General features: G+C 45.3%; 1 protein-coding gene across 1 annotated transcript; it reads left to right on the top strand.

Moving 5' to 3' along the window:
• The first annotated feature begins 14173 nt into the window (after positions 1–14173).
• Positions 14174–59796, top strand: LOC138770454 (embryonic protein UVS.2-like). The gene is made up of 13 exons (XM_069949555.1): positions 14174–14257; positions 14772–14799; positions 16439–16579; positions 16682–16799; positions 20968–21146; positions 21244–21325; positions 21424–21548; positions 21636–21751; positions 23020–23257; positions 26930–27048; positions 27959–28166; positions 31212–31284; positions 59706–59796. Exons 1-13 carry the CDS (start codon positions 14174–14176, stop codon positions 59794–59796), a joined length of 1602 nt encoding a protein of 533 aa, XP_069805656.1.
• The last annotated feature ends 12293 nt before the right edge of the window (positions 59797–72089 follow it).

The raw sequence follows: 72089 nt of genomic DNA, 5'->3' as shown, positions 1-72089 counted from the left end.
GCTGTTTATTTAGAAAAACATCAGCCTGTAAGCACTGTGAGTTGATAGACCGCTGGACTTATCTGTCATAATCGTCCCGGCTGTGCTGAATACCGTCTCAGAGAGATGACTGGTGTCAGGGCAGGCCAGCTCCTCCTAGGTATAGAGGAATAGTTCCAGCCATGTGTCCCCCACCAGAAGTATGACTCTCCATCACCTCCATCTCCTCTTCGCTCCATCAGGTCTGAACCAATTCAACGGACCCAACTTGAGAGCTACCCTCAATAGTTTTATATAATATAATGTTTATTTTGAAGTTAAGTCCAAGGGCTGAGCTAACCTTGAGCATGCATCCGAACCCATGCGTTTGGCATTTGATTAGCAGGGGCTGCTAAAGTTGGCTAAAGCTCTAAGGTTGTCTGGAAAACATGGATACAGCCTATGACTATATCCATGTTTTCCACATAGCCTTAGGGCTTTATCCAACTTTAACAGCCCCCGTTAATCAAATGCCAAATGCTCAGGTTCGGATAAACTCGAGCATGATTGAGGTTTGCTCATCTCTATTCAGTTCTTTTTTTTTAACTTGTTAATTGTTTCTGTTTATGTCTTTTTCAGGTGATTCGTGCTTGGACTCCCATCGAAATTTTGCATGTTTCCAGCACTGGGATTTAACCAGATCACAATAGTGTCATCGCAGCTGACTGTCTTGGTGGATTCCTCAAATATGAGTAACACATCGCATACATCGCATACAACACATCCATGGCCACTCACACATAGCGAACTGCGGAAGCTGAGCGGGAGGCAAATTGGATTGAAGGACCCATTAGATTAACACTCTCTGTTGCTCGCAAACCTTGTCCAATATAGACTCTCTTTGGGCTAGAAGTGGCTACAGTTGACTTATAAAAGGTTGTGCACCTTTAACAGCAGCTCTGGCAGCTTGGAGGAAGTTTTATAAAGACACGGTTTAATATCAAGTTACAAAACGTGGGCTGGGCATGGTACATGTGGGAGTTTGCAAAGCACCAGAGGCAATAACAGGAGTGCCACCTCAAAGGCTCTGTGCTTGAGTTTCTTGTTTTCTATCCTGATAATAGTTTCTGTTTGTCTTTTTCAGGTCATTCCTGCTTGGACTGAATTTGAATTGGAGATTTCAGAAGACCACAACACCACAAGGATTAGGAGGGGTTCTCCGAGCTGTCTGTAAGGGTTTGCAAAAATCCTGACAGAACCATGGCCAGCAATCTTCGGTAGGGGTAGCAGGTAGCCCGCCCCTGGCCACTTGGTCCCCACCTCCACAATGTTGACCCTGTATGCTGTAAAGGAGATGTAGCGTCCCTGGCCATAAACGCTTGTCCACGCTTTGGTGGTCAAGTGGACCTTTGCACTAACCGCTTAACTCAGGGCCCACCTGATGTTACAGCACACGGTTAGGGACGGAAAATATTGCTTATTATTTCTATTTCTTTTTTTTAGGTCATTCGTGGTTGGGAGGAAGGAGGGTCAGAGTGAGGTTGCTGCAGTCCAGACTCTTGGCTAGCAGTGAGACTGTGTGGATGACCTGGGTGGTGGACAAGTGCCTGGAAGCATTATAGGCTGTCCATTTTACCTCCTGTTCCCGCTGCTCGGGACACAGCACCGGTGTATCCCTTGCTTAAGGGCTTTATAAAGCCAGGGAGGCTGGATGAGTGCAAAAAGATCCTGGGGACCATGGTACTCTTAATCCACCCCTGTCAGCATGCATAACAGCGGCACTGTCCTGGGACCAAATATGACCAAGGACAACGTGCATGGAGTTTGTACGTGTCCTCGATGTTTGCGTGGGAGCAAGGCTAGAAGGGGCATGGTTAGCACGAGGCCCACAATTTCTAAACAGCCCGGGGCATATGGTACCCTTAATCCGCCTCTGTTGCAAATTGTTTTTATTTATGTCTTTTTCAGGTCACTCGTGCTTGGACTGTTTTCAGAGTCCCTACTCAATTTGGAATGACACAGTTCGCTAACTGCGCTCAATTTGTCATTACTGCACACATAAAAATATCTCCAGACCAAGGAGGAATGAGCCCTTGATGGGGGTGCTTTGCGCGGGAGCCTGCTACGGGGAAGAGTGTCGGCCCTGCTGGCTCTAGCCGGCCTTTTCACTATGGACTGTCCTCTGTCTCTGGCCACCCCACTGCCTCTTCCTGCCTTTTATGGTGCTACCCATGCCTCATCATCCTCACAGCTTTAACCGCTAGACATAAAACTAGGCCAGGTCATGTCATTCACTTTGTTGCAAGACAATTTTAAAGAGGACATGTCTGACCACATAACACACACACACAAAATGACAGTTAGTGGTCGGTGCTGTTTGATTCCCCCCTTGTCTATGCCATCTGTATTTGTCATAGACAATGTGATTTAAAAGGGTGCATTAAAATGTTTCTTTTCCTTTAAATTTGGATTTCGGCCCATGCAAAAGTAGAGGAAAGAAGGTTTCCATGTATTTTTTCCACTGTAGATAGAGGATATTTTGTGTTTGGAGCATACTGTGGACAGGCTGTGATAGAGGTGTAATACTGCGACTTGGGCATGTTAGATACACCCAGGCATGCTTCCCCTGCATTCTAGAGGTGTTTGCATCATTTTCTGAGGTGTCATGGTGGACTTGGAAACCTAGATTCGACCACTTGGAGATCACTAAGTCATGAGCATTTTTTTCCCATAGACTTTAATAGGATTCGATATTCGATCGAATAGTCGAGCATTGTGGACTACTCTAATTAAATATAAAACTTTCAAATATTTCACTACTCGCTCATCTCTACTAAGGTTTTTTTTTCACCTGGGCCATTAAGCCCGAAGGTCTTGTGTTTGTATTGTACCATGTGCCTGTCTACCTTACCAGCACCCTCTCCTGGATTGTGTAGCTGGTCTAGGTTACACTCAGATCCACCAGCAACACATCTATTTCCCTGAATATTTCCAGACTTGGTTTCAGCCATTTCCTCATACAGGCTCCATAGCAGCTATGTTCTTTGTTTAAAATATAGATACACCAATGATTGCTAGTGAATACATTGGAAAAAATTCCCAACACATGCCAAAGTAACCATAGAGGTCTTGGAAAACATTATGCCAAACAGTATTTTTTAAGCATACATTCAGCCAGGATGCATCAGATCCCCAGAGCCACAACTGTTTAATAACAACAAGTAAAGTAATAACTTTACTAATGGCAATCTATCAATCAATTGCCAACAAGAGGAATTGTATGTACATCACACTGTGTATACATCTGGTCATGCTACATGTTTAACCCCTTAGCGACCCATGACGTATCTGATACGGCGCTGATCCCGGCTGACACGGCTGATCCCGACACGTGCAGCCGGGCAGTGCCTCTATTAGCCGGCGCGGGTCCCGTTGCCGCGCCTGCTAATTAAGCACTTCAATGCAGCTGTCAAACCTGACAGCTGCATTGAAGTGCTTTATGCACAACATCCCTGGTGTCTAGTGGGTCAGATCTCCCCCGATCGCATCGCGGGGGGGAGATCCGTTCTTCGGAATGACGCTGATCCCGACTCGGCAGTAGATTGCTATGGCCTGCAGCAGGCCATAGCAATCTATGACCGATCTCATGGATCTTTGCTGTGTATATACACAGCATTGATCTCTATGAGAGATCAGTGCTATGTATATACAAGCCCCCCAGGGGGGCTTCTAGTCCATGTAAAAAAAAAAGTAAAAAAGTGTTTTTATTAATAAAAAATTCCTTCCCCTAATAAAAGTCCAAATCACCCCCCTTTTCCCATTTTATAAATATAAATTAATAAATAAATAAATAAACATATTTAGTATCGCCGCGCGCGTAATCGCCCAAACTATTAATTAATCACATTCCTGATCTCGCACGGTAAACGGCATAAGCGCAAAAAAATCCCAAAGTGCAAAATTGCGCATTTTTGGTTGCATCAAATCCAGAAAAAATGTAATAAAAAGCGATCAAAAAGTCGTATATGCGCAATCAAGGTACCGGTAGAAAGAACGCATCATGGCGCAAAAACTGACACCTCACACAGCCCCATAGACCAAAGGATAAAAGCGCTATAAGCCTGGGAATGGAGCGATTTTAAGTGACATATATTTGTTAACAATGGTTTGAATTTTTTACAGGCCATCCGATACAATATAAGTTATACATGTTATATATCATAGTAATCGTAACGACTTGAGAAACATGCATAACAAGTCAGTTTTACCATAGGGCGAACGGCGTAAATGCAAAACTCCCCGAAATCAAAACAAATTCGTTTTTTTTTTTCAATTTGACAGCGCAAATGATTTTTTTCCGGTTTCACAACATATTTTATGGAAAAATTATGCCTGTAATTGCAAAGTACAATTGGTTTCGCAAAAAATAAGCACTCATATAAGTCTCTAGGTGAAAAAATGCAAGCGCTATGGACTTTTAAACATAAAATGGAAAAAGCAAAAGCGCAAAAACGAAAATTGGCTTGGACCTTAAGGGGTTAATAGGATTATTTGTAATGGTCCCACCCTACATTAGTGTGAATTACACACTACTTAGTTCCACCTGTTGTTATTTTTTTGGTGGCTAATTAAAGGTTCTTATGACGTGAGCATTTTCACATTCAGAAATGAGTGCGGCTTTTATATAATATGAAATGGAAACTACTCCCAAACCAGTAATATTCCACTAACCACAACCATTATTTAAATTTAAAGCAAAATTTCAAAATTTTAAAGAAAATGTTTTTGGTAGTTATGAAAATGTAAAAATAAGAACAAATTCCTCTTCTCTACATTTAAGTAAGATTTAAGGATCAAATTTTCTATGTTTTTAAATGATTTACATTATAGAATAAAAGCATTTTCTACATCCTGGAAGCACAGAAATAAATTTTATATATGTATATATATATATATATATATATATACACACACACACTTATATAGATACACACACATATATTTATAGATAGCTAGGTAGATAGATAGCTAGATAGATAGATAGATAAGATAGATAGGTAGATAGATTAGATAGATAGATATCTTGAGGTATAATCAGCAGCACAGTTGCAAGTAGCGGGTGCCAGTGCACAAGTCCTCCAACCACAGGATTCTCAGTAATATGCAAAGTAGTTGTCACGGCACTCCCAATAAGGTGTAGCAAAAAAGTGTATTTATTCCAAAGAAATCAGCACAGCAAACATAATCAAGTGGCAACGTTTCTGTGGCCTCTCGCCACCATTTTCAAGCCCGGGCTTGAAAATGGTGGCGAGAGGCCACAGAAACGTTGCCACTTGATTATGTTTGCTGTGCTGATTTCTTTGGAATAAATACACTTTTTTTTTTTCTTATTCAAAAGGTTTTTATTGAAAATATCTTAAGGGGTTACAGAAACAAGGAGGAAGGGTACAGACCATGTTAATACTGAAACAATAACTAGACAGTAAAAAAAGGGGGAGGGGATGTCCCGCTATAAGCTGGGCGAACAAAGGCAACAATGGCTTACGGGCTCCTGAGGTTGGAGGCAAACAGCGATGGCTGGAGCAGCCAAGCAATAAACAGTGAACTCAAATTCAAGTCAACGAACTCTAAGCAACACAAGAGGTCAATATAATTATGGAAGCTCCCAGGGGAGTGTCAAATGCTAAGAGCAGTAGCTGCGCATCTATGAGCAGAACGGGGAGGAGAAGGGAAGGAGGGGGAGCCATAGACTGCACAGGCTACAGGAAGGTGGGAAGTAAGGAGGGGGGGGGGAGAGTAAGTATACACCTACCTGTAGCAGGCAAAGTAGCAGGGATCCGAGCGCTCCGGAGAGTCCAATAAACCTGTAATAAAGGGACTGGGTACGTGTCGGTCGTTATGTGTCAGGGGTTGTGAGGGGGCGGCGAAGGTCCTGGCGGCAAAGCCCGGGGAGAGACAGAGCGGTACCCCAGGGAGGCAAGAAATTCAAGCCATGGGAACCATGTCCTGGAGCACTTGGTGGCTTCCTGAGGGGTGGAGGCTAAGAGTTCCTCCATATGATGAATGTGAGACACTTCAGTAAACCATTCCTCTAAGGACGGTGGGTCCGGGGAACGCCAGTGGCGGGGGATCACTGTTTTGGCAGCCTGTAGTAAGTGACGGAGTAGGGATTTTTTAAATGTGTGCTGGGGAATGGTGAACATGAAAAGTAGGGTAGCCTCCGGGGTATGCGGGACGTGGGATCCCGTGATTTCCAATATGAGACTGAGTACTGCCTGCCAGAACGGCTGCAGTCTAGGGCAAGCCCACCAGATGTGAGACATCGAGCCGACGTCCATGCCACACCTCCAGCATTCGCCAGGGACTCCCGGATACCATCTATGGAGGGCCTCGGGAACCCTGTACCATCTGGTAAGGATCTTATAGCAAGTTTCCTGAGATCGCGTGGCTATGACAGCTTTATGGGTAAGAGCGAAACATTTCGCCCATTGTTCCGCCGTGAAAGTCTTATGTAGCTCCCGTTCCCATTTACTACAATAAGAAGGGAGCGGTGGGGACCCGGAGGCCAGTAACATTCCATAGATGGTAGAGATGGCGTGGGAGGGGCAAGAGGGGGTTAAGCAGAGACGTTCAAAGTCTGTGAGAGAGCGATGCAACAGTTTATTTTTGCTTATGGAGGAGTAGAAGTGGCGAAGTTGGAGATATGCAAAGGGGGCTCGGGTTACTGGGGCGTCTGGGGGCACGATGTCAGAGAGCGGCCGTAGTGAAGTGGCAGAGAGGGCGTGGTGGAATCGGAGAGGGCGGGATTTGGTGTAGCCCAGAAAGGCAGAAGCGGAAGCGCCTGGTGGAAATTCGGGATGATCAGTGATAGGGAGCAGGGGGCCCGCACGGTCAACCAGGGACCCACCTCTACCCGCTTGATGAAGGCTAGCCGCCGTGTGTCTGGTGGAGAAAGACATGGAGGAGGTGTCGGAAGGGGAGGGAACCCAGGTCCAGGGTATAGTCGAGAGGGATGTGGAGGAGAGATCCTGAGCAATGCGGACCCACACTTTTTTGTGTTCATTATGGAACATGTCAAGGACACGGGCATGAACACAGGAAAGATAGTATAATTTGCAGTCAGGCAACCCGGCCCCACTCAATAGCTTAGGACGCGACAAGGTTGCCTGGCGGAGACGGGGACGTCTCGATGCCCACACAAAGACCCCAAAACACCTCTGAATCTGCCGAAAGTAGGAGGAGGGGATAATTATGGGGATGGTTTGTAAAAGATATAGCAACCGGGGGAGGAGGGTCATTTTTACAATGCTAATCCTCCCAAACCAGGAGAACTCAGCACGGTCCCAGCTCTCCAAGTCTTTCTGAAACCTTCCCAACAAGGGGATAAAGTTTGCAGCAAAGAGGGAGGATAAATCAGGGGGAATTTTTATGCCTAGGTAGGTGATACCCTGCGAAGGCCAGGAGAACGGGAAAGAGGATTGCAAAGTGTGAGCAGTCCGTGTGGGCAAGGAGACGCCAAGCGCCTCCGATTTCGAGAAATTGATCTTGAAGTTGGACCAAGAGCCAAATTCTGCTAGGCAGGCCATCAAGGAGGGGAGGGAGATTAATGGGTCGGTGAGATAAACTAGTAAGTCATCCGCAAATGCGGAACATTTATATTCCCTGTCCTTTATAGTGACCCCTTGGATAGCCGGATCTGCCCGAATGGCCTCCATAAGGTGCTCCATGACCAGGACATATAGGATGGGGGATAGAGGGCAGCCCTGTCTTGTGCCATTTAAAATGGGAAAGGGATCCGAGAGTGTGCCATTTATTTTTAACCGTGCCGTAGGGGATGAATACAGGGCGAGGATCTTGGATGTAAAGTGGGGGCCCAAGCCGACATGTTGTAGGGTTTGTGCCAGGGAGGACCAGGATATCCTGTCAAAAGCCTTCTCAGCATCAAGCGAGAGGACCAATAGGGGAGTCCCATGAGACTTGGCGTGGTGGATAATGTCCAGAGTCTTGATGGTGTTGTCCCTGGCTTCCCTCCCCGGCACAAACCCCACCTGGTCGGGATGGATGAGGGTGGGTACAACAGTGTTCAATCTGTTGGCCAGCAGTTTGGAGTACAACTTTAAATCAACGTTCAAAAGGGAGATGGGCCTGTAGCTGCCGCACTGTTGGGGATCCTTCCCTGGCTTCGGCAGGACCACAACATGGGCGGTGGTAGAATGCGTCGGCAAGGGGGAGTCGGGGCCTATGGAATTGAAGGCAGGAAGCATGATCGGGAGCAGGAGTGTGGATAGCTCCTTGTAAAACTTGGCCGTGAAGCCGTCCGGCCCCGGGCTCTTTCCACCAGGCAGATCCCCAATTGCCGAGGCCAACTCCACAGAGGAGAACGGCTCCTCCAGAGGAGCTAGATCGTCCTCCGAGAGATGGTGGAAGGGGGATGACGGGGGCCCCGGGATTGTAGGGGGGGGTAAATTATACAGATTGGAGTAGAAAGAGTGGAATTGCGCAGAAATGTCCCGCGTGGTGTGCTTCTTGGTCCCACATCGTGACATGATGCAGGAGATATGCGAGTGAGCTATGCGGGACCGTATCGCCCTGGCTAACATGCGGCCACTTTTATTGCCGTATTCATAGAATCGGCTCCTACAAACCTGAAGTATGCGGCCCCAAGATACCTCCAGGAGACGCTTCACCTCGAGTCTGGCGAGTTGAAGGTCCGCAGCACCGAAGTGGAAAGGGCCCGCTTGTGAGCCAGTTCGAGGCTGGTCACTTTCTGGAGTGCCTTTGAAAGAGAGTGAGCTTTCCCACGTTTGAGACGGGCACCATGCTTAATTAGCACACCCCGCAGGACGCACTTTAGCGCCTCCCACTTCAGGAAGGGAGCGGTGGGATCATTAATGTGGTCCTGCAAAAAGCCAGAGATAGACTGTTTAAGGTCCGCCAAACAGACCGTGTCTTGTAGCAAGGACTCATTTAGTCTCCATGACCAGGAGGGTTTAACTAAGTGGGGTAGGCGTAGAGAGCAAAATATAGGGGCGTGATCCGACCAAAGGATATTGCCGATTTGCGTAGAGACCAGCCAGGGAAGTGCGCTGTGTTGTAACATAATATAATCGAGACGGCTGTAGGTGCCATGTGGGGAGGAGAAAAAACTGTAATCCCGGTCTGATGGATGGAGCAACGAGTCCACGAGTCGCATAGTTGTATTTGGGCAAAGGACCGTTTCACCCTCTTAATGGAGGCATAAGAGATACTCGACCGCCCAGACGAATTGTCCAGGGTAGGGTCGAGGGTGAGGTTAAAGTCCCCACACAGCACCACAGTCCCTCGTATATGAGGAAGGGCTAAGTCAACCAGGTGTGTGAGAAAATCGGCTTGGTTGGAGTTAGGGGCATAAGCGTTAATGATGGTGAATTCTTGTCCACCAATCGAAAGGGCTAGGATGATGTAGCGGGCGGCAGGATCTATCACAGAATGCAAGATATGATGGGCCAGGGATTTGTGGATTGCTATGGCAACCCCTTTAGACCTAGACTCTGGATTGTTAGCGACTATCCATGTGGTGTAGTGTTTGTGTTTGATGTTAGGGGCATGGCCAGCTTTGAAGTGAGTTTCTTGTAAGCAAACTATGTGTGATGTTTTGCGGTGCAGGTGATACAATACCTGGGCACGTTTTTCAGGGATATTCAGACCTTTGGCGTTGAAAGAGGCAATGTGGAGTTCGGCCATTGATTAGTAGAAGAAGGCCGTCCGGAGCGCTCGGGATTCCAGCAATGAGGAAGGAAAGCAAGGGTAAGTCTGTGGGGGAGAAAAAGAGGGGGAAAGAAAAATACGTAAGACAAATTAAGAAGGAAATACAACAAAACAAGCAGTTGTATAGCGACTGCTGCTGTACCTAGAAGTAGCAACAAAGACACGGAGTGTCAAGAGTCAAAAAGAAACTAGACTATCTCCTACCTATTGGGGGGACCGTGGTAGGAAGGAAGTAATTAAATCACCATTAAATACTCCGAACAATACTCCATGAAAATTATAGAGATAAGGTGCATAACGGACAGGCACAAATAAAAGGGAAACTGACAAATGGGGCCTAATGCCTGAGTGGGGAGTTGTACCAATAGGGGGAACCAGGGCTATTGCTGCACTTGTATAAAGGGAAAGAGAGAGTGCAAGTTTGTAGTCCAGGGTGACCGGCTAGTCCTCGGTCTGGTGGGAGTGGCGGCCCTGAGGAGGGTCCCGCTGTCGCGAGGTTCTTTGCCGGGAAGGTCTGGGAGAGAGACCCGTCCCCGCAGGCGGAGATCTCGATGGCCCCTCTTGGTGGCGTTGAAGAGGGCGCTTTGTTGACAGAGAGGTGAGGGTGGGCCATTCAGGAAGTGTCACATCAGGGAGGTCCAGATCTTGAAGAAATTCCGGCAGATCATCAGGTGACCGTAGGGTGAATACTCAGCCGCTTCTTCTGACTGTCAGGGCAAACGGGAAACCCCATCTGTAAGGGATGTTGCGGTCTTGGAGCGCTGACAGCAATGGTTTCAAAGCGGCCCTTTGGGCCAACGTGTGACGAGACAGGTCAGAGAAGAGGTAAATTTGGGTGTTCTTGTAAAGCAGCTGGCGTCTGCGTCTGGCTTTCTGAAGAATCTCCTCTTTAGTCGCATAAAAGTGCACCCTACAGATTACGTCCCTCGGACGTTGGTCGTCAGAGCTAGGGGGACGAAGGGCTCGGTGGGCTCTATCTAGTTCGATGTGTGAGCCGGCGGGCCTTTCCAGAATGTCATTGAAAAGAGAAGTAAGAACTGCGAAAAGGTCACCAGGAGGTACAGTCTCAGGAAGGCCACAGATTCGGAGGTTGTTCCTCCTATTCCTATTCTCCACGTCATCCAAGTGCTGTTGCAAGGTGAACAACTGGTCTGCGTGCTCCTTCACCTGAGTCTGGAGAGCCTGTAGCGTAGATGCTGAGGATTCTTGGCCTGATTCCACCTGGGTCAGGCGGTTGGACAATGATGAGACTTCGGAGCGGAACTGAGCAAATTCACGTTTACATTCAGCCACTAATTGTTGAGCCAGCTCGGAGAAGTCCGCTTTAGTAGGTAATGAGAGGCTCAGCTGTTGGAGGTCAGCAATCGTGACAAGTTTTACAGGGGCCGAGAAGGAACCGGCGTAGGCAGGGGAGGATGTCAGCAAAGTCATATCCTGCGGCTCCCCGGTGGCTGAGCGGCAGGCTGTGGATGCAAAATTGGCGGTGTGTGGTCCAGACTATTGCACGGCTCAGGGGAGGGAGAGGCCCCTGCATTAGTGTGTTGCAGCAAGGGTAGAGAGCCATGCGGTGCCTGCATGGCATGAGTAGGGGTATGATGGGGGGATGATGAGTCCCATGAAGACCCCGTGGACCAGTTTGGGGATGGGGGTGCCCCCGGCTGTGGGAGAGACTTAGGGACCAGGTGCTGCGGGGGGACTGTCCAGGCATCCTGTGAGGGAGAGGAGGCTATGGAGGCCCGTCTGGGCTGCTGGGGAGGGAGCCCCGACGGTGAGGGGGCAACCCCATATGTCTCCTGTGGGGCATCTAGGAGCAGATCCAGCAAAGGAGAGGGCTGCTGCATACCTGAGGTGGAGAGCAGACAGACCTCCACAGGAGCAGGAGCTGGGAGAGAAGACTGCCCCCCTTGAGAGCCGGGAGATGCTGAACCGCGCTCCGGATGCGGGCGGCCATCTTGGGAGCCACGTGGTGTCTGCGTACTCACGGGATCCGTTTGCGGGGGCAGAAGAAGAGAAGGACTGACGAGGGAGCCCAGCGGAGGAGAGTGCACCAAGCCCTCTGACAACGAGGGTCCCGCTGCCGCCGCCACAGTGTCCAGAGCGGAGTCGGGAGCGGAAGCCGGCGGTGCGCCCGATGGCGGGCCGCAGTGACGGGGTCCAGCATGTGCGGTGGTGGTCGGAGAGGAGCCGGTAAGGTGACGGTGCGGCTGTGTCCTCGCTGCCTGTTCAGTGGCAGGTGATGAGCCCTCCGAGGTCTGGGCTGCAGGGGGAGCGGAAGTCAGGGGAGAAGCGGCTGGGGGGAAGATGGCGGCCTCCGGCATGCCGCGGTCCTTCTGGAGCTGCTGCTGCTGCGATCTAGTGAAATAGCTCTCAATATCGCCTTGGGGGGAAGCAGGACGGGTGGAGGGCTTCCCCTTGTTCTTTTTTGCTGTTTTCCCCATGGATGTCGGCCTGTCCAAAGCAGATGGGAGTAGATGAGGATCGGAGCTCAGGAGTCGTGCGTCCTCACTCTCCCATAGCTAGCCACGCCCCCCGGAATAAATACACTTTTTTGCTACACCTTATTGGGAGTGCCATGACAACTACTTTGCATAGATAGATAGATAGATTTTTTTTTTTAGGGATCTTCCCGGGGGATGGTGTGTTTGGACACAGTTCACAGCAGACTTGGACTTGTAAAATAACAGCTTGGCGTTTATTTGCAGCATAAACAGTCCATCAAACAGAAAAACTGCAGCACCGTGCTTTAAGAATAAAACAAAAAGGTCTTGCCCGTCTGGGCTCTTACTAACAGGTTGGCTCACCTATCTAACACTTATCACAGTGCGTCTTTCACCTGGATACCGCAGGGTATACATAAGCTCCAGCAGAGGCTTTATTCCCAGGTTACTCCCAAACAGACACCCAGGCTGTTCACTCCTGGCTGAGAGATATTCCCTGCACTCTGTGCAACCTTTTGCCTTCTCAGGCTGATTGCTCACCTGATGGCAATACCCGAACTGGATCGGGGGGAAGGGAATGGCAAGTCCCACTACCAACCTACCCGCCATTCCAGTAAGTCCAGGCCCGGAAAAAGAACAACAACTCAGCAGCATAACACTGTTGAGTGACAGATCTCTCCTGGACTCACCATCTCACACTATGCAGTAACCCAGGTGAGATGTACCTCCCCTCGAACACTTTTCCAGTGACATGTCCACAATATATATTACATAGGCATTAGACATTACTATATGATGTAACATAGACTCATCCACACAGTCTGATCAACATCAGAGAAATAACAGATCTATTACCCTTAAGAGACAGCAAACAAGGAATAAAACATGATTGATCTATAACAAAAACTTAAAGAATAAAACATTCATCTATATTAAAGATTTAAATGAACAAACTGAAATATTGAGAAAAAAACAGCAATTGATACTTGGATGAATACTCGGAATAGATATGTAGAATATCCATTTCTGAATTATGGGAAAATACCAAAATGATAACATTATTGTAAGAAATCATTGGGAAATTTAAAAGTCCAGTATGGAAAATGTGATTTTTAGAATCCAATTTAATTTGTTAAGAGGGCTCCTGATCGTAGAGATTTTTTTTAATATATATCCACAATTCAGATAAGAATATTGTTATCTTGGTTTTGTGAAGGTTGAAAATATATAAAAGGGAGTCAAATGAAAGAGAAAACTATATAACAGCGCTGCTGGTCAGAAGCCCAGAAAAGATGTGTATTGCAGAGTAATAGTTAATGTGGCTATCTGCTCGCCACAAAGAAAGAAAAAACTACATAGGATAGATACTGCTCAGCGCTAGTTAATGCTACCGTGTGACTGCTGTCTGAGAGACATGATACACATACGGATAGCTGTCTGCCGACCATCATATTGTTATGTGCTTTACCCGCCGATGGTCGGCAGTCAGCTATCGGTCTACACGGGTATTCATCTCTCTTACACAGGAGTCAATGAAAAGTTGTGCTGGGAATACAGGTTTAGGAGAGGTTATTATATCAGTTGTCAGACATGTAAATCCAAGGCTAATTTTATGCAACGTATGTATCTCTTTGCTCCTTTAGTAAATTAGATTAGCTTTTCTCTTTTGAAGCAAAAATGACGACATTCATCCAGAAACTGTAAATGACATCTTTCCATAATAACAAATCAGACATTTTGTGCTTAGAGTAAAGGTGTACATGTATAGAATAAATGGAATTATTAAAAGAATTGCAGAACATCTCCATGGTCATCACCATTTAGTCACATATAAAGATAATGATATATCTGTAACAGCCATATATCTGCCACAGGCTTTTCTTCTGACCATTACAGATCTTATTATTTCTGCTCTGTGATTGGATGGATTTGTATCAGTTACAGGTATATAAGGCTTCTCTGACATTAAGGTTATCACTCAACTAGGAAAGCAGCCGATCCCTTCAATATTCTACTGATATCTCTACAACATGGGGGAGAAGATGCACCTCCTTGCCCTACTACTCTTTGCATTGGGACCTGTGACAAGTGTCCCTGTGCTTCCACCATTACAGGTAAGATAGCAGACTCATGGTCAGATTATATTATCTTCTCATATGTTCGTTTTATCTTTCTTTTTCCCTAACAAGAATGAATAACACAGCAGGACAGTAGATACTTTTCGTTTTATTCATATGGTATGTGCAAACCTTAAAGATGGAGAAGAGTCTATTTTACATTGTCTTGTTTGAGACGCTTCAATGGCAGTAAAAAGTTGTCTTATTTAGTGATAAAATGTTTTCTTATTAGTAAAATGAAATGTTTAAAGGTAAATGAGACTCTGGTCACATCTGCATTATGGTTTCCTTCATAACTAGGAGCCAGGACCCAGTGCTAGATTCCTCACAGAACAGCCGATGGATCCCATTGACTTTACACAAGTTTCATTGAGTTTCTCTAAGTTTTCTGTCAGCATTTCTTTAGTAATAAGGAATGATTGTAGTTACATCTTATATATACATTTTCTATATAGATCTGTGTCCACATCTACTGAAATGTTACCAGTGATTGTAAATGTCTCTTTCACAGAGTTCTGTTCCTGGCGCTGGTGAATATGGTAAGATCTCTACTAGTGTTATTTGTGCTATTATTTGGTGTTTGTTCCTTTCTGTATTCTTTATAAATGTGTGTAAAGCAAATCTCCAATAAAAGAGAACTGTCGCTGGGACATTTGATAAGTTGTTATTGGTGGTGGTCTCATCCCTTCTATCAGAGGAAGGTGCAGGGAGCAGCATGGTGCAGCTTCCCGCTTTCAGTCATCTCCAGCCAGACAGGTCTATAGATGGAAATTGCTGCAAGCCGGGGAGGGAAATGCTTTACTGTACACTTTTCTCGGCTCGTTCACCTGATCCATGAGGGTCTTAGCAGACACCGACTGAAACTTTAGAAAGTCAACACACAAAAATGTAAGTGCATGAAAGTAGGAGAGAAGAGTTAGTAAGTCCTTGTATATAGAGTGTAGGAGAAATATTACTGTGTCAGAGATATCTAGTTACAGAATTGGATCAGTAGATGAAATGAGATGACATTTTTGTAGGTTACAAATGACTTTATAACACATGGGAGGAGATTATCTAAGCTGTGTCTAACACCGACCTGGTGAAAGGTAACAACATTTTACACATTTTGCACAGAATGACTTTCTGTGACATGTGAGACGTCAGTCTTAGTAAATCCTTCACATGGAGTTGTCAGGCTTAAAAGGGAAGATGTCTTATGGAAGGGGTACTCTGGGAATTCATATTTTCTATTTTGGGGGAACATAGCAAATAATAAGCAGCCTATTCTCACCTACCATGATCCCCCCTGGGGTCCTCCTGTCACATGTACAGGTCCCACACCAAACACTCTGGCCGCTACTTCAGAGACGTCTCGGCAGCGACAGCCGCTCAGCCATTCACTTACTGAAGTATCACAGCACCGTGGAAAGTGATTGGTTGTGCAGGCTGTCACTAAAGATGCTATGTATAAACATAAATCTATCCCAATATGTAATAAAGTATAAGGTAAAGGCAAACTACAAGGCGTATGTTATTCTCCTGCAGTTAATCTTCTAGGTTTCTTTTTTGAATTATCTTAATGTGTGTAACATAATGTCAAAATGATTTAATGTATACATACCTTAAAGTGACATTGTCAACCCCCAGTGGGACCGGTGGCCACCTCAACACCTGCTGCCCTGCAGGAAGTGGTGTATTCTTTCCAGTCTGACACAGAGTGCTCTCTGCTGCCACCTCTGTTCTTAGCAGGAACTGTCCAGAGCAGGAGAGGTTTTCCATAGACATCTCCTACTGTTCTGGACAGTTCCTAACATAGACAGAGGTGGCAGCAGAGAGAACTGTGTGACACTACAAAGAATGCACTGCATCCTGCAGGACATACAGCAGCTGATAAGTACTGGAAGACTTGAGATTTTTAAATAGTAGTAATATATGAATACGTATAACTTTCTTAGTTTTATTGATTTAAAAAAAAAATCTCTATAAAGTACCCCTTTAATATGTACCGTATACACTATATGGGATAAAATGTACAGCAGTATTATAGAATGGTAGTTTCAATTTAAAACCCTTAATTTGAAGTCCTTCTTTAACCATTGATTCATCTCTCTTGTCCATGATAACATTCTGAAGGCGATATCCTGAGAATTTGTTATATAAATAGTATTTTTATTATTCAATCTATTCTTCATTTAGAGGATAACATGATGGTCCGGATTGATGACATGCTGCTCCCAAGCGGACGCAGTGCTATGAAATGTGCTGATCGTTCATGCTACTGGCGCAAATCTGAAGATGGGACGGTTAAAGTGCCTTACGTGTTTGTATCTACATATAGTAAGTTTTTCTTGATTGAAATTATATAATAGATAGTAACTGTACAAACTAATATATTTATTTATTATTTATTTATTTTTACATTTTACATTTGAACATTAGAGGAGACACACGACAAATTGATTAAGTCTAGCATGGCAGAATATACAACACTCACCTGTGTGAGACTGATACCTCGGACAACACAGCCCGACTACCTCAACATTGTGTCTGGAAATGGGTAAGCTCTACTATTATAAAGCCCCCCCCACCCTAAAAACAAGTACATAAATCTCCAAGACAGAAAAGATAGCAAAAAGCAGGTTTCCTCTGTGTGATTATACTTTCATTAATGTTCTTCATGTGGCTAAGACCAATATGACAACTTCTCCCATCCACAACTCCTACCTGCAGAATATGTCAAATATCTCATGTTATATATGTTATTATTATATGTGTTATTTGAACAAGGAGCTTAGTTATACCATACTATCTCTGCGGAGGTCACTTTATGTTTCCTTTAGGAGAAAAGTCTCATGAAAACTGTCTAAATACACAACCGGAGTCCTGTAAAAGAAAATTAATACAAGTGGCTTATATGGCTTCATAGTAACCTATTCTGCCATATATTTTTTTGGCAAAAAAAAATTGGCTCCTATTCTAATGCTGAAGTGGAATTTTTGGTTATGGCAACAGAGTTTCTTTCAAGTCATAACTATTTTGTATTTAATAATGATTTTTTTTCCCCTTCAGATAAGTGAGTATGGGTGCCAAATTTTCACCCTCATTGGCAAACATTGTAGTGTCCTGCTTAGAAGAAAAATATATTTTTTCGGACTCTAATCCCTCTCTACAATCCATACAATGGATAGGTTCTTATATCGAGGACCTGGTCGTTGTATGGAAACATGATGAGGTTTCTTTTCAGGCATTTACCAACTATCTTAATAATAATTAATACAGCTTAAAATTTACATCGTTTTTTGAGGGAGGGATGTAACTTTTTGGGATCTGCACCTGAAAGGTGAAAATAATAAAATACAGGTATGTCCATATAGGAAGGATTGAGCGGGGAATACGATACTTCTAGCAACATCTTGTCATCCTCACCATGTCATACACAATATTCCATATGGAGAATAACTACGTTTGGAGTCAATAAATATTAATAGATATTTAGATAGATATTTTAGATATAATAGACATAGATATTTTAGAGAAAGATTGTTCCCACAAAAAATGCTATTGTACCCCAAGAACACTTAATTTGGGATGAGAAAAAGCAAGAAAAGAGCACAACTAATAAAAACAATGTTGTATTTATAACAAATTATAGTCAACAAGTTAATCAGATTAGACATATTGTTAACAAGCATCTACTATGGCAGGACGATACTCTTTATAACATTACAAAAGAAGGGGTAAAAATTGTGTCTAGGAGGGCTCGTACCCTGGGTTACACACTGTCTCCCTCTCTCTATGTTAGAGATGAACAAAACAAAGACAAGTGACTAAGCGTGAAGGGATCGTACAAGTGTGGACACCAGAGGTGCCTTACATGCTCACATATACAGATATCCAAAGAGTTTAGCTTATGTGTAAATGGAAACAGTTATAAAATGAAAAGTGATATTAAATATAAAAGCACTAGAGATGAGCGAGTAGTAAAATGCCTGGGTGTTTGATACTCAAGACGAATATTTCCTGATGCTCGGGTGCTCATTTTGAGTAACAAACCCAATTGAAGTCCATGGGAAACTTAAGCATTTTTGCAGGGGACCAAAGCTCTCCACAGCGAAGGTTGTCAGAAACCTGGAAACCTCAGAAAATAATGGAAACAACAGGGAAATGGACAGGAAAAAGCAGGGGCAGCACCACGTGCACAGGACACAGCACTGTAAGGATAGATATAGCTGAACTACAGATCCCAGCCAGCCAAGAGAAGGTCAGCAACAGGACAGATTGACTACTGACTAGAGATGAGCGAACTGGACGAGGTTCGGGTTCGTATGAACCTGAACTCTCAGCTTCTGATTCCCACTGTCTGTCCGCTCTGTTGAGAGGGTGGATACAGCCTGAGGACCACCTGGAAAACTGGGATACAGCCATAGCCATAGGCAGTATCCCAGTTTTCCAGACGGTCCTCAGGCTGTATCCACCCTCTTCACGGAGCGGGTAGACAGCGGGAATCAGAAGCCGAGAGTTCAGGTTCATACGAACCCGAACCTCGGACAGTTTGCTCAACCCTTACTACTGACCCCTGCACTACAAGTCCAAGCCAGAAGCCAAGAGTAGCCAAAAAAAAAAAGTAAAAAAAAATTTAAGCCCTTAAAAGGATTGTTGGGTTCTTTGTGTCGGATTCCTGCCTAACCGCACACTAATTGGCCAGCCAATCACTGCTGTCGACATGTAGGGTTCCCACATGATGCTACGAGCTCCCAAGGACTCTCCTGCATGATGATTGGCTGTAAAAAAGCCGCCAAGCATGCAGGAAGAAGATAATTCCATTGTCTCGAGTATCGCGAGATGCTCGTCCGAGTAACGAGCACCATCGAGTACCCTAATACTAGAAAGAGTACCAAGCTCAGACGAGCATTCTCGCTCATCTCTAAACAGCACATATGTTGTCTATTTAGCTACATGTGTGTTGTGCAATGGGCAATATGTGGGTTGCACATCAACAAGCCTAAAAAGGAGGATTAGAAGATACATATCAGATTGCAAAAACAATGCGGTAATGTGTCTTGTTTAACAAAACATTTATGTGATTGCCATGTGGGAGATGTAACAGCTTTAAAGCGACTCTGTACCCACAATCTGACCCCCCAAACCCCTTGTACCTTCGGATAGCTGCTTTTAATCCAAGATCTGTCCTGGGATCCATTAGGCAGGCGATGCAGTTATTGTTAAAAATTGTTAAAAATAACTTTCAATCCTACAGCACTGTGTCTAACGGCCGGGGCTTACATTTGTATATGCATTGAGCTGGCACAACCTCTCCGTCCTTCCTCCCCACCCTCCTCAGCATTAGGAATGATCCAGGAACATTTACTGCTGTTTCAGCTTTGCATAGGTGTCTTAATGATCCAGCCCATGTTCATTATGCACAAAGCTGGGGAATAGGAGGCAATCTGCCTGGAGCATTCCTAATCATGAGGAGGGTGGGGAGGAAGGACAGAGAGGGTGTGCCAGCCTAATGCATATACTAATGTAAGCCCCGGCCGTTAGACACAGCGCTGCAAGTTTAAAAGTCGTTTTTAAAACAATAACTGCATCACCTGTCGAACGGACCCCAGGACAGGTCTTGGATTAAAAGCAGCTATCCGGAGGAACAAGTGGTTTAGGGGGTGAGATTTTGGGTACAGAGTCACTTTAAAGGTAATGTAGATTGAAAAAGTATGTTTACGCAAGAGAGGGGTAATGCATCTCGACAGAGAATCATTCTGGATCTTCAGATTAGCTGCACGGATATTGCAAGATCTGAACTCCAGTAATGACTTGGGCTATGTTCACACAACGTCAAAAATAGAGAAAAGGCGTCCGAATTTGGTTTAAAAAAAAACATCCATTTTTGCCGCGATTTAACTGACTGCAATGGGAATGCATTGAAGTCAATGGAAAGACGGACGTCCAATGCCCACAGTGTATTCAATAACAGACATTTTTGCCACGGACATCAAAATAATAAACATGATCATTATTTCCCGAAGTCTTTTGCAAACAGCTGACATTTTTTATTAGTAGTTCACACACAGATTTTCTTTTTTCACCGTTCTTTCTTCATTTTTACTATTAAAGTCAATGGACAATTAAGCCACACCCAAAGGCCAATTAGTAATTCCAAACTAGAGTAATGTGTCAACAGCCGTCATTGCACTTAGGGGAGGACAGGCTGCTAAATGACGTCCGTTATTTTAGACTCAAAATAACAGACGTCATTTTAAACAGAGCTGGAAAAAACGTGTGAAAATCATGTTATTTAGACTAATATTGTAATCTAAGATAATGTATATGGCATCTATATAATGTGAAAGGTATAAAACTCTAGATATTTTATGTAGTATTTCTGTAATCTTGCGCTGTTTTTAAATCATGTGGTCTGAATTCGTTTTAATTAATCATGTGACTGTTAGTACCGCCCTATAAATATATGGGTGTTTGGAGTACTTTGATATACTTAGTTGTGATCAAGGCGTTTTGTACGCCAAAACGTGTCAACTACAGTTTATGTATCGGTGTCATTTTTTGCAATAAATTTTACCTTTATGCATCTTTGCATTGGGTGCTGCACATCTTCCTTTGGATTCTGCCATATAGGTTATAAATCTGCGTAGAAATTACTTATAAATGAAAGGAAGAATCCAGCAATATTTCTAAACTGGTAACATAATGTATTTCTCTTTCTTTAGGTGTCATGCAGCATTGGGAAGAAAAACTGGAGGTCAGAACCTTGCATTAGACGCTCCTTATTGTATGGCTAGAGGAACTATTCAACATGAAATAAACCATGCCCTGGGCTTCCAGCATGAACACATGAGGAGTGACCGGGATGACTATATCACCGTCATGTATGAGAATATTTCACCAGGTAACACCTTCACCAAGAAACTATAACCAAAAATTCTTTTATGCATTTGGTGTCATCATTACAATGACCAGTCTAATAAAGAGGTCTTGTCTTATAGATGAATGGTATAATTTTGCCATAACAGACACCAACAATCTAGACCTGCCGTATGACTATGGATCCGTGATGCATTATGATAGGTATGTTTTTTTTTCCCCACAAACATTAATGTGTGGTTACTTAGAAGACCAAAACTATTATAATAACCTAAACTGTTCTTTCCTCTTGTGTATGACAGGTATTCATTCAGTAGCAACGGACAACCCGCCATTGTACCCAAACCTGACCCAAACGTCCCAATTGGACAAAGGGATGGACTAAGCCCTCTGGATGTGGCTAAAATCAACCGTTTGTATGACTGTGGTAAGTTCCTGCAGTTTCTGCAGTTCTATCCAGGAGCTTCTTTCCAAAATCTATACCGTCTATATAATTATATCATTTCCCTTATAGATGTCCCTGCAACTTTACTTAATGAAGAACAGGGATATGTGAGCTCACCCAACTACCCATCAGAATACCCAGATAATACCCACTGGTTTTGGCTTATAAGAGTACCATCAGGGCAGGTAAAGTAATAAAGAAGCAGAATTACTGACAACCACACTTCTTTTCATAATGACACCCCTTTAAATCACGTTACTTATGACAACCACAGATGGCATAGACAATGGGGAAATCAAACAGCCTGGCATACACTGTATATATTTAAAATTTTGCGTATGCCAGCCGGCGATACCTGAGAGGTGTTTTTTTCTTTAACAGGCACAGAGCGCAATATACTATCCTGCGACAATTCAACTGTAGGACAAAATAGACAGACACAGGCCCTATGCAGGAGAATTCTAAGCTGCGTGCCTGCCTGTCTAACTAGCTGATATGCTGCCAGTCTATGCAATGTGTATGCTGTTATATATGCTATGCTGTGCTTTGTAGTAGCCCTAACAAGGGCTTTGGGGGTCCTTCCTGCCTACAATCTTAGAAGATGCTCACTGTCACCCCCCACCACACACACCATAGTTATTGGTCTGAAAAAAAGCACCGTCTGGTAAATTCCCCTCTTATAGTATTAGTAGTATGGTGTGTGGGGTCATTAAAGAGCAAACTATGCAATTTTATCACAGCAGTTTCATTGTTCAAACGGAGAGGTACTCAACCTATAGCATCTGTATATGAGGAGGACTGGAAGATGACAGGACTAGAGATGAGAGAGTCGAGCCTCCTAAACCCAGATTTGTTCCAAAATTTCAGAAAACTATAGTTCGCTTTTGCAAAGTTCTGACAGGTTGGGGAAAAGTGGCGCAACGTCTCACAAAACAAACAAAAAAAGTTTTCTTGTGGCTCTCTGGTCCTGTCCAGTAATCCTCTCCGGTGAGGGGCCACTCTGCTAATCACAGGCTGACTGGGATGGGAATGCTCTGCAGCCTGTGATTGGCTGAGCGGGCTGTCACTCCTGAAACAAGAGGGATTATACATACAAGTGTAATGAGCGGCTCGTTGGGTTCAGCACAAATCCTAACATTACAAACTTGCCAAACCGAACTTCTGATAAGTTTACTCATCTCTAGACAGGACTATATTTGATCACTACGTCTAGTATATTAGGAAGAAAAGCTCAAACAATGATATAGTATCATCTTCCTGAGATAGATGGAAATAAACAAATCCAGATTTTTGAAGGTCAGAGAGTGCACACCACCATTTTTGTTTTTGCTATTGTTGATGTTCACAACATTCCTCTAACATCTCTAGTTATAACTGGCATTGTTCTCTATAATGTTGGATACCTCTCCTGGACTATCTTTTTTTAATTATTTTTTATTATTATCATTTCTAGGCTGCAGTAACCTTTCTTGACTTTGATCTCCAGTCATCTACTGATTGTGCACAAAATGAACATGACTATATTAATATTTATGATGGTCCAATTAAGAATAATAGCCGCTTGGTCTGGTGGAGAGGCTGTGGGACTGATACACCTTGGCCCCTTATTGCATCTACTAGCCACCTACTGATTGAGTTTAAGAGTGATAGCAGAATTGCTGGGAGAGGCTTCCGTGCTGAATATCACTCAGGTACAGTATTACCTTACTGCAGCTCAACAACCACTTTAAATGAGATACAATTCTAAAGATAGTTGTGTCTTTAAAATGATTTAGTACTGAAGCTCTTATTAAAGTAAATGTGGTTAAACTTGAGAAGGGCCATAGAAATAGTATCAGCCATTTAATATATAAAACAGAAGTGCCATATTGTACAGAGTGTGTGCAGCACTCCAGCAAACACAATGTGCCATAAGGGTTGGACCTTCCTCTGATCATTTACTGTATTTTACTAAAAATATTTCATGACTTTCTGACCAAAGTAAAAATTCCCTGTTGTCACCTGTGTTTTTCTAGATGAAAGGGAGGGGGTGGAAACACTGGGCTTCCTAAGTAGGTAAGATAGGAGCAGCTATCAATTACATCTGTAGGAGGAAAATGGTCAAAACAAAAAAAAATAAATAAAGAAAAACTATATTTTTATCCCCTTCCTGCATAAGGACATGTCCATATAGCGGCGCATGGGGGTTTAGGGAGCGGTCACACCGGGGATCACAGCAGTTTGTATTGTCCAATTTAATATTGGACACACTTCATTTTTTAGAAGGAAAAAAAAACAGTAGAATATCTGTCCTCAGCTTGTGTGTGTGGTATTACAGATCAGTTCCTTCCTCTTCAATAGAACTGCCCAAATGTGTAAGGCAGAGCTTCTGCATTCGGGAGCTGGTGCTGGTTTACATTTAAAAGTGTAACGGTCCTTTAACCCCTTGCCGCAAAATGACGTTTGGGAAACGTCATGTAAAGCTGGTATTTCCTGCAACATGACGTTTCCCAAACGTCATGGTTTCCCTGCCTCCCCCCTCTGTCCTTAAGTGAGATTGGGCAGCAGGAGGAGGCTGTGTAACACAGCATCCTCCTGCTGCCACTGCCCGGAGGGGTGCCGTGCTCCCCACTGGACAGTTAACCCCATAAATGCCGCGGTCAATGCGACCGCAGCATCTATGGGGAGTTTTCTTGCTTATGGGGAGATCGGACGGCGGGAGGAGGCAGCAGCATGTTGCCCCCTCCTGCCGCCACTGCTGATCCTCCCCCTGGTCTGCCCCCCCATCGCTCCCCCCGCCCCGATCTTCCTCCTCATCCTGTGCGCTCCCCCACATGCTCTCTCTCCTTGTGCTCCATCCCCTCCCCGTGCTCTCCCACACTATGCTGCTCCCTGCACCCCCGGATCTGCCTCCCCCCAGTGCTGCTCACCCTCCGTTCTCCCCCCGATCTTCCTCCTCTGCTCTTCTCCCTCCCCGTGCTCCACAGATTCCAGCCCCCGCCCCCCAGAGCCCGGATCGCGGGGGTTACCATGGTAACCCAGACGCTTCCCAGGGCGTCTGGGTTACTATGCTAAACTACGATCAGGCCCCTGCACTGAAGCAGGGGTCTGATCGTTTGAATGAGCAGTCAGTGTGTAACACTGACTGCTCATTCATTCAATATACAGTGTAGTGCATTACAGCACTCATCATGTGCTGTAATACATTATACTGTATATACACCTGTAAAGTAAAAAAAAAACAACAAAACACAAAACACACACATAAATACATAAATTAATTAATTAATAAAACAAATAAATTAAATAATAAAATAAATACATAAATAAATAATTAAAATAAATAAATAAATAAATAAATATGCACATTCCCTATCCCCCTTTATAAATGATACCCTACAAATAAAGTACACATATTAGGTATCGCCGCGTCCGTAATGACCCCGTCTATTAACCCGTTACATTAATTATAGCGCCCAATTAATGCCATAAAAAATAAATAAAAAACTAACCAAAATGACATTTTTTAGCTAATCCCGCCCCCTAAAAAATATAGAAAAAAGCTATCGAAACGTCACATGTATCCAAAAGGTGTACCACTAAAAGAGTCAGCTTATGCAAAAAAAAAAAAGTCATCACATAACTCCATTGGCGAAAAAATTTAAATATTGCTGCTTTTACAATATGCAAGACACAAATAGTATTTATAGTATAAATGCCATAAACTATAACAAAAGCTATATAAAACAGATATCACTGTAATCATACCGACCTGATGAATAACAACAACATGTCATATGTGACGTATAGTAAACGGGCTACAAAAAAATGATGAAAAACAGCTGCTAAATTGTGTTTTTTATTCATACCATCTCATAAAAAATTAAATAAAAAATGATCAGGGTGTCACATGTCCCCCAGAAAGGTACCGATGGAAACATGAACTCATCTTACACAAATATTTAGGCACCGCAAGGCCTCTGTGACGTGATATAATGGGTATAAAAAACCTGAAATAAAATAAGACCCCAAAAATACACAAGGCTTTTGTCATGTCTGAGACCTGTGGCCACATATGGGGGATTTCTAGAAACACTGGAATAAGGGGAATAAATATTGAGTTCCATTTCTCTGTTAGTATTTGCTGTGTAAGAGGAAAAAATGGATTAAAATGGAATATCTGCCCAAAAAAATTAACTTGCTTAAATTTCTGCGAAACACCTAAAGGGTTAATACACTTATCAAATGTTACTTTGAATACTTTGAGGGGTGCAGTTTTCATAGTGGAGGGATTTATGGGGGTAACTAACATACAGGCCCCACAAATCCACTTCAGAACTGAACTGGTCCCTAATAAAATCAGAATTTGAAATTTTCCTGAAAATTTGAAAAATTGCTGCAAAATTTCGAAGCCCTCTAACATCCTAACAAGTAAAAGGACGTTCACCAAATGACGTCACCATAAAGCAGACATAAAAAGGAATGTAAATTTTTCACATTTTTGCACAAATGTGGTGTTTTTTACAAAAAAACTACTGAGTGTATCAACCAAAGTATACCACTAACATAAAGAGGAATATGTCACGAAAAAACAATCTCAGAATAACCGCGATAGTTAAAAGCATCGCAGAGTTATAACTACATAAAGAGACACAGGTCAGATTTTTAAAATAGGCCCTGGTCATTAAGGCCAAAACAGGCTGAAGAGGCAAGGGGTTAAAAAAAAAAAATGGCAGAAATCATAGTATGAATGATTTTAAGAAACTCTGTAATAGGTTTTATTAGGCAAAAGAGGTTCCTACTGTACTCACAAGACAGTTTTCTATCCTCCTGCTTTCACCTCTTTTCTGTTGCAGAGAAGCAAATTGAAGACTGGTTTGCTGTGTCCCGTATAGACTATAGAGGGGGGAGGGGCATAGTGGGATGATTGAGCACTGAGACGAGACAAACAGCCTGCGCAGTGTGCAGTATAGGATGAGCACAGCACAACATCCTGCAGTCTTATCTCACCAAGTTCCTAGACCAGCACTGAGCAGTCTGACCTGGGAATCTAGTGTTTTCTATGCTCAGTCTCCAAACTGTAAAGGCTGGTTCTCTCCTCCTGCTACTCACTGCTCCCGCTCAGACCCCCCCCCCCCTCCATAGGTTATAATGAGCACAGCAAACCTGTTGTAGATGCCTTTGCCTTCATAATGAACCGATAAGAATTTGGAGGGGGGGGGATGAGGTAGGAAAACAGCTTCTGAGTACAGAAGGAAACTCTCTTCTGTCTAATAAAACCTATTACATATAGGAATGTAAGAATCATCTAAAGGTAATAAAACTGTTTAAACCAAATTGTAGATACATGTTTGTACTCACTACATTAATGATCTATCTTACAGAGAAATGTGGAGGAACATTCTACAATCTCATGGGCACTATTACTTCCCCTGGTTATCCCGATAACTATGCCCCAAATCTGAATTGCTCCTACTTAATCAAAGCTCCTGAGAATTACACTGTAAGTTTTACTCTCTGTAAGATTGTCTACTTATGTTCTGTAACTATACACACTGTAGTAATGTAAAGCTATTTATCTATCTATCTATCTATCTATCTATCTATCTATCTATCTATCTATCTATCTACCTACCTACCTACCTACCTACCTTCTATATATCTGTCTGTTTATAGATATAGGGGATACAGAGCTTAGGAGAGATTTGTGGTGAGAGTTGGGTGAATCCAAGGCCTCCAAAGCTACAATAGCATTCAGTGTTACTTTATTTTTAAAACACAATATTTGGAATGTTTTTATTTCATAAACTCAGAAATGTGTTGAACCTTTGGTGTCTTTCCTTCTCACCAGGTATGGTATAGTGGCAGCAGAGAGCAAGGTCAGCCTGGGCAGTGATAAGATTGGCTTTCTATACTTACTTGTAGGGAAGATAATTGTATAGTGTATTATATAGAGAATGAGCAGCCATTGCTGTGACTGGCGCTCTGTAGACACATCAGTGCTCTGCTTGCACAGAAAGACAAGCCTGGCTCTTACATTCACCAAAGATTTAAGGGGATAGTGAGAGAGGGAATTATTAGGGAGAGAAGGAATCACAGCAACAACAGGAGTTTCTGCTTTTGAGATACATGAGGCTCAGGTGGGATTTGTGTGCAATGTGCTGAATATAGGGAGCAAGGTAACGTTCTGAATCACACATAATCCTAAGCCAGCAGGTGGACTTCCTATGTCTCTCTCTCTGTCTCTCTATCATAATGTAAATAATTTTATAAAACCCATAATAATATGAATTGACAAAGCAAAACAAAATGCATCAGTAATTTCTGCCTCATTAGAAATTGCTATTGATTACAATGTGATCAGATTTGCTGTATTACAATAACAATACCATGTATGCTTCCTATCCTTACAGATTTATTTCACCTATTCTGATTTTTATATGCAAGGTTACCAATTTTGCCCATTTGACTATTTATTTTTGACTGATGATGTTTTTAAAAAAAAGCTCTGTGGTATGCCATTTCCCACCACAATTAAAACTCAAACCAATATCCTAAAGATGAACTTTGTTACCAATGGATCTCAGGAGTATAGAGGGTTTAAGGCCTCATATGTAATGGGTGAGTACTACAACCTCATGGTTATATAGTCACATAAGTAGCACAGTATACTTATCGCTGGGTTGTAAGAATTCATTAATAATTGTATCATCCATACTCTGCTTACCATCTGCTGTGAGCTACTGCTAGGACCAGCATTGTACTGACCCATGGAGAGACCAGAGGAGCCTACAGTGGACCTTGATATCTGTGCACTGACCTCTGGTGTATCACAGTAGCAGGACTGTGGCACAGTAAGACACATGGAAGGACTATGTGCAACAAGGGTGGTTGTCCAAAGCCCCGACCACCAGGCCTCTAGGGGGAGACAGTGGAAATGATGTGTCCAACTTACCAATTCACCCATAGTAAATAAGCTGGTACCAATAATGTAATAATACCTAAGTGCTAATCCTCACAGATCACATCCCAATACATTGTAAGAAACTACTACAAGAGCTGTCAAATATAGACTGCACCTCACCATAAGTAATAGTCTATAGCAGGGGTGGGGAACCTTTTCCTTGTCGAGGGCCATTCGGCTATTAATAAAATCATTTGAGGGCCACACTCAATGTTATACTGTGCGCAGCAGCGTTGGTGCACAGCACCCGGTGCAAGGCAAAGTATTGTTCCCCTGGTGCCCCTGCTATTGTAGTTAACCCTCTGTGATGCCCATTGTACCTGATGGGAATCCTTAGTGATGCCCGGTAGCCAGAGATAACACCCAGTGATTCCCTTGGTAGCTGTAGATAACCCCTTATTGATGTCCCTGGTAGTCTAGTTAACCCCCCAGTGATGCCCCTGGTAGTCTAGTTAACCCCAAGTGATGCCCATGGTAATAATAATTAACCCCCAGCGATGCCCCTGTTAGTCATTGTTAACCCCGCAGTGATGCCCCTGCTAGTCATAGTTAACCCCCCAGTGACGCCTCTGCTAGTCATAGTTAACCCCCCAGTGATGTCCCTTGTGGTCATAGTTAACCCCCCAGGGATGCCCTGGTAGTCTAGTTAACCCCCCAGTCATGCCCCTGGTAGTGTGTTTAGCCCCCAGTGTCTGTCCGAAATAAAAAAATACCCCCCCCCCCCCACTCACCTTTCCTTCGCTCCTACACTGCCCAGGTTCTCCTCTCTCTCCTAGTCTGTGCCTTTCTTCTCCTGCAGGCGAAACTTCTCTAGAGAAAACTGAAGATGTGCGCCGCTCTGGTGGGGAAGGACCGGCACAGACAGCATTCTCTCTGTGTCTGGCAGCTGTCACAGACACAGGAGGATGCTATGTATGCCGGCTCCTGCCCCACCAGAGCAGCACACATCATAGGAGGACCGCAAGCCGCATCTGGAGGTCTCAGGGGCCGGATGCAGCCCGCGGGCTGGGGGTCTATAGTAATGTCATAGATTTATTCTATAATAATTTATTCTTTATTTACAGTAAAAAAGCCGACGACGCCACCTCTGTCTGAGCCGGAAGGAGAAGAAAATGAAAAGTAAAAAGCGGCAATCAGAGAAGACAGTACTTGTGAGTCACTGGGTCTAAACGGTCTGTAGCGGTAGTGATAGCTGCCATGGTGTGTCAGGATTACTAATATATAGTGATGAGCGAATACTGTTCGATCGAATAGATATTCCATGGGTCTCCAAACTGCGGCCCTCCAGCTGTTGCGAAACTACAACTCCCATCATGCCTGGACAGCTAAAGCTTTTGATTTGGCTGTCCAGGCATGATGGGAAATGTAGTTTAGCAACAGCTGGAGGGACGCAGTTTGGAGACCCATGAGATATTCGATCGAATAGTGAGATATTCGAATATTCGTACGAATACCCCGCGAATATTCGACAAATATTTGATAAGCGTTCAAATCCCCCAGCTTCCGGTTTTACCATCCAAATGGTCAAATAGATGTTTTTCACTATTCGAATAATTGTTCCCATAGACTTTAATGGCATCGAATATTCGATCGAATATTCGAATGTTCGAATATTCGCGGGATATTCGTACGAATATCGAATATTCAAATATCTCACTATTTGCTCATCACTACTAATATATGTAGGACAATATGTGGGGTGGGGTTATGATTGATAACATATTTCTGTGTATAGGGCTTTTTATTCAGTAGCGGTATGGAGGTCATTTCCTTATTGTGTGGTAGTAATATTTGTTCCTGGTCTATATGATAACTGTATATGTATATATCCTTTTGTGTATGTGCTAGTGGTGGTGGTAGTAGAGAGATGTGTCTCGGGGCTTTGTCCATGATCTTTTTATACTCTTGCAATGCTCCTGGTATAAGCAGTTTAGCACAGAGCACAAAAGGCCTAGATGGCTGTTCTATCTCACAATAGCTGTTAGTGTAGAGATGGTAGAGAGCCCATGTTAGTTGAGCGGCCCTGATAGCTTAACAGATCTAAACACCAGACACCTTTTATCTGTCCCTGTGCAGATGCCGCAGCAAGTTCAGGTTTTATAAATAGACAAAGCATATGGAATGAATTTCATAGCACTAGGTGTGCTAAGTTCTGCCACACCTCCATAATGTTCCTTCTTATAAATGACTGATATAATGGCTGATATATATGTATAGATCAACATGCATGACTATTCTTCCCACCAGAAGCCAGCAGGCTACATTATAAACTTCTGTTCACATTGCTGTGGTTATTCTGGAAACCATGATGGTAGTACTGGATCTAACTGGTCGAGCTCTGATTGGAGGTTTCTCCAGATACGAAAGGAAGAATAGTGCAGTATGCAGGTGTACTGTTCCCGTCAGCATGTTGTCTATGTAATACCTGGACATTGTGAGGCCTCCAGAGTGAGACATGTCCTGTGCAGCCACTCTCTGCTCCAGCTAGTATCTGGGATCTTGATGACCGCCCAACCTCTTATTGTAGAAATATTAGTAATGTAGTAATACATTGTAATCTATCACACATTTGCTTTATAATATCACATTTTACACATTTATTATTTAATCTTGAACATATATAGTTTATTAGGCCTTTATTGCATCCCAGAACATTGGACATATGAGGTTTTTTATAAACCTTTCTGTCTCTCTCTTTACAGTACAACTGAAGATGACCGCACAATGGAAACAGCTGAATTCTAATAGTTCTTTAAGGAAAAGACAACCTCATAGGTGAAGGGAAAATGTAACTTTAGGAAATTGTAGTTATTTGTGTTCCAAATTTTCTAGATACTTTTTAGTCTTTTCTAATAAACTTTCTTCTTGCATTATATATGCTTTGTATGGACTTATTACAATATATATATATATATATATATATATATATATATATATATATATATATATTCTCACACTGCTTTTTATTTCAACACTATATGGCTATGTTCACAAAATGTCAAAAAATGAGAAAAGGTGTCTGCTTTTTCTGTTTAAAAAGACGCCCGTTATTGCCACGATTTAATAGCTTTCAATGCAATGCATTGAAATCAATGGAATGACGGACATTCGATGCATACATTCGATGCATTACGGATGTTGTCTGCGCAAGCGTCAATATAATGATTATGACAATTATTTTATCATGTATTTTGCAAACAGCAGACTATTTTTTATTTGTTCAGTTTTTCTTTTTTGACTGTCCTTTCACTGTTTTTCGTATTAAATTCAATGGCATTAAATTCAATGGACTTTTCAATTAAAGACACCCCCTAAGGCCAATTAGTCCACCTGAGCTCAAATATTGTACCAACAGCCGTTATTGCACCGGCAAGCGACCAAACTCAAAATTATATCCGTCATAGCCTATAACTGTAAAAAAAAAAGCAGCTGTAATTTATATTAGAACTGACAAATTTTCATCTATTTGTATTTAAATTGCGGACATATTTTTGCAACCACAGCAACCATAGAGTCCAGGATAAAAGTCTTGTTGGGTGGCCATGGCCCCACAGGAGCTCAGGGCCCCAGGCTACTGCCGAAAACTGACCTATTATAATCCACTACTGTACTGAGTTTAGGAGAAATCTAACGTTTCAGCAACATCTCAAATAGGAGGTTACTTGATAGGTTTAAAGGAATTAACCAGTGCTACAAAAAAATGGCCACTTTTTTCCAGAGACAATACGACTCTTGCCTCTAGTTCAGGTGTATTTTTTAATTAAGCCCCAGCCACTTCAGTGTAACTAAAGCCCCTATTACACAGGGTGACTGTGAGGAGAAAACGAGCACTGTCAGCGCTATTACACGTGCTGGCATAGAGCAGGGGAGCGCAGAAGGGGCTGCACAGGTGAACGCTAAATCTCCTGGGCAGCCTATAGAGCATATCAGCGGTCTTCTGCCGCCACTCCTATGTCTCGGAGAAACGGCAGCAGATCGCTGCTATCATTGTTGGTTTTTTTTCAACATGTTGAAAGACAAACAACAGCAACGATCAGCCGACATCATTCATGTTGGCTAAACATTGCTTTCTATTATATGGGATGATTATCGTCCGTAACGGCCGATATCGGCCAAATACGGATGATATTCGTTCCGTGTAATAGGGCCATATGATGTAAAATCCCACCCAAAATGGAGACAAGAATAGTGCTGTCCCTGGAAGAAAGTGGCCAGGTTTTTGTAGCACAGGATATACAAATTGTCTCATATCTTCTCTTGCTAGATGTATTGGTTAGGGGAGTAGTTGGTAAGAGAAGAAGCACACCATTTGCCCCATACCTTTTCGTATTTTTTGAAACTTCCTCTATTCTTTTAAGTAATATATTCGTAGGGCAACATTGCGTTCGTCAGTGTTTTCCATTTCATCATGATAGGTGGACGATGCCCGTCCGAGCTTGGTACTCGAGTATTAGGGTACTGGATGGTACTTGTTACTCGGACGAGCATCTCCGATACTTGAGAAAATCTTATCATCCATTTCCTGTAAGTTTGGGAGCTATTTCTCAGCCAATAAACATGCAGGAGACTCTTTAGCAGGGCCGGACTGGGACCTAAAATAAGCCCTGGCAATCAAACCCCAGCAGCCCACATACCATATCATGGATAGCCGTGTAAAATACACGCTGTAGCAAATTCTGTTTCAATAAGCCGTGTCCCCACTACTCCCTTAAACATGTGAACCTCACCATCAGCACCTAAAAATAATGATATACCATAATCTGCTGTGGATTTGATGTGGCATATATATGCATTCATTTCAACTGATTAACCCCTTAAGGACAGAGCCTGAAATGGCCTTAAGGACAGAGACAAATTTTATGAATATGACCAGTGTCACTTTATTCATTAATAACTTCGGGATGCTTTTACCTATCCGGCTGATTCTGAGATTGTTTTCTCGTGCCATATTGTACTTTACATTTCATGTAAATTGGAGTTGATACTTATAACAAATCTTTATGAAAAAAAAACAAATAACGTGAAAAATTATGAAAAAATGCATTTTTCCAACTTTGAAACTTTTTTGTTTATACAGAAAGTGGTTATACCTCATAAATTATATATAAATTGCATTAGCAACATGTCTACTTTATGTTTTCGGCATTTATTAAACTATATTTCTTTTTTTTAGACAATAGAAAGCGTAAAACATAAGCAGCAAATTTCCAAATATTCTGTAAAATTTCAAAATCAGATATTTTTAGGGACCTGTTCAGGTTTGAAGTGTATTTGAGGGGCCTGTATGTTAGAAAGACCCACAAAGCACCCCATTTAAGAAACTGAACCCCCTAAACTCTGCAAAAGCACATCCAGAAAGTTTTTTAACCCTTTAGGAGAGTCACAGATATAAAAGCTAAGTGCGTAAGAAATTTGAAAATTTTAATTTTCTGTGCAGAGATTTTATTGTAATCCAATATTTTTCATATTTATAAACTTATTACCAGAGAAATGCACCACAATATTGATTTCCCCATTTCTGCAGTTTATAGAAATACCCCATATGTGGCCCTATTGCGCTATTTGACGCAACCACAAGCCTCAGATATAAAGGAGCGCCTAGTGAATTTCAATGGCTCTGTTATATTTGGTCATTTCTGACTGTACCACTTCAGGTTGGCAGAGGCTCTGGGGTACCAAAACCTAAAAAAAAACCCTAAAGGGACACTATTTTGAAAACTAGACCCCTCAAGGAATGTAACAAGGGGTGCGGTGAGCATCTGGACCCCACAGGTGCTTCACAGATTTTCCTAACAAAATGGCATGAAAAAAGAAAAATTTATTTTTTACACTAAAACGTTGTTCTAGACTTCAAATTTTCATTTTCACAAAGGGATGAAAGGGAAAAAAAAAAACACAAAACGTGTAGCGCATTTTCTTTCTAAAACGGAAATACCCCACATGTGGACATAAAGTGCCAAGCGGGCGCAGGACGAGCCTCCAAAGGGAAGGACCGCCAATTGGCTTTTGGAAGCTGGATTTCACTGGAATGGATTTCAAGGGCCACGTCGCATTTACAGAGCCCTCGTGCTGCCAAATCACTGGAAACCCCCCACAAGTGACCCCATTCTGGAAACTACACCCCTCAAGAAATCTAATAAGGGGTGGAGTGAGCATATGGACCCCACTGGTGACGGGCACAAATGTAGAAAAATGTGACGTGAAAGTGAAAATTTTAATTTTTTCACTTTCACGGCACATATGTGCCCGTCATCCAGGGGTACATATCCTCACTGCACCCCTTGTTATATTCCTTGAGGGGTGTAGTTTTCGGAATGGGGTCACGTGTGGGGGGTTTCCAATGTTTTGGAAGCATGAGGGCTCTGTAAATGCGACATGGCGTTCATCATTCATTCTGGCCAAATCCAACCTCCAAAATCCAAATGGCGTTCCTTCCCTTCGGAGGCTTGCCCTGCACCCACATTGCGGTTTATGTCCACATGTGGGGTATTTACGGACTTGGGGGAAATTGCTCTACACATTTTGTGGCTTTTTTTCTCTTTTAACCCCTTGTGAAAATGAAAAATTCAAGGCTAGACCAACATTATTGTGTAAAAAATTTAATATTTCATTTTCACGCCACATTGTTCCACATTTGTACCCGTCACCAGTGGGGTCCATATGCTCACTACATCCCTTGTTTCATTTCCTGAGGGGTGTAGTTTCCATAATGGGGTCACGTGTGGGGGGTTTCAACTGTCTTGGCAACACAGGGGCCTTTTAAATGCAACATGGCCCCTCGAAATCCATTCCAGCCAAATCCAGCCTCCAAAAGCCAAATGGCGCTCCTTCCCTTTGGAGGCTTACCCTGCACCCGCATGGTGCTTTATGTCCACATGTGGGGTATTTCCGTACTCAAGGGAAATCGCACTACACATTTTGTGTTTTTCTTATCTTTTAACCCCTTGTGAAAATGAAAAAATCAAGACAAGATCAATGATTTAGTGTAAAAATTAAACATTTTTTACACTAAATGTTGGTCTAGCCTTGATTTTTTTCCATTTCCACAAGGGGTTAAAAAAGAAAATGAATGCAAAACGTGTAGGTTAATTTCCCCTGAGTACGAAAATACCCCACATGTGGACATAATGTGCTGTATGGGCACAGGGCAAGCGACCAAAGGGACAGAGCGCCATTTAGAGTCTGGAATGGAGGATGGAGGCCATGTCGCAATTACAAAGCTCCTGTGCTGCCAGGACAGTAGAAACCCCCCACAAGTGACCCCATTCTGGAAACTACACCCCATAAGGAATCTAACAAGGGGTACAGCGAGCATATGGACCCCACTGGTGATGGGCACATGTGTAGAACATGTGCCGTGAAAATAAAAAATACAATTTTTTTCAATTTCACGGCCCAAATGTGGCTGTCACCAGGGGGCCATATACCCGCTGCCCCCCTCGTTAGATTCCTTATGGGGTGTAGTTTCCAGAATGGGGTCACTTGTGGGGGGTTTCTACTGTACTGGACGCACAGAGGCTTTGTAATTGCATCATGGCATCCTCTAATGGGAATGGCGGCCATACCTATTTAGCTGGGGAAAAGGGACAATTCTAATTTATTTGGGGTTTTAGGCCAATTATTAGTTTATAAGGTTGAAAATTACAGGTGTCCATCAAATTCAACCTGTGTTGATCCAGAGGAAGGCAAAAAACCATCGTAAGGCAGACGACTATAGCTTCATCACAGGGGAAAAATTCCTTCCCGACTCCATAATGGCGATCAGAATAATCCCTGGATCAACATGACCCATGAAATAGGAATAAGGGACAGAATTTAGAAAATGTAGAACCCCAATGACGTGTGGTACGCCTTGAAGCAATCCAGTATGCAGAGGCTGGGGCGATCAGGACAGGTGTCACACTGGAAAATGGCGTCCTTCCTGATCCCCCTGTTACGCCACACTCTGCACTTCTTCTGGGGTCTCCTGTTTTCCAGTGTGGGGGACGTCACCTGGAAAATGTTGTCCTGGTGCAATACGGGGTCCTTCATATCCAGAAGCGCTGGGTCCGCTCCATGGCTGCTAAATATTAGGGCTCTATTACTGCTTCTGATATTTTCGGATCGTGCCGCAAGCTACAGTAGCTCGGGCAGCGAGGGACCGGAAGAGGGGGTGCTGGTATAAAAGTTATCCCCGTACAGGTGGTAACCTTTATCTAGCAGTGGGAAGATCAGTTCCCGAATGATCTTCCCACTTACTCTGAGGATGGGGGGGGGGGGGAATCTGGGGGCTGGATTTGGGTGTCCCTTCCATCAAACATTCTAAGGGTACGTGCACACTGCAGAATGGCGAAGGATAACCCTTTGTGCATTCCGCAGCTGGCACCCGCCGGCGGACTGATGGAGGCGCGCGTCCCCGCTTGTGTCACACTCCATTCTATGCACGGGCGCATTCCGTCCTCTGTCCAAAGAATGAACACGTTCATTCTTTGGACAGAGGACGGAATGCGCCCGGACAATGCACGGACAACGGACAATGCACGGACAACGGACAATGGACAACGGACAACTGACAATGCAACGGACAATGCACGGACAACGGACAATGCACGGACAACGGAATCCGCCCGTGCATAGAATGGAGTCTATGACACGGACGGAGACGCGTGCCCGCATCAGTCTGCCGGTGGTTGCCAGCTGCGGAATGCACAAAGGGTTATCCTTCGCCATTCCGCAGTGTGCACGTACTCTAAATCTGTAAGTGTACCCGTAGGTACTCTCACAGAGTTTGTAGAATTTCACGCCATACCGTCATCTCTTATTGGGACGGTACTGGCGGAAAAGACGTGTCTGGGGGGCAGCGTACGCTACGCTACCCCCAGACACGTCACTGGATGATGAGGAGGATGAGGATGAATGGAGAAAAGAAGGACCCCCCCCATTCATCCTCACTGGCTGTTTCAGTGTCGGAGGCAATAATAACGTATGCGTCCGACACCGAAAACACCCTGGGGGCCATCTTTATACCGGGACTAGTATATGGGGTATGTAAATGTGTAGTGGTGTAGTGTAAAACTTTATTTCATGTAGTGTGGTGTAGTGTAGTGTTTTTTACGTTTTTTTGACAGTAAGAAAAAAATATACCTACGCCAAGAAAGAAGCTGCTGATAGATGCCGCACTTGTGTGTGGTACTTATCCGCAGACAGTGGCGGTAGGATATAGGGGGGAAAAACGCCCCTACGCCTAAAAGGAGAAGTTGCTGATCAGCGGCGCACTTACGTGCGATGCTGATCAGCACTCAGCGGCATTAGGGCAAATAAAAAGTAAAAAAAAAAAATAAATTTGGAAAAAAAACAACAAACTTTTTTTTTAACCTAAAGCAACTGATCAGTGAATGATATTCACTAATCAGCCGCTAGGGGGCAGTACAGAGAAGCTGAGGAAGACTGCAGAAGATAGGGGCCACGGAAAAGCCCGAAGAGCCGGAAATTGCCTACCGGACCTGATCGAACCCGGAAGTGAAGACGCGAGGACGCGCGGGACCCGATCGCTGCTCCGGACGCCCCGATCTGGTGAGTATAGTGCACCTACACTATACACACCTGTTCTGCACCCCTCAGCTACCTAGCTGGGGGGTGCAGAAGCCGGGGATACTGTTTTTTAACGGTTTGATCGCCGTGATGGGCCGGCCGGTACTAGCCGGCCTATCACGGCGATCGTGAGAGTGGCATCGGCGCCATCTTTTCTCCGGACACTAATGGTGATTGGTGCTGTCTCGGACAGCACCAATCGCCATTGCTTTCCGGGTCACCGGGTCACCGATGACCCGGAAAGCTGAATGTAGCTGCTATATGCTGATCTGTATAGATCAGCATATTACATAGTTACATAGTTAATACGGTTGAAAAAAGACACATGTCCATCAAGTTCAACCAAGAAGGGGATGGATATAGCAGCGATCGTCGGCACTGGAGGGGTTAATCACCCCCCCGTGCCGACGAGCAGAGATGGCCTGCGATACATTATAGCAGGCCATCTTCCCCGACCGCTGTGTGTGAACACACAGCGATCAGGGAAACATTGGGTGTAAATTTACGCCCATTTGCGCTAAGTACCAGGGCGCGGGGGCGTAAATTTACACCCGATGTCGTTAAGGGGTTAAATCAGAAGCATCAAATCCGCATTGGATTAGGTATGAACGTGCCCTTAAAGGGAACCTGTGGGGTCTATACCAGGTACACAACTGTAGATCCCAGCGTACAGGTCAGGGACTGGACCTTTATAATCATTCTTTTCATTACCAGCTGAAATGTCAGAGAGGTGGAGCCGAGGCACAACAGCACCTTCTGCACCGCCCCTTCCTGCTCTGACTGATGGACGTATAGGTTAGTGCTGCTGCTGCTGCAGCTGCGGCTGTGAAACTTTAGTTGGAAATGAAAAGAACAATTATATAAGTTTACACTGGACTAAAGGTCCTGTCAACGATATCTCCCTCACACCTAACTTCTGAGATTTACAGCCCTAGACCTGGTATGGACCTCACAGATTCCCTTTATAGGAGAAAAACATGGCCACCTTCTTCCAGAAACAGCGCCACACTCTTCTTCAGTTTGTGTAAGTTATTGCAGCTTAGTTCCACTGAAGTGAATGGAGCCAAGTTGTAATAACCATACACAGTCTGAGGACAGGGTGGTGCTGTTTTTGGACAAAAGTTACTATATTTTTTAAATCCCTTTTATCCTGACTATGTCTGCACACCATATAATGGCGGTATAAGTAATAGGGTTTTAATTATTAACCCCTTAGTGACCGCCGATACGGCTTTCTACAGCGGTCACTAATGGGCCTTATTCTGCTGCCATCAGCTTTTTACGGCGATGGCAGAGAATAAGGCTGCGGGGCCGGGACGGCCCCCACCCCATCCCCCCGGCTACCGGAGGTAGCTGAGGGGTTGGGGCAGTGTGTGGGGTCCGTCCCGGCCCCCCCCCTTACCAACGATCGCCGCTATTAACGTTATAGCGGCGACCGTCGGTAAAGAGGATTACCGGTGCTGCCGCCGCCTTTCATCTCCCCCCGCCGTGAATCTACGGCGGGGGGAGATGAAATAAGTGTCCCCCAGACCTCAGATCAGACCCCCCTAGTGCCCCGATAACTAACTCCCCTCCCCCGGCGGCCATCATTTCCAAGATGGCCGCCGCCATCGCTGTGAACCGACTAACGTCGGTTCACAGCGATGAAAGAGTTAAAATGAATGAAAGTCCCATGCTCTCCGCCACCGGAGGTAGCGGAGAGCATGGGGCAGTCATCGGGGACCCCCCTGTGGGGTCCCGGTACAAGCGATCAGCGGTATATACTATATACCGCTGATCGCTTGTGCCATGTGCTCCCGGCACTTTTTATCCCCTGTCACCATAAATGATTGGTGACAGGGGATAAAAAGTGATGTCCCCCCACCCCCCAAGTCGCCCCCCACCCCCCCTGTCACCCCCGTCCCCCAGTCACCCCCCCTTCCCCATTTACTCACCGGATCCACAGAGCTCCTTCCTCCTCGACGTCCTGGCTGGTTATGAAGTGCGCATGCGCTTCACAACCAGCCAACTCTGAAAATTTAAAGTGACAGAGACCAATTTGGTCTCTGTCACTGAACTATGATTACTGTGATAGAAAATATCACAGTAATCATAGTAATACAGTGAAAATGAATATGTAAAGTACAAAAAGTGACAAACATACAAAAAAATAAAACACACACTTTTTATTATAGTAATAATTGCAGTTTACTCCCAAATTACCCCTTACCCCTCCCCAGATTACCCGTAACCACCGCACGTTGCCCGTAACCACCGCACGTTGCCCGTAACCACCGCACGTTGCCCGTAACCACCGCACGTTGCCCGTAACCACCGCACGTTGCCCGTAACCCCCTCCAGATTGCCCGTAACCCCCTCCAGATTGCCCGTGACCCCCTCCAGATTGCCCGTAACCACCCCAAATTACATATACCCACCCCAGATTACCTATAAGCACTTCAGTTTATCAGTAACAATCCCAGATTGTCTGTAACCCTTCCAGGTTGCACATAACCCCCCAGGTTCCCCATAATCATGCCAGATTACATGTAACCCCCCCAGATTGCACGTAACCACCGCGCGTTGCCTCTGACCACGCCACGATGCCTCTGACCACGCCACGATGCCTCTGACCACGCCACGATGCCTCTGACCACGCCACGATGCCTCTGACCACCGCACGTCGCCTCTGACCTCCACACGTCGCCTCTGACCTCCACACGTCGCCTCTGACCACCGCACGTCGCCTCTGACCACCACACGTCGCCTCTGACCACCCCAAATTGCCAATGACCCCCTCCAGATTGCGGTGCCCATGTCAGATTACAGGTACCCACCCCAGATTGCCTATAAGAACTTCAGTTTATCCGTAACCACCCCACATTGCCCGTAACCACCCCACGTTGCCCGTAACCACCCCAAATTGTCTGTAAGCACTGCAGGTTGCCCGTAACCAGCCCACGTTGCCCGTATCCACCCCAGATTGTCTGTAAGCACTGCAGGTTGCCCGTAACCAGCCCACGTTGCCTGTAACCACCCCAGATTGTCTGTAAGCATTGCAGGTTGCCCGTAACCACCCCACGTTGCCCGTATCCACCCCAGATTGTCTGTAAGCACTGCAGGTTGCCCGTAACCACCCCACGTTTCCCGTAACCATCCCAGATTGTCTGTAAGCACAGCAGGTTGCCCGTAACCAGCCCACGTTGCCCGTTACCAGCCCACGTTGCCTGTAACCAGCCCATGTTGCCTGTAACCAGCCCACGTTGCCTGTAACCACCCCACGTTGCCGTAACCACAGCAGGTTGCCCGTGACCACCACACGTTGCCCATAACCACCCCACGTTGCCTGTAACCACCCCAGGTTGCCTGTAACCACCCCAGGTTGCCGTAACCACAGCAGGTTGCCCGTGACCACCCCATGTTGTCCGTAACCACCCCAGATTACCTGTAACCACCTCAGGTTGCCCATAACCACCCCTGGTTGCCCATAACCACCCCACATTACCTGTAATCTCATTTTTTTTATTTTATTTTAGTAACTGCGCTATTCTAATAACCATTACTAGCTGCGGTTTTGCTCCTGTAAATTGGCGCTCCTTCCCTTCTGAGCCCTGCTGTGTGCCCATACAGTGGTTTATACCCACATATGATGTACCGTTTTACTCAGGAGAACCTGCGTTAAAGATTTTGTGGTACATTTTCTCTCCTGTTCCTCCTCAAATTGAGAAATTTCAAACTAAACCAACATATTATTGGAAAAATTCGAGTTTTTCATTTTTACTGGCCAATTTTGAATACTTTCCTCTAATACCTGTGGGGTAAAAATGATCACCACACCCCAAGATGAATTCTTTGAGGGGTGCTCTTTCCAAAATGTGGTGACTTTTGGGGGGAATCTATTCTGCTGACACTACAGGGGCTCAGCAAACGCACCTGGCGCTCAGAAACTTCTTCAGAAAAATCTGCACTGAAAATGCTAATTGGCGCTCCTTCCCTTCTGAGCCCTCCTGTGTGCCCATGCAGTGGTTTATGCCCACATATGGGGTACTGTTCTACTCAGGAGAACCTGCTTTACATATGTTGGGGTGACATTTCTCTTCTGTTCCTCGTGAAATTGAGAAATTTCAAACTAAAGGAACATATTATTGGAAAAATTCGAGTTATTCATTTTTACTGTCTACTTTTGAATACTTTCCTCAAATACCTGTGGGGTCAAAATGCTCACCACACCCCAAAATAAATTCTATGAGGGGTGCACTTTCCAAAATGGAGTGGCTTATTGGGAGATTTTACTCTGCGGACACTACAGGGGCTCTGCAAACGCACCTGGCACTCGGAAACTTCTTCAGCAAAATCTGCATTGAAAAAGCTAATTGGCGCTCCTTCCCTTCTGAGCCCTCCTGTGTGCCCATGCAGTGGTTTATGCCCACATATGGGGTACCATTGTACTCAGGAGAACCTGCGTTACAAATTTTGGGGTACTTTTTTCCTCTTGTTCCTCGTGAAATTGAGAAATTTCAAACTAAACGAACATATTATTGGAAGAATTCGAGTTTTTCATTTTTACTGTCTTCTTTTGAATAATTTCCTGTAATACCTGTGGGGTCAAAATGGTCACCACACACCAAGATGAATTCTTTGAGGGGTGCACTTTCCAAAATGGGGTGACTTATGGGGGGTTTTCTCTCTGCTGACACTACAGGGGCTCTGCAAACGCACCTGGCGCTCAGAAACTTCTTCAGCAAAATTTGCATTGGAAAAGCTAATTGGCGCTCCCTTCCTTCTGAGCCCTGCTGTGTGCCCATACAGTGGTTTACGCCCACATATGGGGTACCGTTGTACTCAAGAGAACCTGCATTACAAATTTTGGGGTGCTTTTTGTCTCATATTCCTTTTGAAAATGAGAAACTTTAATCTAAACGTATATATTATTGGAAAATTTAAATTTTCAATTTTTTTACTGCCTAATTGTGAATACTTTCCTCCAGCCCCTGTAGGGTTAAAATGCTCATTATACCCCAAGATGAATTCTTTTAAGGTGTGTAGTTTCCAAAATGGGGTCACTTATGGGGGTTTTCAGGATACCAGACTTCTAAATCCATTTAAAAAAAGAACTGGTCCCTAAAAAAATCTGTTTCACGAAAATGTGATAATTTGCTGATAAATTTCTAAGCCCCATAACACCCTAAAAAAGTAAAATATGTTTACCAAATTATGCCAGAATAAAGAAGACATATTGGTAATGTGACTTAGTAACTAATTTATGTGCTACGACTTTCTTTTTTTAGAAGCAGAGAATTTCAAAGTTCATAAAATGCAAATTTTTTTAATTTTTCATGATATTTTGATGTTTTTCACAAAAAACACACAAAGTAGTGACCAAATTTTGCCACTAACATAAAGTGCCATATGTCACGAAAAAACAATCTCAGAATCGCTAGCATACGTTAAAGCATCACTGAGCTATAAGAGCATAAAGTGAGACAGGTCAGATTTTGAAAAATTAGCCTGGTCATTAAGGCCAAAACTAGCTGCAGCACAAAGGGGTTAAAATGTGTCTGGTTGTGATCATGTGTAATCAAAGCTACATAATAAGCTGCTAGATAGCTATTTCCTACTGGATATCTATCTATCTATCTATCTATCTATCTATCTATCTATCTATCTATAGTATCTATCGTATCTATCTACAGTATCTATCGTATCTATCTACAGTATCTATCGTATCTATCTATCTATCTATCTATCTATAGTATCTATCGTATCTATCGTATCTATCTATCTATCTATTGTATCTACAGTATCTATCGTATCTATCTATCTATCTATCTATCTATCTATCTATCTATCTATCTATCGTATCTATCTATCTATTTATCTATCTATCATCTATCTATCTCAGGTATAGATAGGGCCCCAGGACAAATTGAAGGATATATAATGGCAACATAGGTAAGAATTTTCTGTGCATGATAATACTGTCATAGCTAATAACACCAGTAAGCAAATATTATCCCCATACTGTACACGTTACTGCCATACTGTTACTAAGCAAACCCACCAATATTGCAATACTACCAGTATATACTGTAAGTAACAAAAAATATCAACACACCATGAGCCACTACCACCACATAATGAATAATACCGCTATACTGGGACTGAATACAATCCACTATATAAAACACTAATATTAGCAATAATACGATTAATACCATCACACCATGCCCACCACCCTCAGCATATGGTGACTGGATAATACCACAATACTGGCAGCAAATAACAGCCACTATATAAAGACCAATATTTTCCCAGAACAGTGACAATAGAACACAGGTGTCAAACTCCGTCCCTCCAGCTGTTACAACACTACAAATCCCATCATGACTGGACAGCTAAAGCATGACATGAATTGTAGTTTTGCAACACCTGGAGGGCCGGGTTTGACCCCCCTGATACTGAGGTAGATTCCAGTTGTATAAAGGTTCTGCAGACCTTATAAGTGATTATAGTGCAATTACATCCTGTCACTTACAGTAGGCGTCTTGAGGGGACGTCCACTTTTCCTTTTCTTCTCCATCTGGCTCCGGCCATCATGAAGGCTTCTCTGGCCATGACTCCTCTCCATGGGATCTGTTAGACAGACATTTTAGGCTCCTTGCTCCAACAACATCCTCATCTATACATCCCCCCAAATAGAATAGCCCCCCCTGCTGTACATCCTCCATATAGAATAGCCCCCCCGTATCCCCACATATAGAATAGCCCCCCTGTCCATCCCCCCATATAGAATAGCCGTCCCTGTACATTCCCCCATATAGAATAGCCCCCCTGTCCATCCCCCCATATAGAATAGCCATCCCTGTACATTCCCCCATATAGAATAGCCCCCGTACATCCCCCCATATAGAATAGCCCCCCCTGCTGTACATCCCCCATATAGAATAGCCCCCCCTGCATCCCCGCATATAGAAAAGCCCCCCTGTCCATCCCCCCCCATAGAATAGCCGCCCCTGTACATTCCCCCATATAGAATAGCCCCCGTGCATCCCCCATATAGAATAGCCCCCCTCCTGTACATTCCCCCATATAGAATAGCCCTCCCTGCATCCCCCCATATAGAATAGCCCCCCTGCATCCCCCCATATAGAATAGCCCCCCTGCATCCCCCCCATATAGAATAGCTCCCCTGCATCCCCCCATATAGAATAGCCCCCCTGCATCCCCCTTCCATATAGAATAGCCCCCCTGCATCCCCCTTCCATATAGAATAGCCCCCCTACATCCCCCTCCCATAAAGAAAAGCCCCCCTGCATCCCCCCATGTAGAATAGCCCACTGCATCCCTCCATTTAGAACAGCCCCCTGCATCCCCCCATAAAGAACAGCCCCCTGCATCCCCCTCCCATATAGAATAGCCCCCTGCACCCCCCTCCCATATAGAATAGCCCCGCTGCATCCCCCATATAGAATAGCTCCCCTGCATCCCCCTCCCATATAGAATAGCCCCCCTGCATCCCCCCATATAGAATAGCCCCCCTGCATCCCCCCATATAGAATAGCCCCCCTGCATACCCTCCCTGTGTGGCCACATGTGAAGGGGTTAAAAAAGAAAAAACACCATTCTCACCTCACCTCGCTCCCCAGCAGCTTCTTCCTCGGCCTGGATCTTCGGTCCACGGCGGCGGCGATCCCTCTCCTCTCTCTCCTCCAGGTCCTCAGCGGCGCGTCAGGGAAGTGACGTCACCGCTGGGGGCCTGGTGTAGCTGTCGGCAGACGTGCCTGTGCGTGGCACGTCTGCGGCCCTCGACACTTGGGGGGGATCAGGCGGGGTAGAGACACGGGCCACAGCGGTGATTTTTATTTTTTCCATCATGCAGCCCGGGCGGCCCACGGATTGGTAATCTGGCCAGCCCAGCAGGCATTTGCCCGCCTTGCCAGATTACCAGTCCGGGCCTGCTCTTTGGTACATCCTGCAATCACGTGGGACCCATACATGTCGATAGCAGCGATTGGTTGGCCAGCTTAGATGACCCTGCCATATAAAACGCGCAGCTGGCAGTGCTGGCTTCAGACGCATGCTGTGAAAGATTAGGGACAGAGTTGCTGCTTCTCAGGGAGAGCGTCAGTGTAGGATTTAGCGTTCCAGTAGGCAGGGAATCCTAGCAATACAAACAAACAGACCTTTTCAGGGCTTCAAATCGTTTTTTAATAGTATTACTACAGACTGCTGGCTGGGACGTGCAGTGCTGCTACCACGTTTTAACCAGCACACTGTGGTGATCGGCTGCTGGCAGAAAGGGGACATTAGGTGTTGCATACAGACCCCTAAGAAGTGCTCAGTGTACTCTTTTTTGATTTTGGGGCTGGTGGTCCTGCTGTACTACATTGGATTGCTATGATTTGTAGCACACCTGCATAGAACTGCACTGCTCAATGGACGGTGGTGTCAGAGAGCCCCCCCCTAAACTAGTGGGTACTACACTGTATTGCTGGGATTTGTAGTACACCTGCATAAAACTTCACTGCTCATTGTAAGGGGGTATCCTAACATGTGTCTAGGTCCGGCCACTACCAGATTGTACCATACAGCCGCCCTAAACTAGTGGCTACTACACTGTATTGCTGGGATTTGTAGTACACTACCCCTCAAGTGATGATCCCTTTGCATGAGACAATTGCCAGATCCTCAAGGATCAAAGTCTAATTCAAAATCAAAACAGCGGTGGGGGGGGAGAGGTGGTGAGTCACATTATGCAGGGAATGTTACCCCAACTGCTACCGTCAAATTAAAAATCGAAAGGGTGCTGGGGGTAGAAGGCTATTTGTTGGCTACTGCTGGTACTTAACTGGCATCCATGTTGACTACTGGTTTGCCTGCCCTTGCCTCCTTGTTGCTGGGCCATAACCCTTTAAGGACATGGCCCATTTTCGTTTTTACGTTTTCGGTTTTTCCTCCTTGTGTTTAAAAGGTCATAGCACTTGCATTTTTCCACCTAGAAACCCCCATGACCCCTTATTTTTTGCGTCACTAATTGTACTTTGCAATTACAGGCTGAATTTTTGCATAAAGTACACTGCGAAACCAGAAAAAAATTCAAAGTGTGGTGAAATTGAAAAAAAAAACGCATTTCTTTTATTTGGGGGAAATGTGTTTTTACGCCATTCACCCTGGGGTAAAACTGACTTGTTATGCATGTTCCTCAAGTCGTTACGATTAAAACGATATATAACATGTATAACTTATATTGTATCTGATGGCCTGTAAAAAATTCAAACCGTTGTTAACCAATATACGTTCCTTAAAATCGCTCCATTCCCAGGCTTATAGCGCTTTTATCCTTTGGTCTATGGGGCTGTGTGAGGTGTCATTTTTTGCGCCATGATGTGATCTTTCTATCGGTACCTTGATTGCCCATATACGTCTTTTTGATCGCTTTTTATTACATTTTTTCTGGATTTGATGCGACCAAAAATGCGCAATTTTGCACTTTGGGATTTTTTTGCGCTGACGCCGTTTACCGTACGAGATCAGGAATGTGATTAATTAATAGTTCGGGCGATTACGCACGCGGCGATACCAAACATGTTTATTTATTTATTTATTTGTTTACTTTTATTTAAAACCTGGGAAAAGGGGGGTGATTCAGACTTTTATTAGGGGAGGGGGATTTTTACTATTAACAACACGTTTTTTTTTTTTTTTACACATATACTAGAAGCCCCCCTAGGGGACTTCTAGTATATACACTGTGATCTCTCATTGAGATCTCTGCAGCATAGATATGCTGCAGAGATCCATGAGATCGGCACTCGTTTGCTTTCGGCTGCTGCAGCCGGAAGTAAACGAGTGCCGAGCCGAGGACGGCGCCATCTTGGACGCGTCCCCGGCCGGCATCAGTAACGGAGATCGCTCCTCCGGGACAAGGTCCCGGAGGAGCGATCTCCCCCACTAGACACCAGGGAAACGTTGCCTCCGGTAATCGGAGGCAGCTGTCAACTTTGACAGCTGCCTCCGATTAGCTAATTAGCGGGCACGGCGATCAGACCGTGCCCGCTAATAGCGGCGGTCCCGGGCTACACGCGGCACCCGGGATCGCAGGACTTCAAAGCGGGGCCGCCGCGCGGCCCCGCTTTGAAGTGCAAGTGAGGACATAGGACGTACCGGTACGTCCTATGTCCTTAAGAGGTTAACTGGCATCCATGTTGACTACTGGTGTGCCTACCCTTGCCTCCTTGTTGCTGGGCCTTAACTGGCATCCATGTTGACTACTGGTGTGCCTGCCCTTGCCTCCTTGTTGCTGGGCCTTAACGGGCATCCATGTTGACTACCGGTTCTGAACAACACAGATTACTGGGTGTTCACTCTCCTGGACCCTTGGTACAAACCGAACTTTTCCACTGTCATTCCTGCCAAGGAACGCACTATGAGAGTGAATCAATATCAACAGGCCCTGGTGCAGAAGCTGAAAATGTACTTCCCATCTGACACCACTAGCGCCAGAGTACATAGTTATGTGGGCCAAAGAGCGGGGGAGAGGAGCAGTGGAGCAGGCAGCTTGTCAAGGGGCAGAGGAACACTCTCCAAGGCCTTTTGACAGTTTCATGGCACCCCAGTAAGAGTGCAGGGAAAGAAGGGATTCAGATCCACCACCATCATGCTCCCAGGAACTCTTTTCTGGACCCTTCCCTGAGTCAGAGCAACAGGAGCAGTCGATTTGTCCTGATGCCCAATGTGAGCAACTCACGCAGTCAGTGGGTGATGAGAGTGGGGACTTGCAAGCGGGGTTGGAAGAGGTGTGTGATGATGTCAGACAGTGAGGTTGTTTTCATGGATGTAACTCAAAGTGAGGAGGAGAGTGAGGAAATAGAGTTGACAAAAATGACGTTTAAGATACACACCGCCATGGTTAATAGTTTGTTAATGCTGTTTGTGCCTTAAAGCAGGGGGGGGGGGGGGTAACTATCTCTTCATAGAACGATTGACGTGACTAGAATTTTCATATTGACACGTCCGCCTCCTTACCCCCAACAGTTGCCAAAATAGGGCAGAGGTGGTCAGGTCGTCACCTTTGTGTTTCTGTTTGTCTATCCGGGAAGTGATGATCAGGAAGGAACAGAAGCCGCACTCTGCTGAGGGCTCTCTGCCCCTTCCTTTAAAGGAGACCTCTCACCCCGTGTCGGGGTGACAGGCTCCCAACCCCCAGTTAGATCCCCTTATACTTACCTCATCCCGCCGAGTCCAACTGCCGGAGCCGGTCTTGGGACGGAGATATCCGGGTCAGAAGCCGGCGCGCGCGCTCTGGAGAGAGGTCCGGCGTCCATAGAGAGTGAATGGAGCTGTGCTAGCGCTGCAGAGATGAATCCGGCTCCATTCATTCTGTATGGACGCTGAACTTCTCTCCAGAGCGCGCGCGCCGGCTTCTGACCGGGATATCTCTGTCCCAGGACCGGCTTCGGCAGCGGGACTCAGCGGGATGAGGTAAGTATAAGGGGATCTAACTGGGGGTAGGGAGCCTGTCACCCTGGCACGGGGGGTGACAAGTCCTCTTTAAGCAAGTAGGCTTAGGGTCAGCAGGTGTTTCTGTTTGTCTATCCGGGAAGTGATGATCAGGAAGGAACAGAAGCCGCACTCTGCGGAGGGCTCTCTGCCCCTTCCTTTAAAGGAGACCTCTCACCCCGTGTTGGGGTGACAGGCTCCCAACCCCCAGTTAGATCCCCTTATACTTACCTCATCCCGCCGAGTCCAACTGCCGGAGCCGGTCTTGGGACGGAGATATCCGGGTCAGAAGCCGGCGCGCGCGCTCTGGAGAGAGGTCCGGCGTCCATAGAGAGTGAATGGAGCTGTGCTAGCGCTGCAGAGATGAGTCCGGCTCCATTCATTCTGTATGGACGCTGAACTTCTCTCCAGAGCGCGCGCGCCGGCTTCTGACCGGGATATCTCTGTCCCAGGACCGGCTTCGGCAGCGGGACTCAGCGGGATGAGGTAAGTATAAGGGGATCTAACTGGGGGTAGGGAGCCTGTCACCCTGGCACGGGGGGTGACAAGTCCTCTTTAAGCAAGTAGGCTTAGGGTCAGCAGTTGGACCCTAACAAGTTTGATGACATGTCAGAAATTTGGAAATGATGGTTACCCTTCAGTTTAATTTGTTGGGATATATACATATTGTAAGTTTTCACAGTATGAGAGAGAAATCTATCTAGCTGTGCTCATGCTTGTTTGTTAGCACTTAAACCATTTAGCACTAAGAATTGTCACATTAGTCAACTAGGGAATAGGATGTCACTATTGTTGGGTGGTTGTTTTCAGTTCATATTTCACATTTTAAAAGTTAAAGTTCTGCACTTATCTCACTTTTCATTGGTTGTTGTTGTTTGATTGCACAGTTTGAGTTCACTTTTACCACTTTGATAGTTTAGAATGATGTGTGCTTTCAAACATCAAACATTTGCACTTACTAAGACACCATGTATAGATATATTGTACTTTTTTCTTAATTAAATTTTTTATAATTTTTTTCTTAATGGTTCTCTGTGTTCTCACTGCCATGCTGTGTCTGGTATAATTTTTGGAAGGCTCACTTGCTTCCTCACTCACTTTTAATGGTTCTTTGTGTGCTCACTGCCATGCTAGGTCTGGTAAAATTTTTGAAAGGCTGACTGGCTACCGCTTCTACCTTGTCCACTCTGTCCTCACCGCCATGCTTTGACAGGTTGACATTTTTGGCTGGTTCATGATATGATACCTCTGTTTTAATGGTTCCCTGTGTTCTCACTGCCATGCTGTATCAGGCTGAGTTTTTGGGTGGTCCATATGCCTATCTCTGTTTTAACCAAGCTGTTGCACAGAATTAGGCATAATGGTGCCATTAGGCAGCCTCAGAGGCATGCATAAATGCTGCTTCTGCTGTTTCCTGTCCATTTCCATTGTGTTTCCATCAATTTCTGAGGATGACAGTTTTCACACAACCTTTCCTCTACCGAACTTGAGTCTCCTGCAAAAATGCTCGAGTCTCCCATTGACTTCAATGGGGTTCGTTACTCAAAACGAGCACTCGAGTATTGGGAGATATTTGTTCGAGTAATGAGCACCCGAGCATTGTACTACTCGCTCATCACTAATCGCGACTTTGTCTGTAAAGTCTAGATACTTGACGATAATTTGTCGGGGTCTATCTCTCTGTGCCAGGCCTCGGGGTATACCCCTGTCACGTGGAGAAGGATGTGTCTCAAGGCCTAGTGTGTGCGAACGCTCTAATTTACAGTGCTGCGTCATGCCCAGAAGCGATGGAATGGTTACCTCACAAAAGTGAACCAGGTCTTTTGCCGCACTGTTTCTGGGATGCCTTAAACAAGCAAGTAGAAGACCTGTTCTCCTTCTCGACTGCTTCAACTCGGGAGGACCAAGAGTCTGCTGTGTCCTCGATGGCCTGTATCCGCTCCTCAGTAGCAGTAAGGCGCGCCCCCTGGGCCTTCACTTCCGCCTGTCCTTGTCACAATGCTTTAGTAACTGCAGTCGTGACGGATTCTTGCAGTTCTGGTGTCATCGGTTTCACCACTTCGCTAGCTAGGGTAGCATAGTCTATAGTGAAAGAGTCTCCATCATCTTCCCCGTCTGAGGTACCTCTCTCAGAGCGGTCTAGCGAGGGAGCTCTGGACGATGTGTTGACGTCCCCGCTGTTCAGCTTGCGGGTGGAGGTGCGGCTTCTAATCTTTGTTTGCTTGCCCTTTTTTCTGTATATATCGGCCCATCAGGACCTCTGGAGGCAGCAGGGGTGGAAACCACCACCCTTAGTACGCTGTGCGGGTGGTCTGGCAACATGTTCAGTAGCTGCAGAGCGGAGTCGAGGCGCTGCGTGGCTTACAAAATGGCGCCGGAACCGGAAAACCTCACTCACTTTTAATGGTTCTCTGTGTGTTCACTGCTATGCTGTGTCTGGCCCAATTTTTGGGAGGCTCACATGCTTCCTCACTCAATTTTAATAGTTCTCTGTGTCCTCGCTGCCATGCTGTGTCTGGCCTAATTTTTGGGAGGCTCACTTGCTTCCTCACTCACTTTTAATGGTACTCTGTGTCCTCACTGTCATGCTGTGGCTGGCCTAATTTTTGGGAGACTCACTTACTACCTCACTCATTTTTAATGGTTCTCTGTGTCCTCACTGCCATGCTGTGTCTGGCCTAATTTTTGGGAGGCTCACAGGCTTCCTCACTAACTTTTAATGGTTCTGTGTGTCCTCACTGTCATGCTGTGTCTGGCCTAATTTTTGGGAGGCTCACTTGCTACCTCACTAACTTTTAATGGTTCTATGTGTGCTCACTGCCATGCTGCGTATGGCCTAACTTTTGGGATGCTCACTTTTTGCTTCACTCACTTTTAATGGTTCTCTGTGTCCTGCCATGCTCTGATGCCACTACGTCTGCGAAGGAGTTGGACAGGTTGACAGGGGCCCGCCAATACGTCCCTGGCAACCAGCCAGCTGTGTTATCTTTTTTTGTATGTAGCTGCGGCCAGGGCCTCACCACCCCCGGTCGATCAGCAGCAGTTGTACCCTTGATGGTGACTGTCAGATGGCCTAGCCAGTTAGCTGTCAGCACCTAGTTTCATGTCCACTATAAATCCCAGCCCCTTCCCTCACTCCAATTTTTATGGTTCTCTGTGTGCCCTGCTATGTCTGGCCTAAATTTTGGGAGGCTCACTTGCTAACTCACTCACTTTAATGGTTTTCTGTGTGCTCACTGTCATGCTGTTTCTGGCCTAGTTTTTGAGAGGCTCACATGATTCCTCACTCACTTTTTATGGTTCTCTGTGTCCTCACTGCCATGCTGTGTCTGTCCTAATTTTTGGGAGGCTCACTTGCTTCCTCACTCACTTTTAAGGGTTCTCTGTCTGCTCACTGCCATGCTTTGTCTGGCTTAATTTTGGGGAGGCTTACTTTCTTCCTCACTCACTTTTAATGGTTCTCTGTGTCCTCAATGCCATGCTGTGTCTGGCCTAAGTTTTTGGGATTCTCACTTGCTACCTCACTCACTTTTAATGGTTCTCTGTGTGCTCACTGCCATGCTGTGTCTGGCCTAATTTTTGGGAGGCTAAATTGCTTCCTCACTCACTTTTAATGGTTTTCTGTGTGCTCACTGCCATGCTTTGTCTGGCTTAATTTTTGGGAGACTAAATTGCTTCCTCACTCACTTTTAATGGTTCTCTGTGTCCTCAATGCCATGCTGTGTCTGGCCGAATTTTTGGGAGGCTCACCTCACCTCACCTCACTCACTTTAAATGGTTCTCAGTTTCCTTACTGCCATGCTCTAACATCACTACGTCTGCGGAGGAGGGGGACAGGTTGCCGGGGGCCCACCAATCGCATCCCCGGGAACCAGCCAGCTGTTTTATTTTTTTGTGTGTGTAGCCGTGGCCAGGGCTCCTCCACCCCAGTCGATCAGCATCAAGTGTACACTTGATGGTGACTGACAGCTGGCCTAGTCAGTTAGCTGTCAGCAGCTAGGTTTGTGTCCACTATAAATCCCAGCCCCTTGCCTCACTCCAACTTTTTGGAAGGCTCACTTGCTTCCTCACTTACTTTTAATGGTTCTCTGTGTGCTCACTGCCATGCTGTGTCTGGCCTAAGTTTTTGGGGTCTCACTTGCTACCTCACTCACTTTTAATGGTTCTCTGTGTGCTCACTGCCATGCTGTGTCTGGCCTAATTTTTGGGAGATTCTGTCAGGACCAGTCACACCAAACACACAAAGACAGTGAGTCCTGAGCTTAGCCCCTCCCACTGTCCCTACCTAATTGCCGCAATCTGCCCTAAATGGCAGCGGACAACTTGGCGGCCATCCCTGGCCTGGATACGTGAAACAATAGACAAGACAAAACGAACAAACACAATAAGAATGGTCAGCAATCCAGGTCACAACAGTCTGGCAGCAAAGGTACAAAATCAGGATCCAAAAGAGTAGTCAGAAAACAGGCAATATGATCAGGGGCAGGCAGCAAGCAAGGGAGGTCAGAGATACAAAGCAGGAATCAGGAGAAACCAGAAAACAGAACACACAAGCAGGCAGAGACTAAGTCAATAACCGGCCAGGCACGGGCAGAAACAGCTAACTAAAATAGGAGACCAGGAACCAAGTACAGAAGATGATTGGAGTGACCAGCTGTCAATCACTGAGGCAAGGCAGGTTAACCGTTACATGACCAGAGAAAACTTAACAGCACAGACACGGGTGGGGCAGAGAAAACAATTAGCAGACCAGAAGAAATAAGACAGTTCAGACAGGGCAAAAAGGTAAACAAAACACAGAATAAATGGAAGATTATGGCCAAAATAGCAGTCTCGGTCGTACCTTACACACCGAGGACTGCGCCAAAGTTCCATTCATAAAAGATTCACTTTCTACCTCACTCACTTTTTATTGTTCTCTGTGTCCTCACTGCCATGCTCTGACATCACTACGTCTGCGGAAGAGCGGGACAGGTTGCCGGTGGCCCACCAATCTCGTCCCCGGCAACCAGCCAGCTGTGTTATTTTTTTGTGTGTAGCCGTGGCCAGGGCCCCTCCACCCCCGGTCGATCGGCATCAGGTGTACCCTTGATGGTGACTGACAGCTGGCCTAGCCAGTTAGCTGTCAGCACCTAGGTTCGTGTCCACTATAAATCCCTGCCCCTTGCCTCTCAAATTACACTCCAATTGTTTGGGAGGCTCACTTGCTTTCTCACTCACTTTTATTTTTTTTAACAAAATTTTTATTGAATTTTCAAAATTTTGGGAAAGTTCACATGCAGGGTGGAGTACCCCTCCGCCTAAGACAATCAGAGCATAATGATAGGCATAAAGTAAACATAGTGCATATGGAGAGATCACAGTGACCGGTAAATCTGTACCTTATGAACTGCACAAATAAGCATGAAAAACATAGTAATAACCATAACCCCTCCCAACTGCCCCCACCCCTGCACCCGCAGTCTAACTCCTCAACCTCGTAACATAAACATAAGGTCAAGCGATCCTAAATGGCATTGGTCGGTTATTATCCAGTTTTAACTTCCCTAAGGTCCCCGCTATGTCCCTAGTTAAATACCACTTGGTGTCCTTAAAGGGCAACACTGCTTTTATTTCTGCATGAGACAAAAAAATGCATATGAAGGTCTTCCATTTTTTTAAAGAACCTTTTTATAGATATATATTTAGTGTGGCACACCTCTATTTGATGATGGAACATATATTTCTTGACCTGGGACACCACGTCACTAATAGATGGCATGTGGGATACCAACGAATTAGTAAGAAGGCATCACTTAGCCACCAGTACAAAAATATGGGTCATAAGGGTCGGTGTGTCCTCAGGTTGAGAAACATGTAGGACAGAAAAAGTAGGGTCCAATGGAATGAGGACATGTAACTTGGAGTACAAAAAGTATTTTAGTTGTCTCCAGAAGTGCCGGGAAAGTGGGCAGGAGACTAGTCCATGTAGCAAGTCTGTCCCTCTAGTATTACAATTGGGAAATGCCTCAATCCTATCCGGTCTTTCAGGGGTTTTAGGAAGGGTGAACCCATAAGTGGCATGGTTCATAAGTCTGAACTGTGTCTCCCTTCAGTTTTTACTAATCACCGCTTTCCTGACCGCTGTCCAGCCGTCCAGTATGGGTTTCATTAGGTCGTCTTTCCCCAGCTTTGTCTCCCAGTATCTAAAGATCCCCTGAAGACTTTAGAAGACTGTCTGCGCAGTGTCCAATAAAGATAAGAGAGGGAGTGGAGGGAAGATTCCAATTGTACCAAGTCGTGCACCAGATTAGATTGAAAGAAGGATTAAATATCCCTAAGGCGGGATCTCGCAAATGATACGACCTGATGGTAGAAAAGGAAGTGGCCTGCCCCCAGCCCATATGCCTCCTGAAGTTCCTCAAAGGTACGATATCTATGTTCTGAGGGATGAAGAAGATGCTGCACCTGCAAGATGCCCTTTTCCCTCCAAACTCGGAAAAAAATGATCTAACTGCCCCACCGTCAATTCAGGATAGGCCCATAGTGGCATATACTTCACAATGAACGTTGGTAGACCCATATCCTTTAGGCCTATTTTCCAGGATGGAGTCGCGCAGCAGAAGACTACGTTTAATCTGGGACGGGAGCGCTGAATATTTGGTGTAGAGAAGTGCCTGCAAAGCAAAAGGACCCACCAGGGCAGATTCTAGTCTATAATTAGGATAAGGGCCCCCCTCTCTCATCCAATCGATTCCATGTCGGAGTAGACAGGCTATGTTATATCTGCGGACATCGGGAAAATTACGTCCACCTTGGTGTCTGGTCAGCTGCAGCTTCCTCAAGGCGATACGTGGCCTCTTTCCGCCCCATATGTATTTTGTAAAAGCTGAGTTAGCCTAGTTACATCACTATGCTTGAGCAAAACGGGTATAGTTTGCTTAGGAAAGAGAATCCGGGAGAGGGCCAGCATCTTGAGCAAGTGGCATATTGCCATGGTTGGCAGAGAAAGATTTTTCCACCGAGTTAGATTTTTAAAGATTGACTGGAAAAGAGGGGGGGAAATTTAGACTATATAGCAACCTTGGTGTCGTTCCAATCATTATTCTCAGATATTTTATTACCGAGCGGGACACCGTCACCGGGATTTTTCCATAGGTCCCGAAATTCCCCTTCCCCAGATCTAACAGGGTACACTTATTTACATTTACCTTGAAACCCGACATTGTACCAAAGTCCCTGAGACAATCAAATATGGTTGAGAGGTTGTGTACTGGATTATTTAGAAATAACAATATGTCATCAGCAAAGAGGGCCGATTTAACAGCAACCCCTCCTACAGATATTCCATGTAGCTGTTTGGCAAGCACCCTAGACAGGGGTTCCAAAGCAATATTGAATAAGAGGGGTGATAATGGGCACCCCTGTCTAGTGCCATTTTGAAGCTGGAAGGAGGGGTAAAGAAACCCAGGGGTACTCACCCTCGCCCGGGGATCCGAATACAATGCCTGGAGATAGGACATAAATGATCCCTGGAAACCCATTTTGGTCATCACCGCCCACACCCACTCCCACTCCCACCGCACATTATCAAATGCTTTTTCTGCAACTAGTAATAGAATGGCGGGGGAGGGGTGTAGGTCAGGGTGAAGCTGGATTTTATCCAGTACAGCCAAAACCTTCCTGAGATTGGTCACCGCAGACCTGCCCTTCACAAATCCCACCTGATTGGTGGAAATAAGGGTAGGGAGAATAATGGATAGGGGGTCTTCCATGATTTTAGAAGCAATTTGTCAGGATGGTATCTTTGCGGAGCGTCATGTGTCCCTCTGCTCATGCTGTGCGGCCGAGAAGGTGCTGATTTTCTTGCATTCTGTTTCTGTGTTTTGTTTTGTAGTGTGTGAACACTGGTTATTTGCTCACCTTGAGAGACACACCCGACTTTACCTGCTGAGTTCTGTCTGGCCATGTCAGGGTTAATCTGTGTTTTGGTTCTGCTGTGACTGACAGGTCTTCCTGCCAGTGGATCTGTTTTGTTCTCAGCTGTCTGTGCTTGGAGTTCAGGGGGATGGTCCAATGATGTTCTGGATCAGAACCCTGGCCTCCTATATAACTACCTCAGTCTGGGATATCTTTGCCGGATATTGAGCTTGTCTCTGCCTGGTTCTGTGTTTGCTATTCTTGCTCTGTTTATTCTGACTCTGCTTTGTATTTCTGACCTTTCCTGCTTGCTGCCTGCCCCTGACCATACTGCCTGTTTTTTGACCTTGCCTTTGGATTGTGATTTTGTACTTTTGCTGCCCGATTGTTGTGACCCGGACTGTCTACCATTCTTTATTGTGTTTTGTCTGTCTGTCTTGTCTTTGTGTCCCACCTAGCCAGTGCAGGGACTGACGCCCAGTTGCTCGCCGCCATCTTAGGGCGGATTGTGGCAAATAGGTAGAGGACAGTGGGCGGGGCTGAGCTTAGGGCTCACTGTGTTGTCTTGTCCTGCTGTCCGGTTCCTGACACAATTTTGATGTCGATATTTATTAGAGAGATGGGGCGATAACCACCAGGTGCTGTAAGGTCTTTATCCGGTTTTGGTAGGACTTTTATGACTGCTGTGTTAAGGGCAGGGGAAATCTCCGTACCCTGGAGATATGAATTATAGAGAGACTGAAGGGTGGGACCAATCTCCAGAGAGAGTAGCTTATAGAAATCGCCTGTGTAGCCATCAGAGCCCGACGCCTTGTTAGACTTGAGATCCTTTATGGTTCTACCGATCTCCTCAAGGGAAATAGGGGCATTGAGGGTATCCAAGTCCTCAGCCGACAGGGTTGGGAGGCCCGCCTCCCTCAGCCAGTCCCTAGTAGAAGAAGAAGTCTGGGGAACATCTGAGTATAATTGTTCATAAAAGAATTGCAGTATACTATTGATTTCTGCCGGGTGTGTGTGGGGAACCCCCAGGTGATCTTTTAAGGACTGGATGTGGTGTAATTTATATGGCCCTTTGGCCACTTTTGCCAATAGTCTGCCAGGCTTGTTACCATGTCTAAACAAAGTCGCCTCAAAGTGAGACCTGTTTAGATTTTCTTAACGTTCAAGCCAACTTTCATATACAGATGTGGCAGATTGCCAGCGATCCTTAGCCTGAGGTGTAGGGGTTAACACAAACGCAGTATAGGCTACCCACAGTGCTTCACTATATGTTTTACGTTGGTTAGTTATTTTCTTCTTAAAGTCATATGTATATGCCATTATGCGTCCCCTCAGTACAGCTTTAGCTGTCTCCCAATTGAGCTGGGGGCTGTTGGCGTGAGCCGCGTTATCAGCCGCGTATTTGCGCCAACACATGGTGAGGAGGGTGTCAGACTAACACAGACACAACCAGACAGTGGGCACTGATCTGACACCACCCACTGTCCCTGCCTAATTGCCTCAGTCGACCCTAGGCGGTCGCGGACAACCACGAAGACGTTCCCTGCACTATATACGTGGTACACAAAACAATACGGACAGACAGAACACAATAAGGAGTAGTAATCAAGGCCGGGTCAAACCACACAGGCAACGCAGTACAAAGTCAGCAATACAAAAGAATAGTCACAGGTCAGGCTGGAGGTCAGAATAACCAGTCGAGCAGTTAGAAGGGATTAGGACGGGGAATGCAGGAATAGACAAGGGAGAGCTGGAGTACACCTAATAGCCAGCGATCAGTGAATGACCGCTGGCTCTTTAAATACAGGACCAGGAGCCCAGACCAGAATGTGATTGGTCTGGACTCCTGAGTCCTGATCCTTACATGTGTGCAGGCTGCAAGCCGGGTGGCAGCGGCATCTGCCACTCAGCTTGAGCCTGATACTACTCAACTAAGCAAACAACGCTCAGCTGAGCCGCCGCACGTCATCGGAGCCCGCGGCGTCCCTGGTAACCAAGGACGCCGTCGGGTCTCCTTGACGTCACCTGGCCCCGGAGAGGAAGGCGGCGCTGCGCTCCGGCCGGGACAGACGTCACTGGAGCGCGGTCGGCTAAGTTCCTGACATTACCCCCCCCCCCTTCCAGGAGGGGCCTCAGGACCCTTATTTATTGGACCAGGCTTGAAAGGGTTCTGTGCATGATATTGCCAAACCAGCAAGGGAGCATGCATGTCTCTAACTGAAACCCATGTACGCTCTTCTGGTCCAAAGCCCCTCCAGTGGACAAGATACTGAAGTGAGCCCTGGACCCAACGTGAGTCTAGAATTTTCTCCACTTCATACTCCAACTCACCCTGGATGACAAGTGGAGCAGGAGGAGATTACGGGGAGACCGGCGGCACATACTTCTTCAACAGTGATTTATGGAATACTGAATGAATTCGAAGAGATTTTGGCAGTTTCAATCTGAAGGTGACAGGATTGATTACCTCCACAATAGTATATGGACCAATATATTTGGGTGACAGTTTCCCTGATTGCACCCTCAATCTCAGATTTCTGGTCGAGAGCCATAACTTATCGCCCATTACATAATGATGGCCAGATATGCGTCTTTTATTAGCCTGTTTTTGGTATGATTCTTGGGCTTTAACCAAGCTCTGATGAGCTTGGGCCCAAACTGTGCACAGTTTTGAGTATATCGCTTCCGCTCAGGGATTCACAGATTCGGTGGAGTGGGTGGATGAATACCTAGGGTTAAAACCATAATTACAATAAAACGGCGACATGTTAATGGAACGTTGTACATGATTATTGAGGGCAAATTCGGCAAGTGAAATAAAATCCCTCCCTCTGTCTTGAGCATCTGCCACAAAACACCTAAGGAATTGTTCTAGGGATTGATTGATCCTCTTAGTCTGTCCGTTGGTTTAAGGATGGAATGCAGATGAGAAGGACAAAGAGATCCCCAGCTTACCACAGAACTCCCTCCAGAACCTGGCCACAAACTGAACACCATTTTCGGAGACAATGTTCTCAGGGACACCATGTAAACGTAAAATATGGTTGATGAACAACGTGGCTAGAGTACGAGCGTTAGGAAGTTTACACAGAGGTATAAGATGGCACATTTTAGAAAACCTGTCTACCACCACCCATATTATGGTTTTCCCCTTAGACAGTGGTAAGTCCGTGACAAAATCCATAGAAATATGTGTCCAAGGTCTCGTAGGGACAGGTAGAGGGTATAGGAGACCCTCAGGTGGCCTACGAGGAACCTTGGACCGAGCACATGTCTCACAAGCATCAACAAAAAGTTTAACATCCCGGGCCCATGATGGCCACCAGTAGTGTTGTGAAAGCAAATACTTTGTGCCTGCCACCCCTGGGTGACCAGCTAAAACCGAACTATGAATCTCCTCCAAGACCCAAAGGGGAAAATTCAGGGGTACAAATAGAAGAGATTCTGGAGTATTATGGGGTGCCAGGGTCTGTAATTCCGTGATCTGTGTCGCCAGGTCTGGCTGCAGAACTGATACAACAACACCAGGGTTTAGTATGATATCAGACTGGTTCCTGGGAGAGCTCTCGATGTCAAAGCTGCGTGATAAGGCATCAGCCTTGACGTTTTTGGAACCAGGCCGATACGTGACCTCAAAATTGAACCGCGTGAAAAACAGGGCCCATCTAGCCTGGCGTGGAGTGAGGCGTTTTGCACTGTCCAGATACACCAAGTTTTTATGATCTGTAAGCACTTTCACCTTGTGCTTGGCGCCTTCTAAGAAGTGCCTCCATTCATCGAAGGCCATCTTAATGGCTAGTAACTCACGATTGCCAATATCATAATTACTCTCTGCTTGAGAAAACTTCCTAGAAAAAAATCCAACCGGACGCAGGTTAGTAAGAATGGCTGACCCTTGGACAGGACCGCTCCCACTCCTTCCTCCGATGCGTCAACCTCTACAACAAAAGGACAATCAAAGTCCGGCTGTGCCAGCACGGGAGCCTCTGAGAAACAACGCCGAAGTTTGTTGAATGCCTGAATAACGTCTGAGGACAAGTTAACTAGATCCGCCCCTTTTTTGGTCAAATCCGTAAGAGGTTTGGCTATAATTGAGAACCCCTTGATGAACTTTCTATAGTAATTTGCGAAGCCCAGGAACCTCTACAGAGCCTTTAGGTTATTGGGTCACTCCCAGTTTTCAATGGCTATCACCTTTAGTGGGTCCATACCAAACGAGTTTGGAGTTATACAGTACCCCAAAAATGAAACCTCTTGGATACCGAATTGGCATTTTGACAACTTGGCACAAAGATTATTAATTCTCAGAAGCTCCATGACAGCATGAACATGTTTAACGTGAGAAGCCCAATCAGGGGAAAAAAAATCAAAATATCATCTAGATATACTACAAGAAATCGGCCTAGATGCTTACGAAAAATATTGTTTACAAAATGTTGGAAGACCGCCGGGGCATTACATAACTCAAAGGGCATAACCAAATATTCAAAATGGCCCTCTGGGGTATTGAAAGTGGTCTTCCACTCATCTCCTTCCCGGATTCTGATTAGATTATACGCTCCCCGTAAATCCACCTTGGAAAACCACTTAGCTCCAACTATCTGGTTGAATAAATCTGGGATAAGAGGCAGCGGATGCTGGTTCTTAACCGTAATTTTATTCAGTTCTCGGTAGTTGATGCAGGGCCGAAGGCCTCCATCTTTTTTGCCTACAAAAAAGAAGCCCGCCCCTAAAGGAGAGAAGGAAGGCGAATATGGCCTTTACGTAAACTATCCCTTATGTAATCTTGCATGGCCTCCCTCTCAGGACATGATAAATTAAAAATACGTCCTCTAGGATATTTTACACCAGGAATTAAATCGATTGGACAATCATATGATCTATGAGGAGGCAACACGTCTACTGCCTTTTCATTGAACACATCCGCATAGTCAGACAGGAATTCTGGAATCTCTTCCTCCCCAGGGGAACATCCTGCCAGAGACACCGGAATACAATGGGAACTACACTCAGGACCCCACCGAGTAAGCTCCCTACTAGACCAATCAAAAACAGGGTTATGCAGTTTCAGCCAGAATAATCCCAGAATCACATCTGACGACAAATTATGCATAAGGAGAAAATCAAGGTGTTCCACATGCACAGATCCCACCTTAATTTCCAAGCGCAGGGTTATATATCTTACGTCCCCCTAGGCAAAAGGAGCTGAGTCCGCCCAGGTAACATTCACTGGCCACCTGAGCCGCAGGGGACATACCTCTTAACCGGAAAAAAACATGGGGTTAACAAAGTTCGCTGATGACCCAGAATCGATCTCGGCGTATCCTGAAACACTCCTTTTCCCTATTACCAAAGAAATAGGTAACAACAATTTATTTTCAAAGGATACCTGTGCGCCTGAGAGACCCTCTTCTCTCTTCTGGCCTTGGCGTCAGTGGAGTCCAACTGCATCGGTTCTTCTGGTGTGGGTATAAAAGGAGGGGAAGGTTCTGGGGAGGTCTGGGGTACCTCTCTCTCGCTGCCTGTCCCTCAGACGTCGGTTGACCCTGATGGCTAACGTCATACTCTACTCGAGTGAGTCAGGGGTGGGGTAAGCCACCAGCATGTCCTTTAGTCGGTCACTTAACCCTGCACGGAACTGGAATCTGAGGGCTGAGTCGTTCCAAGTGGAGAGGACGCTCCACTGTCTAAACTCAGAACAATACTCTTCTACGGGTCGTCTGCCCTGCCTTAACCCCGTGAGCTGACGTTCAGCATTGGTGGCACTGTCAGGGTCGTCATATAGTAACCTCAAAGCCCCAAAGAACTGGTCAACTGAGAGCAATTCTGGTGAGGCAGGTGGTAAGGAGAATGCTTACTCATGCCGACCCTCTGAGACTTGTCTCCCGATAAGCGGGGGCGTAATCAAAAGAACAGATTGCACCCCTCCTTGAACGCACAGAACCTCCTCCTGTCCCCCGAGAACTTATCCGGGAGCTGAACGGGTGGCTCAGGAGGTGCTGGGGAGGTTACCGTGAGTTGTCGGGGTGTCGTCTCCTGATCCTGAACCCTTACAGCAAGCTCCTGCACCATAGTGTTGAGCCGCTGCATTTGGTCCACGATATTCGACATGGCGGTCCAGTTGTCCATGGGGCAATGGCAGTATTTTTTAGCTGGCTATTCTGTCAGACTAACACAGACACAACAAGACAGTGGGCACTGATCTGACACCACCCACTGTCCCTGCTTAATTGCCTCAGTCGACCCTAGGCGGTCGCGGACAACCACGAAGACGTTCCCTGCACTATATATGTGGTACACAAAACAATACGGACAGACAGAACACAATAAGGAGTAGTAATCAAGGCCGGGTCAAACCACACAGGCAACGCAGTAAAAAGTCAGCAATACAAAAGAGTAGTCACAGGTCAGGCGGGAGGTCAGAATAACGAGTCGAGCAGTTAGAAGGGATTAGGACGGGGAATGCAGGAATAGACAAGAGATAGCTGGGACCAGGAGTACACCTAATAGCCAGCGATCAGTGAATGACCGCTGGCTCTTTAAATACAGGACCAGGAACCCAGACCAGAATGTGATTGGTCCGGACTCCTGAGTCCTGATCCATACATGTGTGCAGGCCTACCCGACCTTCTGATCTCCAGATGCGACATCACGGTATTGAAGTCACCCCCACAACCTTGTGGGACACCGGATCAGAGAGGAGTACTGAGGTAAGGGAATTAAAGAAGACATTGTTAGTATTCCAGGAGATCACTCGTACCATAGTACACAAGGAGAAAAAATGTGCCAAAGATATATAATTAACCCAAGATAGGTGTTAGACTGCGGACACACCCTCCCCCCTTGCCCAAACCCACAAACATCCCCCAGCAATAAACTCAGAGCAAACACCGTAGTTGGGAGGGGGCACACAGGTGCCTGAGAAACAGCCGACCTCGAGCTTGAGGACTTCACTTCTTCCCATGCTGCGCAGGCAAAAACAAACAAAAAAAAAACAACTGTGCTGCTCGCCCCGGCTCATAACGCTCTGTAATGCAGCTAATGGAACAGGGACGCACCCTGTCAAGGCTCCCTAGCAGCCTGGCTGACAAAATATGTAACCAGAGAGGAGAGAGGTAAGTACAAGAAGGGAAAAAAGAGGAAGCAGGAGAAGAGGGCAGGAGAGGAGTGGAATGGGGGGGGGGACATGGGAAAGAGGAAGGGAGAAGACGGGCAGGAGAGGGAAAAACAAGGAGTGGGATAAGGAGAAGAGAGGGAATACAAGGTGGGAAGAGGAAAATAAGAAGAGAAGGAGAAGACATGGGAGAGAACATCTCACAATTGTGGTAATAAAGCATTATAGCGGTAGCACAGGAGACCGCTGACAGCAGTGGTGAGAACAGGAACTACAAACAAATAGCGGGCAGGCAGGAGAAAAGGTATTACGTCCACTGCTGGGTGGTGGGATGATACCACCATAGTAGGCCAAAACATGACAACAGATATCCGCTACTTATGTCTCTCAGTCCGGTCTGGCGGAGAAGCATGCTGTTTGTTGGCTTTTAGGTAACTTGGGCCAGGGATCCAGCGCAGTAAGACAGGCGTGATCAGCGGCTGATGGATATGGTTACCTCACACAAGTGAACCAGGTCCTTTTGCCGCACTGTTTCTGGGACGCCTACAACCCGCAGGTTGTTCTGTCTAGACCTGTTCTCGAGGTCTTCTACTTTATCCCAGAGGCGCTCGTTCTCCTTTTCGACTGCTTCAACTGGGGTGGACCAAGAGTCTGCCGTTTCCTTGACGGCCTATATCCGCTCCTCAGCAGCAGTACGGCCCGCCCCCTTGGACTTCACTTCCGCCTGTCCTTGTCACTTTGCTTTAGTAACTGCAGCCGTGACAGATTCTTGCAGCTCTGGTGTCACCCATTTCACCACTTCGCTAGCTAGGGTAGCGTAGTCTATAGTGGAAGAGTCTCCGTCATCTTCCCCATCTGAGGTACCTCTCTCTGAGCGCTCTAGCGAGGGAGCTCTGGACGATGTAGGAGATGCCGCCATGTTGGCATCCCCGCTGTTCAGCTTGCGGGTCGAGGTGTGGCTCTTAATCTTTGTTTGCTTGTCCTTTTTCTATATATATCGGTCTATCGGGATCTCTGGAGGCAGCGTGGGGAGGGGGAGGAAGATATCAGTGTGGTCACATCCCTGAGGAAGCCGCTAGATGGCGGAACGCGTGGGATGATTTCTTATCCCATCTGACTCTCATTCTGTTGGATTGTACATGGTGATCTTTTCCAATTTTCTTTTTTTTCCTATGCTCCATTATTTGTGGTTATATTTTGTTTTACTGGGTCTCTGTCTAGGTAGAGATGTTGGATTTTTGTTATTGTACATACGGTCCAGAGTCAGAGTGGTAGATTAGTCCTGGCTGGAACACCAGCAGGACTTATGTTGACATTTTAGTGTTTTTAATGTAGAGCAGTATTTGGGGTGTTGACTTCCTCATTTTACTACTTCTGTACATTCATTTATTTATGTGGTATTTTGTATCTATGTCAGTGTTATAATAAAGATTTTTGTGATGTGCTACCATTTTTTGTGCATATGCTTTTTTTCTTTTGAGAGGATCTGTGTGGTAAATGCAATGTGAAAAATAAGGAATGAATAAATGAAGTGGATGTTAATACAACATCACCATCTGGTGGTCACTATTGGTATGGTGACCTAGGCCTGGTAACTAATAGTGTACAAGATGACTCAAAGCAATAAGTTAAGTATCCTGAATAAATTAGATTGAATTACATTAAAGTAGGGGAACTGTAACCCCTATACAAACCAATCAAATACCACAATACCATTAATGAAAAACCAGGGCTAGGATAGGTAAATACAACCATACAAAAAATAGATGAAAAAAAGTAAGCTAACACGGAACCAACACTGAAATCTTGCCCCCCGTCTGGCACAAAAGCCCGACGTATGTTTCGCTCACTTCATCAGGAGATAATGGACTCATTTACCACAGATATATATACACATAAAAAGCACAGATGCATCATTGGTATACACCCAAACTAAATTCAAAGCAAATTACTTACACTGACAACTTGTGAACAGGTGAATCTGGCGTGTCAAGATGGCGGCAGTTAACGGAGGGAAAGGAGGTCATTGTACTAGTGGCCAATGGGGTTTAAAAGAGAGAGGGAGGAGGATATGACGTGCTAAAAAAACATCTATTTGTGCAATTTTTTTCGTTTAATTAGATAATCGGATACAGCTGTCAAACATGACAGCTGCATCCGATAACCTGATGCAGCCGTTCCCTGGTGTCTAGTGGCAGAGATCGCCCCCCTGGGACGTTGTAACGGAGGAGCGATCTCCGTGTCTGTTACCTGCCGGGGTCTCCGCCAAAATTTGCGCTGATCCCGACTCGGCATTCGGTTGCTTCCGACTGCAGCAGCAGGAAGCAATCGAGTGCCTATCTCATCGATCTATGCTGCATATCTATGCAGCATTAATCTCAATGAGAGATCAGTGTACTTATACTAGAAGTCCCCCAGGGGGGCTTCTAGTATAAGTGTAAAAGTAAAAAAAAAAGTGTTGTTATTATTAGTAAAAAGCCCCCTCCCCTAATAAAAGTGTGAAACACCCCCTTTTCCCATGTTATAAATAAAAATAAACAAATAAATAAACATGTTTGGTATCGCCGTGTGCAAACAATTAATCACAATCCCGATCTTGTACGGTAAATGGCGTAAGCGCAAAAAAATCCCAAAATGCAAAATTGCGCACTTTCGATCAAAAAGTCACATATGCGCAGTCAAGGTACCGATAAAAAGAACACATCATGGTGCAAAAAATGACACCTCACACAGCCCCAAAGACCAAAGGATAAAAGCGCTATAAGCCTGGGAATGGAGCGATTTTAACCCCTTAACGACATCGGGCGTAAATTTACGCCCTGATGCCGGTAAGGGAGTTCAGAGCGGGGCCGCGCGGCGGCCCCGCTCTGAACCGCGCCGGTCCCGGGTGCCGCGTGTAGCCCGGGACCGTAGGTATTAGCGGGCACGGTCCGATCGCCGTGCCCGCTAATACAGTAATCGGATGCAGCTGTCAAAGTTGACAGCTGCATCCGATTACCGGACGCAGCGTCATCCCTGGTGTCTAGTGGGGAGATCGCTCCTCCGGGATGTTATCCCGGAGGAGCGATCTCCGTAAATGAAGCCGGCCGGGGACCGCTCCAAGATGGCGCCGTCCCCGGCTCGGCACTCGTTTACTTCCGGCTGCAGCAGCCGGAAGTAAACGAGTGCCTATCTCATGGATCTCTGCAGCATATCTATGCTGCAGAGATCTCAATGAGAGATCAAAGCACTTATACTAGAAGTCCCCCAGGGGGGCTTCTAGTATAAGTGTAAAAGTTAAAAAAAAAATGTTGTTAATAGTAAAAATCCCCCTCCCCTAATAAAAGTCTGAATCACCCCCCTTTTCCCAGGTTATAAATAAAAGTAAACAAATAAATAAATAAATAAACATGTTTGCTATCGCCGCGTGCGTAATCGCCCGAACTATTAATTCATCACATTCCTGATCTCGCACGGTAAACGGCGTCAGCGCAAAAAAATCCCAAAGTGCAAAATTGCGCATTTTTGGTCGCATCAAATCCAGAAAAATTGTAATAAAAAGCGATCAAAAAGTCGTATATGCGCAATCAAGGTACCGATAGAAAGAACACATCATGGCGCAAAAAATGACACCTGACACAGCCCCATAGACCAAAGGATAAAAGCGCTATAAGCCTGGGAATGGAGCGGTTTTAAGTGTCGTATATTTGTTGACAATGGTTTAAATTTTTTACAGGCCATCCGATACAATATAAGTTATACATGTTACATATCGTTTTAATCGTAACGACTTGAGGAACATATATAACAAGTCAGTTTTACCCCAGGGCGAATGGCGTAAAAACACATTTACCCCAAATAAACAAAATGCGTTTTATTTTTCAATTTCATCACACTTTGAATTTTTTTCTGGTTTCGCAGTGTACTTTATGCAAAAATTCAGCCTGTCATTGCAAAGTACAATTAGTGATGCAAAAAATAAGGGGTCATGTGGGTCTCTAGGTGGAAAAATGCAAGTGCTATGGCCTTTTATGCACAAGGAGGAAAAACCGAAAACGCAAAAATCGAAATTTGCTCTGTCCTTAAAGGGTTAAGGAACATATATTTGTTTACAATGGTTTGAATTTTTTACAAGCCATCACATATTATAAAAGTTATACATGTTACATATCATTGTAATTGTAACGACTTGAGGAACACATATAACATGTTAGTTTTATCACAGGGCGAAAGGTGTTAAAGAAAATACCCTCCAAATAAAAGAAATGCTTTTTTTTTTTTTTAATTTCACCACACATTGAATTTTTTTCTGGTTTCGCAGTGTACTTTATGAAAAAAGTAAGCCTGTCATTGCAAAGTACAATTAGTGGCGCAAAAAATAGGGACTAATGTGGGTTTCTAGGTAAAAAAAAATGCAGGTGCTATGGCCTTTTAAGCACAAGGAAGAAAAAAACGAAAACGCAAAAATTGAAATTGGCCCGTTTGTCTAAGGGTTAATGGTTCTCTGTGTACTCACTGCCATGCTGTGTCTGGCCTAATTTTTGGGAGGCTCACTTGCTTCCTCACTCACTTTTATTGGTTCTCTGTGTCCTCACTGCGATGCTGTGTCAGGCCTAATTATTGGGAGGCTCTCTTGCGTCCTCACTCACTTTTAATGGTTCTCTGTGTCCTCACTGCCATGCTGTGTCTGGCCTAATTTTTGGGAGGCTCACTTGCCACCTTACTCACTTTTAATGGTTCTCTGTGTGCTCACTGCCATGCTGTGTCTGGCCTAATCTTTGGGAGGCTCACTTTCTACCTCACTCACTTTTAATGGTTCTCTGTGTCCTCACTGCCATGCTCTGATGTCACTACGTCTGCAGGGGAGCGGGACAGGTTGCCGGGGGCCCGTTGATCATGTCCCCGGCAACCAGCCAGCTTTGCTATCTTTTTTTTGTGTAGCCGCGGCCAGGGCCTCACCACCCCTGGTTGATCACCATCAATTTTACCCTTGATGTTGACTGACAGATAGATTAGCCAGTTAGCTGTCAGCACCTAGGTTCGTGTCCACTATAAATCCCTGTTCCTTACCTCACTCCAAGTTTTTTGGAGGCTCACTTGCTTCCTCACTCACTTTTAGTGGTTCTCTGTGTGCTCACTGCTATGCTGTGTCTGGCTTATTTTTTGGGAGGCTCACTTGCTTCCTAACTCACCTTTAATGGTTCTCTGTGTCCTCACTGCAATGCTGTGTCTGGCCTAATTTTTGGGAGGCTCACTTGCTTCCTCACTCACTTTTAATGGTTCTCTGAGTGCTCACTGCCATGCTGTGTCTAGCCTAATTTTTGGGAGGCCCACATGTTTCCTCACTCACTTTTAATGGTTCTCTGAGTGCTCACTGCCATGCTGTGTCTGGCCTAATTTTTTTAGAGGCTCACTTGCTTCCTCATTCACTTTTAATGGTTCTCTGTGTCCTCACTGCCATGCTGTGTCTGGCCTAATATTTGGGAAGCTCACTTGCTACCTCACTCACTTTTAATGGTTCTCTGTGTCCTCACTGCCATGCTGTGACGTCATTACGTTTGCGGAGGAGCGGGACAGGTTGCCGGGGCCACCAATCCCATCCCCGGCAATCAGCCAGCTGTGTTATCTTTTTTTTTTTGTATGTAGCCGCAACCTGGGCCCCACCACCTCCGGTCAATCAGCATCAGGTGTATCGGCATCAGGTGTACATTAGCTGGACTAGTCAGTTAGCTGTCAGCAACTAGGTTTGTGTCCACTATAAACCCAGCCCCTGGTCTTACGCCAATTTTTTGGGAGGCTCACTTGCTTCCTCACTCACTTTTAATGGTTCTCTGTGTGCTCACTGCCATGCTGTGTCTGGCTAAATTTTGGGGTGGTTCATCATATGCTACTTCTGTTTTAATGGTTTCCTGTGTTCTCTCTGTTAAGCTGTGTCAGGCTGAGTTTTTGGGTGGTTCTTATGCCTACCTCTGTTTTAACCAGGCTGTTGCCCAGAATTTGGCATAATAGTGTAAGTAGTCAGCCTCAGAGGCTGCCTAATACATGCTGCCCCTGCTCTTTTCTATCTATTTCCGTGGTGTTTCCATCATTTTCTGAGGTTGACAGGTTTTCACACGACTTTCCCTCTACCGAACATGGGTCCCCTGAAAAAATGCTTGAGTTTCCCATTGACTTCAATGGGGTTCATTACTCGAAACAAGCACTCGAGATTTGGGAGATATTCGTCTTGAGTAATGAGCACCTGAGCATTTTAGTACTCGCTCATCACTAGTCAGATGCCTTCGTAATCACACTTGTGTGTGGTCATATGGAATAAAGCCACTTGACCACTTCTTGGCTTGTAACTCATAAACATATACATGTATTCCCCTTTCCATCAATGACACAGTCTCTTGTGAGTACCTTATCTATAAAAGATTCACTCACGTTTCTTAGTCTTCATATTGACTTCTCAGTTTATTCAGTGACTTGCAGTAGGTGTGAACAGAGCAGTGGAGATAGTTAGAGGCTTGGCGTCCTCTCCCCTGCCGGTCAACATTTGAGAAGGCGGGGTTTGCTTACTCAGTACCTGGTACTCGATACTCGTTACCTGCTCAACTAAATACCGACGCCTGACACAGTTTAACCCTGAACTTACTAAAGGTGATACATTCTGTTTTAGACAACATAAAATATACATGGCACTTCATACTTTAACATTATATACACATGTACTCTTTACAACATGGGTCTCCAAATTGAGGCCCTCCAGCTGTTGCGAAACCACAACTCCCATCATGCCTGGATAGCTAAAGCTTTGGTTTTGGCTGTCTAGGCATGATGGGAAATGTAGTTTTGTAATGGCTGGAGGTCTGCAGTTTGGAGACCCATTCTTTAAAAAATATAGCATACACAGTCTACTGGGGGGAAAGATGTTACAAAAAAGCTTTAAAGCTTTAAAACTCTCATTCAATTCTGACAGTTGGACACTTTTTAACTTTCTAATCCAGTATGTTTCCCGTTGAAGTAGAAATTATTTGTCTCATGTGTCTGATCCTAAAGAATGTATTTTTTTTAATATGCACTCAGTTCGTATATGTGGTGTCCTGATATATCTCAGTTCGTATATGTGGTGTCCTGCCTGTTTAACCCCTTAAAGTTAGGGATGAGCGAACCGAACCGTTAAGAACCAGATTCGTTACGAACTTTGCAAAAGCTTCGGTTCGTTAACGAACCGAACTTTCAAAAGGTTTGTGACGAAGTTCGTTAAAACCGCAACGGCATCGCAAAACTGTATTGTTTTCACAGAATGGAAGATGATATAAGGAATTATTACTCCTATAATCCCTTTTATCCTTTTATTATGTGAATATCAAGGTGTGTGACGTCACTACAGGAACAGGAAGTGCCTGAGCGTTCATGCTCTTTCTCATTGTGTGTCTAGACTGCAGAGAGAGAAGAGCTCCGTGCTAGTTAGGGAGGGAAAGCACATAGATAGATAGGCAAACAAGTAGATATTTACAGGGAGGTAGAGAGAGGGAGAGAGAGATAGGCAGAGATA

Source organism: Dendropsophus ebraccatus, chromosome 13, assembly GCF_027789765.1.
Source record: "Dendropsophus ebraccatus isolate aDenEbr1 chromosome 13, aDenEbr1.pat, whole genome shotgun sequence".
Lineage (NCBI taxonomy): Eukaryota > Metazoa > Chordata > Amphibia > Anura > Hylidae > Dendropsophus > Dendropsophus ebraccatus.
Note: the sequence above shows the minus strand (reverse complement) of the source record. Positions and strands in the feature narration are given on the sequence as shown.

Excerpts from the sequence above, each read along its gene's own strand:
- LOC138770454 (XM_069949555.1), top strand. The coding sequence starts at position 14,174 with ATGGGGGAGAAGATGCACCTCCTTGCCCTACTACTCTTTGCATTGGGA. Across the intron at positions 21,147-21,243 it reads GTATGAGAATATTTCACCAG|ATGAATGGTATAATTTTGCC; the intron begins GTAACACCTTCA and ends CTTGTCTTATAG. Across the intron at positions 28,167-31,211 it reads TAAGGCCTCATATGTAATGG|TACAACTGAAGATGACCGCA; the intron begins GTGAGTACTACA and ends CTCTCTTTACAG.